Consider the following 63,711-nt stretch of genomic DNA (forward strand, 5'->3'; position numbering starts at 1 on the left):
TCTGTATTTTCATGACTATGAAAATTGTACATTCACACCGAAGGCATCAGAACTATGAATTAATACATGTGGAATTATATACTTAACAAAAAAGTGTGAATCAACTGAAAATATATCTTATATTCTAGGTTCTTCAAAGTAGCCACCTTTTGCTTTGATGACTGCTTTGCACACTCTTGGCATTCTCTTGATGAGCTTCAAGAGGTAGTCACCGGAAATGGTCTTCCAACAATCTTGAAGGAGTTCCCAGAGATGCTTAGCACTTGTTGGCCCTTTTGCCTTCACTCTGCGGTCCAGCTCACCCCAAACCATCTCGATTGGGTTCAGGTCTGGAGACTGTGGAGGCCAGGTCATCTGGCGTAGCACCCCATCACTCTCCCTCATGGTCAAATAGCCCTTACATAGCCTGGAGGTGTGTTTGGGGTCATTGTCCTGTTGAAAAATAAATAATGGTCCAACTAAACGCAAACCGGATGGAATAGCATGCCGCTGCAAGATGCTGTGGCAGCCATGCTGGTTCAGTATGCCTTCAATTTTGAATAAATCCCCAACAGTGTCACCAGCAAAGCACCATCACACCTCCTCCATGCTTCACGGTGGGAAACAGACATGTAGAGTCCACCCGTTCACCTTTTTTGCGTCGCACAAAGACACGGTGGTTGGAACCAAAGATCCCAAATTTGGACTCATCAGACCAAAGCACAGATTTCCACGGCTCTAATGTCCATTCCTTGTGTTCTTTAGCCCAAACAAGTCTCTTCTGCTTGTTGCCTGTCCTTAGCAGTGGTTTCCTAGCAGCTATTTTACCATGAAGGCCTGCTGCACAAAGTCTCCTCTTAACAGTTGTTGAAGAGATGTGTCTGCTGCTAGAACACTGTGTGGCATTGACCTGGTCTCTAATCTGAGCTGCTGTTAACCTGCGATTTCTGAGGCTGGTAACTCGGACAAACTTATTGTTACGGATCCGGTTGGTGGAACCTCTGTGCCGCGGTGCAAGGAGGGACCCAGAGGGGCTTAACTAAGTATCAACTCAGACCGACCCTGGTCGTACGACGGCTAACGACTCCGTGACCAGGGATGGACCGAGCAGAGGGACCAGGTGCTACTCTGGGGACGACCTTGTAAGAGAGCAGGTGGCTCCCACGGGTCAGCAGACTGGGACTGACCAGTATAGCGGATGGACACAACAGGCAGGCAGAAGTATCTGGATAGTAGACAGGTGGTCACGGCCCGTGACCGCAGAGCAGGTTGAAGTCTCTAGGTAACAGACAGGTGGTCACGGCAAGTGACAGCAGGAGCCTCCAGGTAGGCTACGGCAAGTGACGGCCAAGCAGATTGAAGTCTCAAGGTTAGCGGGTGGGTGGTCACGGCAAGTGACAGCAGGAGCCTCCAGGTAGGCTATCAGGTAACAGGCAGGTAACAGGCGAGTGCTCCCAGGTGAGCGGGCTAGCAGGCACGGCAGGTAGCAGGCAGGTGCTTCCTGGTAAGCAGGCGGACTTGCCCATAGACAGACTGGCGGGTAGAATGGAAGGCAGACTGTCGGGCTGGAGAGAAGTCAGACTGGCGGACTGGAACAGTAGTCAGGCTGGCAACTGGACCTGAGGGCTGAAGCAGAGGTAAGTATGCTGTGCATCAACTTTTGCTCGGGCACCTCCATTTTGGAGGAGGTGCCTTATATATGGGAGGACCCTCGGCTATTGGCCGGGGACTCCTTAGGACGGCGCGCGCGGCCCCTTTAAGAGAGATGGAGCGCGCGCGCTTCCTAACCACAGTGCCCGGGAAGCTGCGTGCGCCGGCAGCAGCAGGAAGAGGAGCACAGGAGGATGCCGCGCGGGGAGCGGGGAAGTGAGAGGGACGGCGTCTCTGCCTGCCAGGGGGCAGAGACGCCGATGCTACAGTAGCCCCCCCCCCCCCCTTTACGCCCCCTCTTTTTTAGGTCAGAAAGAAATTTTTCAAGGAGAAGCGGGGCATGGATGTTCTCCCTGGGTTCCCAAGTTCTCTCCTCTGGGCCAAACCCCTTCCAATCCACCAGAAAAAAGGTCTTTCCTCTTACCCTTTTGGTAGCCAGAATATTCTCTACCTCAAAAACGTCCTCAGCAGAAACCGGAGCAGGGGAAGAACCTGGATTGTCGGAAAAAGAATTAAAGACAACTGGTTTGAGGAGAGATACATGGAAGGAGTTGGGAATCCGTAAGGTGGCTGGGAGTTTTAACTTGTAGGCCACTGGATTGATTTGTTTAAGGACTTCAAATGGACCGATGAACCGAGGGCCCAACTTGTAGGAGGGTATTTTGAGCCGAACATGTTTGGAGGAGAGCCAAACCTTGTCTCCGGGACGGAATTGAGGCGGATCCAGACGTCTCTTGTCAGCATGTCTCTTCATCCGCTCGGAGAACTGAAGAAATGCGGACCTAGTATTCTCCCAAATGGTGGAAAATTCGCTGACCAGAGACTCCGCGGCAGGGTTGTCCACAGAAATGGAGACGGGAAACAGAATCCGGGGATGTTGACCATAGACTACAAAGAACGGAGACTTGGAAGATGATTCGCTCTCATGGTTGTTGTAGGAGAATTCGGCCCATGGCAGGAGATCCACCCAATCAGTATGGTGAGCGTTAACAAAGTGCCGGAGGTAGCTGGTAAGGATCTGGTTGATCCGCTCCACTTGACCATTGGACTGTGGATGATAAGCGGAGGAGAAATCCAGGGTGACATCCAGCAGCTTACACGTAGCTCGCCTGAAACGTGAGGTGAACTGAACCCCACGATCCGACACGATGTGGAGGGTAGGCCATGGAGACGGAAGATGTGGAGGAAGAAGTCATTAGCTAGCACTGATGCAGACGGGAGACCAGGCAGGGGGATGAAGTGAGCCATTTTAGAAAAGCGGTAAGCGACCACCCAAATGACTGTACAACCGGCAGAGACAGGGAGATCTGTAATAAAGTCCATAGCAATATTTTGCCACGGAGCATCAGGTACGGGAAGAGGCAGGAGATGACTGGCTGGTAGATGTCTGGGAACTTTGTTGCGGGCACAGGACGAACAGGCTGAGACGAAGTCTACCACATCCTTGCGCAGGGTAGGCCACCCGTAATTCCGGGCGATGAACAGGAAGGTCTTCTTTTGGCCAGCATGGCCGGCTAGTTTAGATGAATGACCCCAGCGAAGAACCTTCTCACGATCCGGTACTGCTACAAACGTCTTACCGGGTGGAAGATGAGTCAGATCCAAGGGGGCCACATTCATCACTTTGGAGGGGTCGATGATGTGCATAGGCTCCTCCTTTTGATCGGAGAACAAGAAGGATCGGGAAAAGGCGTCGGCTTTGACATTCTTGTCCGCCGGGCGGAAGTGTAGGACGAAGTCGAAGCGGGCGAAGAACAAAGACCACCGGGCCTGGCGCGGGTTGAGTCTTTGGGCATTCTAGAGATATGCCAGGTTTTTGTGATCCGTATAGATGATCACCGGGTATAGAGCCCCTTTAAACAGGTAACGCCACTCCTCCAGCGCCAATTTAACGGCTAACAGTTCTCGGTCTCCCATAGAGTAGCTGCGCTCAGAGGAGGAGAAGAGTTTGGAGAAGAAGCCGCAGGTTACCATTCTCCCGGAAGAAGACTTTTGGGTGAGCACCGCTCCGGCTCCGGAGGAGGAAGCATCAACCTCCAGGTAGAACTGTTTGTTGCTATCCGGACGGTGCAGCACTGGGCCAGAGGAGAAGGCTTGCTTTAAGGAAAGGAAGGCCTCCTCAGCTTCGGGCGACCATTCCTTGTCATTTGCTCCCTTACGGGTGAGCGCAGATATGGGAGCAGTCCGAGAAGAGAAGTGCGGGATGAATAGACGATAGTAGTTGGCGAAGCCCAGGAATCGCTGAATTGCCTTCAACCCCTCCGGACGGGGCCACTTTAGGACAGCAGAGAGCTTCTCAGGATCCATTCGTAGGCCTGTCTGGGAGATAACATAGCCAAGGAATGGCAGAGAGGTCTGCTCGAAGAGGCACTTCTCGTATTTTGCATAGAGGTGGTTCTGCCTGAGCCTAAGCAGGACCTGACGAACATCCCTCCGGTGTGTGGGAAGATCCGGAGAGAAGACCAAGATATCGTCCAGGTATACCACCACGCAGGAGTAAAGAAGATCACGGAAGATGTCGTTGACCAATTCTTGGAAGACAGCGGGAGCATTGCAGAGACCGAAGGGCATCACACGGTACTCATAGTGACCGTCCCGGGTATTGAATGCCTTCTTCCACTCATCTCCTTGACAGATTCGGACCAGGTTATACGCTCCACGAAGATCCAGCTTGGAAAAGATCCTGGCGCCCTTAAGGCGATCAAACAACTCGGAGATGAGCGGCAGGGGATATTTGTTTTTTACCGTGATCTGATTGAGCCCTCTATAATCAATACAGGGGTGTAGCGAACCATCCTTCATCTTGACAAAGAAGAATCCGTCTCTAGCCTGGGAGGTAAATTTCCGGATGAATCCCCTAGCCAGATTCTCCTCAATGTACTCAGACGTGGCTCGGGTTTCGGCCTCCGACTACGGGTAAATACGCCCACGGGGTGGAGTGGCGCCAGGTACCTGGTCGATCGGGCAATCATATGGCCTATGAGGTGGCAGTGTCTCTGCTTCCTTTTTACCAAAGACATCCGCGTAGGACCAGTTAGGAGCCGGTAGACCGGGTAAATTAGCTGGGGTAGGTGGTGGACGAGGTCGGCGAACCGGAATCAGGCAGGTCCTATGGCAGACCTGCCCCCACCGGAGTACTTCACCGGATTGCCAGTTCAGCACGGGTTCATGTGTCTGGAGCCAGGGTAGACCTAGCAATAGGGAGTGAGAGAGTCCGGACAGCACATGGAAGGAGATTTTCTCCGAGTGCAGCATTCCCACCTGCAGGGTTAGGGGCTCAGTGACGAGCAGGATGGTCACCGGAAGGAGTCTTCCATCCACGGAGGCGACGGACAATGGTTCAGCCAGAGGTTTGGTGGGAATACGATATCTCTCTACCAGGGACTGGGAAATGAGGTTTCCAGCAGATCCAGAATCCAAATGAGCAATTTCAAGGAGACGGTTCTCTCCCCAGGAGATAGAGACAGACAAAGTTAGGGATGGAGAGGGCTTACTTTTGCCTAGGACGACCTCTCCGTGCGGTCCTAGACACTGAAGTTTCCCGGCCTCTCCGGGCAGGAACGGATCAGGTGCTCTTTACTGCCACAATAGAAACAGCTCCCCTCGGCTCGACGTGACTCTTGGCGAGATTTGACCATCTTGGTCTGGTCGATCTGCATGGGTTCGGGCGAGTGCGCCCGGGGAGTGACTAGTAGAGAGGCAGGTCTCTGGAAAGTAGGAGCGAGGCGGGGGAACTTTCTCTCCCGAGTGGTCTCTTTGGTGCGTTCTTGGAACCGGATGTCAATCCGGGTAGCGAGTGACACCAGGTCATCCAGGGTGGTAGGAATGTCCCGACCGGCTAGCTCATCCTTAATCCGACCGGAAAGACCCTCCCAGAAGACGGACACCAGAGCCTCGTTATCCCAGGCAAGCTCAAAAGCGAGGGTACGGAACCGTATGGCATATTGGCCCACGGTGAGACTCCCTTGGCGGAGACGTAGCAGAGAGGAGGCTGAAGAGGATTTTTGTCCTGGCTCATCGAAGACTTTCTGGAAAGCCGTGAGGAAAGACGATAGGTCGGACACCAGGGGATGCCCTCTCTCCCCCAGGGGATTTAGCCATTCCAGTGCTTCCCCAGTGAGATGGGACATGATGAATGCCACTTTGGCCCGGTTGGAGATGAACTGATGTGCCAAGAGTTCAAAGTGCAGGGTGCACTGGTTTATGAAACCCCGAGCTAGAGCGGGGTCGCCTCCAAAACGAGGAGGTGCAGAAAGCCGGGGGCCTGGGTTGGATGCCGTGGTATTGGTGGGCAGCGCCGCTGCCGGAGCGGGTGTTGCTCGACTAGGGGCGGACACAGGTGGTACGGACAGCGTGTCCAGGCGAGTGTTGACAGACCGCAGGTAGGTCAGGATGGTTTCCTGTTGGGATCTCTGACGAGAAACCTCCTGGTACAGGTTAGCAAGCGAAGGAGCCTGGGGGCCACCGGGTTCCATGGCCCGAGCAAACTGTTACGGATCCGGGTGGTGGAACCTCTGTGCCGCGGTGCAAGGAGGCACCCAGATGGGCGTAACTAAGTATCAACTCAGACCGACTCTGGTCGTACGGCGGCTAACGACTCCGTGACCAGGGAGGGACCAGGTGCTACTCTGGGGACGACCTTGTAAGAGAGCAGGTGGCTCCCACGGGTCAGCAGACTGGGACTGACCGGTATAGCGGATGGACACAACAGGCAGGCAGAAGTATCTGGATAGTAGACAGGTGGTCACGGCCCATGACGGCAGAGCAGGTTGAAGTCTCTAGGTAACAGACAGGTGGTCACGGCAAGTGACAGCAGGAGCCTCCAGGTAGGCTACGGCAAGTGACGGCCAAGCAGGCTGAAGTCTCAAGGTTAGCAGGCGGGTGGTCACGGCAAGTGACAGCAGGAGCCTCCAGGTAGGCTATCAGGTAACAGGCAGGTAACAGGCGAGTGCTCCCAGGTGAGCGGGCTAGCAGGCACGGCAGGTAGCAGGCAGGTAACAGGCAGGTGCTTCCTGGTAAGCAGGCGGACTTGCCCATAGACAGACTGGGGGGTAGAATGGAAGGCAGACTGTCGGGCTGGAGAGAAGTCAGACTGGCGGACTGGAACAGTAGTCAGGCTGGCAACTGGACCTGAGGGTTGAAGCAGAGGTAAGTATGCTGTGCATCAACTTTTGCTCGGTCGCCTCCATTTTGGAGGAGGTGCCTTATATATGGGAGGACCCTCGGCTATTGGCCGGGGACTCCTTAGGACGGCCAATAGCGCGTGCGCCCTAAGCACAGTGCCCGGGAAGCTGCGCGCGCCGGCAGCAGCAGGAAGAGGAGCGCAGGAGGACGCCGCGCGGGGAGCGGGGAAGTGAGAGGGACGGCGTCTGTGCCTGGCAGGGGGCAGAGACGCCGATGCTACACTTATCCTCAGAAGCAGAGGTGACTCTTGGTCTTCCTTTCCTGGGGCGGTCCTCATGTGAGCCAGTTTCTTTGTAGCGCTTGATGGTTTTTGCAACTGCACTTGGGGACACTTTCAAAGTTTTCCCAATTTTTCGGACTGACTGACCTTCATTTCTTAAAGTAATGATGGCCACTCGTTTTTCTTTACATAGCTGCTTTTTTCTTGCCATAATACAAATTCTAACCGTCTATTCAGTAGGACTATCAGCTAAGTATCCACCAGAATTCTGCACAACACAACTGATGGTCCCAACCCCATTTATAAGGCATGAAATCCCACTTATTAAACCTGACAGGGCACACCTGTGAAGTGAAAACCATTTCCGGTGACTACCTCTTGAAGCTCATCAAGAGAATGCCAAGAGTGTGCAAAGCAGTCATCAAAGCAAAAGGTGGCTACTTTGAAGAACCTAGAATATAAGACATATTTTCAGTTGTTTCACACTTTTTTTGCTAAGTATATAATTCCACATGTGTTAATTCATAGTTTTCATGCCTTAAGTGTGAATGTACAATTTTCATAATTATGAAAATGCAGAAAAATCTTTAAATGAGAAGTTGTGTCCAAACTTTTGGTCTGTACTGTATAAATATATATTTTTAATATATATATATATATATATATATATATATATATATATATATATTAAAAAGGGGATGCCATGCATACAGGATTGGGGGTGAGGGGTGCCATGCATACCAGGTTTGGGGATGAGGAGTGCCATGCATACCAGGATTGGGGATGAGGGTTGCCATTCATGCCATGATTGGGGATGAGGGGTGCCATGCATACAAGGATTGGGGATGAGGGGTGCCATGCATACCTAGATTGTGGATGAGGGGTGCCATGCATACCAGGATTGGGGATGAGGGGTGCTATGCATACCAGGAATGGGATGAGGTGTGCCATACATACCAGGATAGGGATGAGGGCAGCACATATTTTCAGTTGTATCACACTTTTTTTGTTAAATATACAGTGGTGGCCAAAAGTATTGGCACCCCTGCAATTCTGTCAGATAATACTCAGTTTCTTCCTGAAAATGTTTGCAATCACAAATTCTTTGGTATTATTATCTTCATTTAATTTGTCTTCAATGAAAAAACACAAAAAGAATTGTCCTAAAGCCAAATTGGATACAATTCCACACCAAACCTAAAAAAGGGGGTGGACAAAAGTATTGGCACTGTTTGAAAAATCATGTGATGCTTCTCTAATTCGTGTAATTAACAGCACCTGTAACTTACCTGTGGCACCTAACGGATGTTGGCAATAAATAAATCACACTTGCAGCCAGTTAACATGGATTAAAGTTGACTCAACCTCTGTCCTGTGTCCTTGTGTGTACCACATTGAGCATGGAGAAAAGAAAGAAGACCAAAGAACTGTCTGAGGACTTGAGAAACCAAATTGTGAGGAAGCATGAGCAATCTCAAGGCTACAAGTCCATCTCCAAAGACCTGAATGTTCCTGTGTCTTCCGTGCGCAGTGTCATCAAGAAGTTTAAAGCTCATGGCACTGTGGCTAACCTCCCTAGATGTGGACGGAAAAGAAAAATTGACGAGAGATTTCAACGCAAGATTGTGCGGATGGTGGATAAAGAACCTCGACTAACATCCAAACAAGTTCAAGCTGCCCTGCAGTCCGAGGGTACAACAGTGTCAACCCGTACTCTCCGTCGGCGTCTGAATGAAAAGGGACTGTATGGTAGGATACCCAGGAAGACCCCACTTCTTACCCCGAGACATAAAAAAGCCAGGCTGGAGTTTGCCAAAACTTACCTGAGGAAGCCTAAAACGTTTTGGAAGAATGTGACAAATGAGACAAAAGTAGAGCTTTTTGGGAAAAAGCATCAACATAGAGTGTACAGGAAATAAAAAGAGGCTTCAAAGAAAAGAACACGGGCCCTACAGTCAAACATGGTGGAGGTTCCCTGATGTTTTGGGGTTGCTTTGCTGCCTCTGGCACTGGACTGCTTGACTGTGTGCATGGCATTATGAAGTCTGAAGACTACCAACAAATTTTGCAGCATAATGTAGGGCCCAGTGTGAGAAAGCTGGGTCTCCCTCAGAGGTCATGGGTCTTCCAGCAGGACAATGACCCAAAACACACTTCCAAAAGCACTATAAAATGGTTTGAGAGAAAGCACTGGAGACTTCTAAGGTGGCCAGCAATGAGTCCAGACCTGAATCCCATAGAACACCTGTGGAGAGATCTCAAAATGGCAGTTTGGAGAAGGCACCCTTCAAATATCAGGGACCTGGAGCAGTGTGCCAAAGAAGAATGGTCTACAATTCCAGCAGAGCATTGTAAGAAACTCATTGATGATTACCGGAAGTGGTTGTTCGCAGTTATTTTGGCTAAAGGTTATGCAACCAAGTATTAGGCTGAGGGTGTCAATACTTTTGTCTGGCCCATTTTTGGAGTTTTGTGTGAAATGATCAATGATTTGATTTTTGCTTCATTCTCTTTTGTGCTTTTTCCTTGCAAGCAAATTAAATGAAGATAATAATACCAAAGAATTTGTGATTGCAATCATTTTCAGGAAGAAACTCAGTATTATTTGACAGAATTGCAGGGGTGCCAATACTTTTGGCCACCACTGTATAATTCCACATGTGTTAATTCATAGTTTTGATGCCTTCAGAGTGAATGTACAATTTTCAAAGTCATGAAAATACAGAAAAATCTTTAAATGAGAAGGTGTGTCCAAACTTTTGGTCTGTATTATATATATATATATATATATATATATATATATATATATACAGTACAGACCAAAAGTTTGGACACACCTTCTCATTTAAAGATTTTTCTGTATTTTCATGACTATGAAAATTGTACATTCACACTGAGGCATCAAAACTATGACTTAACACATATGGCATTATATACTTAACAAAAAAGAGTGAAACAACTAAAAATATGTCTTATATTCTAGGTTCTTCAAAGTAGCCACCTTTTGCTTTGATGACTGCTTTGCACACCCTTGAAATTTTCTTGATGAGCTTCAAGAGGTAGTCACCGGAAATGGTCTTCCAACAATCTTGAAAGAGTTCCCAGAGATGCTTAGCATTTGTTAGCCCTTTTGCCTTCACTCTGCGGTTCAGGTCAGGTGACTGTGGAAGCCAGGTCATCTGGTGCAGCACCCCATCACTCTCCTTTTTGGTCAAATAGCCCTTACACAGCATGGAGGTGTGTTTGGGGTCATTGTCCTGTTGAAAAATAAATGATGGTCCAACTAAACGCAAATCGAATGGAATAGCATGCCGCTGCAAGATGCTGCGGTAGCCATGCTGGTTCAGTATGCCTTCAATTTTGAATAAATCCCCAACACTGTCACCAGCAAAGCACCCCCACACCATCACACCTCCTCCTCCATGCTTCACGGTGGGAACCAGGCATGTAGAGTCCATCCGTTCACCTTTTCTGCGTCACACAAAGACACGGTGGTTGGAACCAAAGATCTCAAATTTGGACTCATCAGACCAAAGCACAGATTTCCACGGCTCTAATGTCCATTCCTTGTTTTCTTTAGCCCAAAGAAGTCTCTTCTGCTTGTTGCCTGTCCTTAGCAGTGGTTTCCTAGCAGCTATTTTACCATGAAGGCCTGCTGCACAAAGTCTCCTTTTAACAGTTGTTGTAGAGATGTGTCTGCTGCTAGAACTCCGTGTGGCATTGACCTTGTCTCTAATCTGAGCTGCTGTTAACCTGCGATTTCTGAGGCTGGTGACTCAGATAAACTTATCCTCAGAAGGTCTTCCTTTCCTGGGGCGGTCCTCATGTCAGCCAGTTTCTTTGTAGCACTTGATGGTTTTTGCAACTGCACTTGGGGACACTTTCAAAGTTTTCCCAATTTTTCGGACTGACTGACCTTCAGTCCTTAAAGTAATGATGGCCACTCGTTTTTCTTTACTTAGCTGCTTTTTTCTTGCCATAATACAAATTCTTACAGTCTATTCAGTAGGACTATCAGCTGTGTATCCACCTGACTTCTGTACAACACAACTGATGGTCCCAACCCCATTTATAAGGTAAGAAATCTCACTTATTAAACCTGACAGGGCACACCTGTGAAGTGAAAACCATTTCCGGTGACTACCTCTTGAAGCTCATCAAGAGAATGCCAAGGGTGTGCAAAGCAGTCATCAAAGCAAAAGGTGGCTACTTTGAAGAACCTAGAATATAAGACATATTTTCAGTTGTTTCACACTTTTTTGCTAAGTATATAATTCCACATGTGTTAATTCATAGTTTTGATGCCTTCAGTGTGAATGTACAATTTTCATAGTAATGAAAATGCAGAAAAATCTTTAAATGAGAAGGTGTGTCCAACTTTTGGTCTGTACTGTAGCTAGCATATAGTTTTGAGTATAGAAAAGAAGATGACATGTAGGTTTAGCATGCATTTAACCATTTAAGGGCTTCTCGCTTTAATAATAGAAAAGATCCCATTTTGGAAGGAAGGAGTAGGGCAGTTTTTATTTTTTTTACATGTGGTTTTTCTTGTTTCATTATCTTACTCAGTTTCATCCAAAGCTTCCGTCACGATTCTGCAGACCACTGACTTGGGATTTCAGGTGAGGTTTCATAGGTCTACGAGACCTGAACGAAGCTTACAAGTTTAGCTTGTGTTTGTGTTTTAAAGGCTTGTCCGGGAATAATAATATAAAGCAGGATCCCACAACTAAGTCAGTGCTACCACATCATTTACTAAGCAGTTAGCAAGTGGTTAATGATTAGTAGAGGATGTGGGTCGCTGGTTTAGTTGAAAGCGTGAGATCTACCGCTTTCGAAGCAGATGGTTGTCGGATCCCGCTCTGCATGCTAGAAGAACATGGAAGTTCCGATACTGATTTTGCTAAAAAGTTGGGTCATTTAGCTTGGTATTACCAAGAATTGTCAACATTTTTGCTAATAAGTGTTATTTAGTTAAATCACTAGTGGTTGCAACTGTTCCCTTAAAGGGATTCTCTTGGAATTTTTTTTATTTTCCATAAGGTGCTATGCACTTATTGGCAACAATATCTCCTAGCTCATAGCGGTCACGGACTTCACCTGCCGCCGATTTTCATGCATTCTGTGATGTCCTTCTCTTCTGCTCTGTCGATGGGGTATCACTGCTGATGTCATGTTGATTGACAGCCGGCTCCACGCTGTGCTGGGCCAAGCCAGCTGTCAATCAGCATGTGACTCGCCCCTGGGCCGTGGGGCACCCGAAACCGGGCTTCAGTGCGATGCTGGGAGTAGTAGTGGCAACCCGATCCCATGGCTCAGGGTGTTCAGACCAAATGCTGTGGCAGTCTATTTGTAGGGTTTTCAATGTCCGACTACGCCACCCGTGGATTGCGGTCAGGGATGACCGCCGCTGCAAGGCAGACCGCTGAGGCTGATGTTGGTATGCAGCACAGGGATAGGATAACTCCCCACGGGAAGAGTGTAGCCTCAGGGCAGTGTAATAGGATGCAGGGGGTGATGGTGCAGGCCGCAATAATAAGGGTTCAGAGTCTGCTTCAAACAGTCCAGGGTCTTTATTTTAGGTAGTAATTATGACCCAACAGGAGTACAGGGTAGGAATGGGCCTGGGTGTCTGAGAGCATTCGGGCGAGCCCCACTAGTCAGGGTGAGTGGGTAGGCCTACCGTTCTCTCTCTGCCCTTGCTTACTATCCCCCTTTTTGTGGTGTGATAGCCCACGTCCCTGAGCTGGCCGTGTACTACGCCTGTATGGCTTGCGACTCGGGCCTTAGGTACCTGTTGCTTTTCCATGCTGTACCGGTCCCTCTGTGTGGCGGAGCCTCCAGGCTTCTCAGGCCAAGGGACCTGAAATCCCTCCCGGGTTGGTTATCTGCTGCCGGGCTTGCAACCCTGACAGCCTCAGACCCAGTGTCCGGTTGTGTAGTTCTCTCTCAGCCAGGACCGGCTCCCGTCGCCTCTGTCCCTGGCTTGCTGTTCCTCCTCTGCCTCCCGGACTCCTCAGCTGCTGCTGACCTGTCCCTCTCCTCTGGGAACCCTTCTGGATGCTTCAGAAGTGGGTCCTGGTCTCTCTAACCCTGCCCTCAGTTCCAGCGTTTATAGGGACAGCCTGCTCCCCCTACTGGCCTGGGACAGGAGGTGCTGCATGCTAATGGTCCCTGACCAGGGAACCTCCTTCCTGCTCTCAGACACAGCCTTTAATATTTGTGGCATCCAGGCCTGGGGTGACACATTCCCCCCTAGTAAAGTTTAGTACTCCGGGACTAAACAAGAAACACAAATACAGGGTATAAATGCATGACCATAAACACAACAGGGAAGGAAATAACTAACTACACCACATATTGAATTCTTTAGGTCACAGTGTGGTCTGTGACCGGGTGTCAATATCACCAACAAAAGGAGAGGGTCACTGTATGATCCGTGACCGGGTGTCCATATCACCCAACAAGGTGCAGTTTTGAACGGTGTGGGGACCTGTCTCCATAAACCCCAAGTTCCTGGCCTTGGGCGTGGCGACAAGGCTGAGCTACCTACTTTGGGCCACAAAGGGGGCCACGCCAGACAGGTTTTTCTTCTGTGGCCAACTTCACAAGAGGGCACCAGGTGCAACTATCTACATGGCAGTTCCGGTTATTCACTGTCCATAACCTGTCAGTCCATTGCATCTAGGAAAACTGGAGAAACATTATTAATAACCAGGGTACAAACATAACACATTAAATATATACATTATACATTTAGATCTTCCAGCGAGCTGGTATTTGACCCCTAGTGCTCCGGGTTGACCTCCGTAACCCACTGTCTGGTGGTGGTCTAACCTGGCTTTCCCCACTATCATTAAGGGTACAGCTACTAGCTGGGTTCACAGGCAGGGCAGGCAGCTGTCTGCGGGTCCTTTGGCTTACCGCAGGCATGGCAGGCTCACTGTCAGCAGAGGGTTGACTCTCTTGGGCTGCTGGCGTGGATTCTTCTGCCTCTGGGGCTGCTTGTTCTTCTTGTTCCTCCTGCTCTCCTGTAGGCTCCTGCTGGGTAGGTTGAAGGAAGTGTAGGACGAGTACCACTATCGCGTCATTTATCCGAGTCCAGGTCCGGGGGAACTCTCCGAGAACGGTGCTGACCATTTCTTCCTTGTCCACTGTGGGCTCAAGGTCATCTTGATCGTCACTTGGACTCTGTAGTTGCTCGGGGCACCGTTTTAAGTGGTCTCTGGAGACGGTGCTAGTGGTTTCTCCTCCATCCTTGGTAATCACACATACCTTCGGGTTGTTGTGGTCGGACAGCAGTACTGTGTACGGGTCTCTCTCCCACTGGTCGTCCAGCTTGTGAAGTCTTCTCTTCCTCTTCAGGACCTGCTCACCAGGTTCCAGGTGACCAGCAGGGGCGTGTTGGTTGAAGAGCCTCTCTTGCTCTTCTCTCGCTTGAGCCAGACTCCTCTCCACACTCTCCTGTACCTTCTTGTACTGTAGCCGCCGTTCCGTATCCCAGTCCGCGTCTGGGGAGGTGTCCTCGGGTGTCAGGACTCCCATCTCCAGGTCTATCGGCAGCTTACCTGGTCTTGCTCGCATCAGGTAAGCCGGGGTGCAATTTGTAGCATTCATCGGGATATGGTTGTACAAGTCGATTAGGTGTGGCAGCTTCTCCGGCCACAGGCTACGTTCTTCCAGGGGCAACGTCTTGAGGAGATGAATGACGATATTGTTCATTTTCTCACACAGCCCGTTGGTTTGCGGGTGGTAAGGCGTTGTCCGAATCTTCCTACAGCCGTAGAGGTTGCAGAACTCCTGGAACACTTCAGCCTCAAACGCTGGACCTTGATCTGTCAAGACCTGTTCCGGATACCCGTGTGGACGGCAGAAGTGTTGCTGGAAGGCTCTGGCCGCTGTTTGGGCTGTCAGGTCCTAACAGGAACCACTACCAGGAACCGGGAGTAATGGTCCACAATTGTCAGGGCATAGACGTAGCCCGACCGGCTTGGAGCCAATTTCACATGGTCCAGAGCTACCAGCTCAAGAGGCTGCCTGGTGACGATGGGCCTCAAGGGTGTCTGCTGGCTGGTACGGTCCTTCCTTCAGAGGTGACATGGGCCACAGTCCCTGCTCCACTTCTCTATGGCCCTTCTCATGCTGACCCAGTAGAACCGCTCTCTCAGTAGGAACTCCAGTTTCTTCCACCCGAAGTGTCCCGCTCTGTCATGGTAGGCCTCCAGGACCATTGCTGCATCTCGCCTTGGGACCACTACCTGCCAGGTCAGCTCGTGCGTCTGGTGGTTGACAAGCCTTCTGCACAGCTTACCCTCGTAGAGGAATAGCCTGCTTTTCTCCTTCCATATCTGCTTGGCTTCCTCTGGAGCGTCCGGGCCAGGGCTAGCATCTGCCTGGGTTAGCATGTCTTTCACCAGGCGTATTGCAGGGTCACTATCTTGCATTTCAGCCCAGCCGTGGTGGGGTAAGGGGTTGAACATGACGTTGGTTAGGTCTTTGTCTCTTACCCGGTGAGAATACTGAGTGGCCCCATACCGGTGGAACGCAGGGAGCTCTACTTCCTCCAGCTCTTCCGAGTCTTCTTCTCCTTCAGGTAGGTGGGGCATCCTTGATAGGGCATCTGCGTTGGCCTTGGTCCTGCCTGCCCGGTATTTGATTGTGAAGTCATAATTTGATAGCCGGGCCATCCACCGCTGTTCTACGGCACCTAGTCTTGCATTGTCCAGGTGTGTCAGCGGGTTGTTGTCCATGTACACAGTGAACTTTGCGGAGGCCAGGTAATGCTTAAACCGTTCTGTGACGGCCCACACCACTGCCAAGAATTCTAGCTTGAAGGAGCTGTAATTCTCCAGGTTTCTTTCAGTGGGCCTCAGCTTCCGGCTGGCGTACACGATCACCCTTTCTCTGCCCTGTTGGTTCTGTGACAGTACAGCTCCCAGCCCCACATTACTGGCGTCTGTGTGGAGGATAAAAGGCTGGCCATAATCGGGGTAGGCCAGGATCTCATCCCCCGTGAGGGCCATCTTCAACTGGCGGAAGGACTCCTCTTCGGCTTGTCCCACTTGAAGGGTGGCTTGTGACTTCTGGATTTGGACTGGCCTATCAGGAGGTCCTGCATTGAAGCTGCCATCTTTGTGAACCCGGGGATGAACCTTCGGTAGTAGCCTACCAACCCGAGGAACTGCCTCACTTCCTTAATGTTAGAGGGGCTTGGCCAGCTCTTGATGGCTGTCACTTTGTCGGGGTCGGGGGCTACTCCCTCAGCACTCACCACGTGCCCTAGGTACTGTACCTTCGGTTTTAACAGGTGACACTTTGAGGGTTTCACCTTCAGGCCATAGCCTGCCAGGGCTTCGAACACCTCGGCCAGGTGCTTTAGATGGTCCTCGTAAGTCTTCGAATAGACAATCACGTCGTCCAGGTAAAGTAGGACCGTCTTGAAGTTTTGGTGCCCTAGACAGCATTCCATCAGCCTCTGGAAGGTCCCTGGTGCATTGCAGAGCCCGAATGGCATACAGTTGAATTCGCTCAATCCCATCGGGGTGGTGAAGGCGGTCTTCTCCTTGTCAGCCTCTGCCACAGGAACCTGCCAGTACCCGCTAGTAAGGACCAAAGTAGAGAAGAAGTTAGCTGATTTTAGTGCGGCTAAAGACTCCTCTATTCTAGGTAACGGGTATGCGTCTTTATGGGTGATACGATTGACCTTTCTATAGTCCACGCACATTCTCATGGTACCGTCTTTCTTTTTTACCAAAACTAAGGTGCATTGCAGAGCCCGAATGGCATACAGTTGAATTCGCTCAATCCCATCGGGGTGGTGAAGGCGGTCTTCTCCTTGTCAGCCTCTGCCACAGGAACCTGCCAGTACCCGCTAGTAAGGACCAAAGTAGAGAAGAAGTTAGCTGATTTTAGTGCGGCTAAAGACTCCTCTATTCTAGGTAACGGGTATGCGTCTTTATGGGTGATACGATTGACCTTTCTATAGTCCACGCACATTCTCATGGTACCGTCTTTCTTTTTTACCAAAACTAAGGGAGCTGCCCAGGGGCTACAGCTATCTCTAATGACCCCAGCTTCTTTCATTTCACTCAGCATGCCCTTTGCGTTCTGATAATGTGCAGGGGGTACAGGTCTGTGTCTCCCTTTTATTGGTGGGTGGCTCCCCATGGGGATGTGGTGTTCCACTCCCTTTACTCTGCCGAAGTCTAGCGGGTGCTTACTAAAGATTCTCTCGTACTCCTGAACCACCCGGTAGACTCCTTGTTTTTGGTGCAGGGGAGTAGAGTCAGCACCCACATGAAGTTTCTGGCACCAGTCCTCCTTGTGTTTCTGGGAGCCATTACCCTCCACTGGGGGAGATGGAGGCAAGGGTTCCACGACCCCGATAGCATTGTGTTCGACTGCAATCAATTTGGCTAGCGTAGCATACCGGGTCAAGTGTACTTCCCTTTTCCCAATGTTTAAGATCCGGACGGGCACCCTTCCATGGCGGACATCAACCACCCCCCGAGCTGTCAAAATGGTGGGCCTGCTGTCTGAGTACACGGGATCTAGCATGCCTTGGTAGTCTCTCCCTCTTAACCCGATTGCAGTCTGACACCAGATCATCATTTCATTTTTGGGAGGCATGGCAATGGGGAACGGGACGCTCATCCTCACGCTACCGATCTCACCACCAGACAGTTCTACCTGTTGCCGTCTCATCAGGGCTCTTATCTCTTTCTGGAGGACCCTCTGTTGGCTGGAGCTGGCATTCATCGCCACCTGCTGCAAAATTACAATCACTTCTGAAAGACAGTTTTCAATCACATTAGTACCCAATGTTATTTTAGGGTGACTTTCACGACGGTCAATGTCCACAATGATCACTCCCTGTGCCGGCAGTTCAACCTTACCAATCTTGATGGTCATCTCTCTGAACCCCACCTGCGGCACGGGTTGGCCATTGCTGGCGATGATGCTTAAGTCATCGTTTGGATAACGGGTTATATCCGCGTCACTCCAGTACCGCTTGAAAAGTACGTAGGGGATGGTAGTCACTTGAGAACCGGTGTCCAGCAGTGCACTCATGGGGATACCGTCCAGCACTACGGGTAAGACCGGGCGTCCTCCCACTTACTTATCGCGCCAGTTAGACGGGCCTGATGACCTTATGCCTGGGGGTTGGCCCTCTGCCCCAGGTCGGACCCATTTTATGTACAGTACCTTGCTATGTGTTCTGGCTGGCTGCAACGGCGGCAAATCGGCTGTCCATCCTCAGTGTAACAGTCGGCGGGCCTCCCTCTGAACGACGGGATCCTCCTCTGTCGACGCCACGGGACATCTTCCGGACAGGAAGCCAACTTGATTGGTCTTGACGGTTCCAACTGCAACGACTGTACAGTCCTGGTCAATGCAGCCACACTCTTTGTTAGTTCCTGGACCTGATGGTGCAGGTTTGCAGGTTGGGATGGATTTAGGGCCTGTGCATCAGCCCCCACAAGGTCTGCGGGGTAGGGCGCTGCCCCCTGGTGGTAGGTGATGGCAGGGCGTCGGGAAGCTACAGCGCCACCTGGTGCGGGTTCTCGGAGCACCCGGATGGCCCTATCCTTGAACTGCGCAAAAGTCAAATCGGGGTTCTGTAGGGCCATGAGGCGCAGCTGGGTTCTGTGGGCTCTGGACAGCAGACCTGATATGAACTGGTCAGTCAACAGTTTATCAGTGTCCTGCACGCTGCCAGGGTCAGCTTGCTTGATTGCTCCCAGAGCTTCTTGCAGGTTCAAGGCATAGTCTCTGATACTATCTTGGGCTCGCTGCTTACAGCCATAGAACCGCATTTTGATTTCTGCTGAGGTACGGGTATCAAAGGTACTCCGCAGCCGGGTCCGAATGTCCTTTACAGTCCTTTTCTCCTCATCTGACCATGATTTCACTTCCCGCTGGGCTGCACCGGTTAGCTGCCCCGTCAGAATGCTCACTTTCTGTTCTTCTGTCAGGGGATAAACTTTAAATAAACTGTGCAGTCTTTCCTTAAAGTCAGTTAACGTATGGGATTCCCCTGAGTATTGGAGCAGCCAGGCTGCTCCGGGGATGTAGGGCATGGAGAACGGCATCACCGCTGCTGCAGCCACGCTGGTGGTAGAAGGTCCCTCCGTGTCCGTCATTTTCCTTCCCCCTAGTTAACCGTGGCCTACCTTCCGTTGATCCTCTTCCGTAAGCCGCGGCTCCGCTGGTGCTGCTCCGGGCGAGGACCTTGCGTAGCGTCCTGGTGACGTCAGCGTCGCTCTTTCTCCTTCCAGGACCTTGCGCAGCGTCGGTGCGTAGGGCGGGGCTTTAGGTCTCGCGCGGTTTGGACGTCCACGCCCCTCTTCTTCCCGCGCGGCGTCCCGAAGATGGCGTCCGATGGCGGGAAAACGGCTGAAGACGGCGGGAAACGACTGAAGATGGCGGGAAACGACTGAAGATGGCGGGAAACGGCTCCGGATGGCGGGAAACTTCCTTTTAAGGTACGCACACAGTCTTTTCAGGTGCGCAATGCCCGTTTGTGGCGGGTTGGTCACAATCCTGCCGACTACGCCAAAGCTGACTCGCCCCCTAGGCCGTGGGGCACCCAAAACCGGGCTTCAGTGCGATGCTGGGAGTAGTAGTGGCAACCCGATCTCGTGGCTCAGGGTGGTCAGACCAAATGCTGTGGCAGTCTATTTGTAGGGTTTTGAATGTCCGACTACGCCACCCGTGGATTGCGGTCAGGGATGACCGCCGCTGCAAAGCAGACCGCTGAGGCTGATGTTGGTATGCAGCACAGGGATAGGATAACTCCCCACAGGAAGAGTGTAGCCTCAGGGCAGTGTAATAGGATGCTGGGGGTGATGGTGCAGGCCGCAATAATAAGGTTTCAGAGTCTGCTTCAAACAGTCCAGGGTCTTTATTGTAGGTAGTACTTATGACCCAACAGGAGTACAGGGTAGGAATGGGCGTGGGTGTCTGAGAGCATTCGGGCGAGCCCCACAGGTCAGGGTGAGTGGGTAGGCCTACCGTTCTCTCTCTGCCCTTGCGGACTATCCCCTTTTTCGTGGTGTGATAGCCCACGTCCCTGAGCTGGCCGTGTACTACGCCTGTATGGCTTGCGACTCGAGCCTTAGGTACCTGTTGCTTTTCCGTGCTGTACCGGTCCCTCTGTGTGGCGGAGCCTCCAGGCTTCTCAGGCCAAGGGACCTGAAATCCCTCCCGGGTTGGTTATCTGCTGCCGGGCTTGCAACCCTGACAGCCTCAGACCCAGTGTCCGGTTGTGTAGTTCTCTCTCAGCCAGGACCGGCTCTCGTCGCCTCTGTCCCTGGCTTGCTGTTCCTCCTCTGCCTCCCGGACTCCTCAGCTGCTGCTGACCTGTCCCTCTCCTCTGGGAACCCTTCTGGATGCTTCAGAAGTGGGTACTGGTCTCTCTAACCCTGCCCCCAGTTCCAGCTTTTATAGGGGCAGACTGCTCCCCCTACTGGCCTGGGACAGGAGGTGCTGCGTGCTAAGGGTCCCTGTACACTGTATAGTGTCAGGTGCTGGACCTCTGTTGATCTAATATTGATGACCTATCCTAAAGACAGGAGATTAATATCATAGTAATGGACAACCCCTTTAACGATGTACTTTTTTGATGTTTTACATAAATATGGGTCAATAATGGTTGAGAGGTTTTACAGAAAGAGGTATGGAAATTAGAAATCTAAGAGGTAAGTGGGCAGAGTATTTTATTTTTATTGTTTTACAGAACATCAACTTTGCAGGTGCATTTTGCTTTAAAATGGGAATAAAAACGAACAGAAGACTCTTTTTTAACTATTTTATTTAGCTTCTAGGGTTACGTTACTTTTTGTTGCACAAAGTATGTTGTATTTTGGTTTTCATAGGCAAAAATTAAAAATAAGGAGAAGCAGGAGACCAACCCACACATCCTGCTCCATATCAATGGCAGAGTTGTGGAATCGAAGTCTGGAGGACACTTATTTCTTGCTTGAAGAAGAAGGTCCAAAGCCGAGTGAAAACGTTCTTTTTGTGGTCAGATTGTTTATCGGTGTGACCCTTGTATGTGTCATACTAATCTGTGGGGGAGGAAACCTATTTTTCATTTTGAATTTAGTCATGTACAAGAACATGCAAAATGTGACTAATATTCTGATTGCCAATTTAGCAGTATCCGACTTTCTTGTGGCTGTAATCTGCTGTCCTTTCGAGATTGACTATTATGTTGTGCGTGAACAGTCATGGGCCTTTGGTCATATAATCTGCTCGTCAGTGATCTACTTGCGGATGCTTTCTCTGTACGTCTCAACTAATGCACTCCTCGCCATTGTCATAGACAGGTGAGCCAGACGGTTACAAAATATATATTAACGTTTTTGACAAAGGAGTATATAGTACTAAAATACAGTTGCAATCAAAATTATTCACCAGCTTTCTTGGCAAATTAAATTTATTAGCAAACTGTAAAACCGTAATAAACTAATCAAAGATCAGTGCAAATGGCTGAGCACAACTCATAGAACAAGTGGTTTCTCCAAGTTCAGCACACATTGCCACTTTACTGACTAGTGCAGTATCAGAATTATTAATTGCCTTCATGACAGGCGTCTTTAGTACTTAGTTGAGCCCCTATGGCTATTACAACCTACTACAAATGTGTTTCATAATCAGACACCAGTGTCTGGTAGTGTTATTGAGGCAGTATAGGCAGTTCACTAATATTCTTGAGTGTTCGTGCTGCAACCTCCTTAAGCAAATCCCACTAAAGATTTTATTTGGGGTTCCAATCCTTGTTGGACGTTGTGGTATGCTTGTTATCACTGTCCTGTTGAAAAGGCCAATGATGTTCAAGCTTTAGCGTTCTCACGGAAGACAAGACATTTTCTCTTAGGATTTCCTGATACTTGATTGAATCCATCTTGCCCTTCACATGGTGCAGGTTTCCAGTTGCTGAAAAAGCAATGCAGTCCCAAAGCATCACTGAGCTCCTACCATGCTTCACTGTAAGCATCACCGAGCCCCCACTATGCTCTACTAAAAGCATCACCAAAACCCCATCATGCTTCAATATAGGCATCACCAAACCCCCACCATGCTTCACTGTAGGCATCAGCAAGCTACCACCAGGCTTCAGTGTAGCAATCACCAAGCTACCACCATACTTTACTGTAGGCATTACTAAGCGATCACCATGCTTCACTGTAGGTATCACCAGGCCACTTCCTTGCTTTATTGTAGGCATCACTAAACCACGACCATGCTTTTACTGTAGGCATTACCGAGCCCCCACCATGCTTCACTGTATTCATCACCAAGCCACTACTCTGCTTTACTGTAGGTATCACCGGGCCACTGCCAAGCTTCACTGTAGGCATCACTGAGCCACTGCCATGCTTTACTGTAGGTATCACTGGGCCACTGCCATGCTTCACTGTAGGCATCACTGAGTCACCGCCATGCTTCACTGTAGGTGTTCTTTTCAGTGTATATTTAATTCTTCCTCCTCCTGACATTCCGCAGATCCACAGGCCAAAAAAGCTCCAGTTTTGTTACATTCCTCCACAGAACAGAATCCCAATTTTTTGCGGCTTATTTATATGGTTTTGAGCATATTGAAGCCGTGCATAGAGACCTTAAGTGTTTATTATACACCTTACTGTGAAAATTGAAACCTTACTGCCTGATGGCTCAAAATCTTGCTGCAGGTCTTTTGCAGTCGTGGTTTTTGATCACCTACCTCCTCAGTAGTCTGATGGCAGCTGATAACGTCATATTTCTGCAATATCCAGGTAGTGAATCCAGTACTCCTCTAACATTGAACTTGTGAACTTTGCTTCTAGCTGTATCTCTAGGAACATTTAGTGGTTTTGCCATCTTTTTCTTTTATTCTTTTGCTTATTTGCGAAAGGCAATGATGTCTTCTCTTAAAGGGAGTGTCAGCCCCCAAACTCAAGGGCACTACTTATACAATCCTATAAGGATACTTAGCCTCTATAAAACTCATACCTGTAGTATAAATTTCTCTCTCAAAGGGTACGTGCTCACTGTCCGGAGCCGGCTGCGGCCCCGACGCTGCGGAATAGCGACGCGGCTTTCGCTCATTATGCAAATGAGCGAAAGCCATTTTTTTTTCACCTGCAGACTTTCCTTATAGAGGTTAGGTCTATGGAGAAATTCCACTAGCAGACCTGCAAGAGAAATTGATATGCTGCGGTCTGAAAAGATGTGCCGCATGTCAGTTTCTGCAGGTGATCCGCAGGTACCCAGATACGCATAGTGGACATGGGATTTCTAGAAATCCCATCCACTAAGCTGTAACATCTGGCCGCTGCGGGTTTGACGTTGCATAAACACGCAGTTTCAAACACCCAGCGGCTCCGGATCGTGTGCACATATCCTAAATGTACAGAAAACAGTTTTTTGTTGCATGAGTAAATGAGGATTCCTCAATGCACACTTGGTGTGGCCAAGGGCTCACTGCATCATTGCGCACCTTCAATCAACTTGTCGCACACCTTCCCTTAGCTTTATTGACAGTGCTTGTTTTCCCAGAGCACATCTGCACTAACCCTTTCTCACTCATAGCCAGGCAAGTGCTGTTAATCAAGCTAAAGGGAGGTGCGCAGCTTCCTGATTAAAGGGGCACAATGGTGCACTGAGCCATTTGTCAGACTACGGGCGTACTGAAAAGTCTAAATTTGCATATGCAATCAAAACATTTTCTGCACTATTAGAGAAGATAAATCTATACTGCAGGTTATGAATTTTATAGGGGCAAAGTCTCCTGTTAAACTGTATAAAATTTAATTAAGTTTGGGGGGGGTGACTGACTCCTTTTAAATTTTTAGACCACTCTAGACATATATTTCAATTTCACTAACATGCAATCAAACGTCATAGTCATCAAGCCCCTAGCCAGTCCAGGTGTTTGATGTGTTTTTCTTAAGCACACCTCATGAAACAAATGAATTCTTTAATCAGTATACTTAAAGTGAACATTTTGCCAGTTTTTATTGTATATGAACAAATACCACCACCTTCATAAATTTGTATATTATCCGTGTCCCCCTGTATATCTCCCCAAAAAACTTTTGAATTGTTCCTGCGCAGGGACATCGTCGACAGAGTATAAAACATAGCTGCGCATGCGGACCGTGGTGGCCCACATGCAGTTATGTTTTATACTCTGTCTGCAGTAGGGCAGAGCAAAGTGCGCTTGTGCGAGCCAGCGTTGTCTCTTCGCAGCTGTGAGATTTTGTTCGGCTATGTGGAAGACGTAGGATGCGTCATTCACATCAATTAAAGCCAGAGGATGGTGATTACCAGCAGAACGGAGGGACAGATGTCGCAGCAATGACGACCATCGGACCAGACCGTCCAGATTTACATACAGCGCAGGAGAAATTCAAAATTTTTTTTTGTAGGATATACAGGCTGGTGGAAAGTCAGGCAATTAATAAACAAGTTTGTAGCACAGGCACTGATGGAGGTGGTGGTATTTGTTCATGCACGAAAAAACTGGTGACAGGTTCTCTTTAAGACAGCAAACCACCTGTTGCTAAAATGTGTGTGCTAATGGTGGATTCTATTCAGGGGCTTGAATAATTCTGATACCGCAGTATTTATTAATAAAGAGGTATTTTGTGCAATTTTGAAAACATAATACATTATATTAGTTGTGCTGAGCTATTCAAATTGTTCTTATTTGATGAGTTCACAGCAAGCAGAAAAGTTTGTAAATGTAGCTAATAAACCCTAATTTGCAATGGCAGTGGTGGGGGTTTGATTAATTTTTTCTTATTTTAAATAGGATGTAGCGATGTGTAATTGCTTTCTGCGAATTATTAAAACCAGCCTGACGAGACAAAAAAAAGTTCCTCTTTTCTAGATACCTTCTGATTGTGCATCCACTGAAGCCACGTATGAAGTTGCAGACGGCCTGTGGAGTTTTATTTCTTATTTGGTCATCGGCTACCGTTATCACAGCTCCCACCGCTTATTTTGCCACGGAAACTGTGTTTGACGCTTCACACGAGTCCGGAGGGAAGGTTTTCTGTGGCCAAATTTGGACTGCCGATAGAGCCGTGTACTACTGACGCGCCCCTGGGCCTGTGTCGCGCTGCGTTGCGCATGCGGGAGCTTACCCGGAGCCGGATCTCTTGAGGGTTGTAGTCTCGTGGCGGTGATCCGGTCCGTGCCCAGGGAGTCAGACTAAGTGGCGCTGTATCAGCGGTAGATGTTGGACGACTACGCCACCCGTTGAATGCAGCTATGGAGCTGCCGCTGCAGGACAGTCCGCTGAGGCCGGTGGATGGATGGTGCAGCGTAGATGGTATAACCCCCAACGGGAGGGGTATGGCCTCAGGGCAGCAGATGTGGATGATGGGGGTAGCAGGAATCACTCAGAGACGATGCGGTGTGATTCAGGGTCTTTACTGGTGACAAAGATAGACCCTCCCGGAGTACTGGCTAGCGATTGGGGCCTGGTCAGTCCTTGAGCAGATGGGATCTCCCCTGGCCAGGCGGAGTTGTAGGCCTCCCAAACTAACTGTACTCTTCTGGCTACCTTGCTAGAGGCGGGTATAAGTAGCCCACGTCCCTGAGTGTACCGTGTGGTGCTCACCCGTATGGCCGGTGACTCGGGGCCTTCTAGTAGCTTCCGCTCCACGACGGCGGTGCTGGTCCCATGCGTGTGACCGTGCCTTCGGGTTTCTTGGCCAGAGGACCTGGAATCCCCTGCCTGACGGATTCTGCTGCTGGGTAGGAGTTAGTCCCCACAGCCTCGGACTCCGGGTCCGGTAAGAAATCTTCTCAGTCAGGGCGAGCTCTGCAGCTGCCAGCCCCTGACTCCTTGTAACACTGCTCCCACAGAGCTCCTGTTGTTTCTTCCTATGCTGCTTCTCTTCTCTACTTCTGGCATGGCCCAGGAGCTGGGCCCAGCCGGAGCCACAGCTCCCTGTCAGCCCTCCTGGCTGAACTCTCCCTCTGAACTCTCTAACCCTGCCTCAGCCCCAGGTTTATATAGGGGAAGTCCTTCCCCTCCCAGGACTGGGCAGGAGGTGTGGCATGCACAGGATCCCTGACCAAGAGACCTCCCACCTGCTCTCAGACATAACATTGCATTACTGTGGAAACCAGACCCCTGGGGTGCCACACTACAAATCGTACTCTTTATTTCTGTTGGCTGTAGAATTCGTAATTCCTGTGTTTATTATGAGCATGTGCTATGTTCGCATTTGTCATGAGCTTTGGTTTAAGAGTTTACCAGGAGAACAGACGCAACAGCTACAAAGCCGACTACAAGCTAGGAGAAAGAGCGTCCTGGTGCTGGTTGCTGTGCTTTCGGCCTATGTTCTGTGCTGGTCACCCTTTTATAGTTATGCAATTGTAAGAGATTTCTTTCCTGGTCTGCTGTTACGAGAGAGGTACGCGATCGCGCTTTACTACATCGTAGAGTGCATAGCTATTAGTAATAGCATCATCAACACGCTGTGTTTCGTGACTGGGAAAAATCAAGCAAAGTGTTGCTTTAAAATACTGATTAACCCATGGGAAAAAAGAACCTTATCAACAGAGAGACATACAGTGCTCCAAGAGTGTAAATCTACAGTGCCCCCATGTGCCTTGTAGTGAGCATTCAGTAACGTGCACTTTAGACTTGTACCTAACCTGCAAAGCAAAGGTGCATTTCTTACATTAGTTTATATCGGCTATCATGTCACTTTGAATAATGGGAGTTGTGTATAAGTAAACTTTAAGGCTATGTTCACATGCAGTGTTTTTTTTTTCTTCTGCAGAAAAAAAGCTTTACAATAGCAGCAAAAGCTATGAGATTTCAGAAATCATTTGAACACGCTTTTTTTTTTTTTCTGACTGAATTTGAGCTCTACAACATTTTATAAATCTGCAGCTTGTTAATTACTTCAAGCACCGGTGAAGCGTTTTTGTTTTATTGTTTTTTTTTTTAGTTCAGCACTGGAGTGGTGCTTCTAATCTAAGGTCCCTGACCCTACTCTTAGGTTGGGTGCCCACGTAGCGTTTTACAAGCGTTTATGTTGTGGAATCTCTGCAGCACAAACGCTTGTGAAACGCTTGGTAATCCGTCCCCCATGGTCCCCAATGACAAGCCACACTTTCAATGCCCATGTTGCGGATTTTTCCGCAGCGTTTATGCTGCGCTCAAAAATACGCAGCATGTCCATTAATTTTGCGGATACGCAGCGTAATCGCCGCCATTGACTTGCATTGGACCGCGTGACATCCGCATCACTGCATTTGCACATGCGGATATCACACGGTTCAATGTGCGGATGGTACCCAAGTCTGGAGGAGAGAAGACTGACCTGGGTACCATAGAAACTGTAAAAAAAAGAATTTAAAATAAAAAATAAAGTTTATACTCACCTTCCGATGTCTTGCCGGTGTTTTGTCTGCTCCGTCCGGTGTCTTGCAATGTTCGCGTTGATGTGAAGGACCTGCCATGACGTCACTGAGTCATGTGACCCATTACATGGCTCAATGACGTCACTGCAGGTCCTTCACACCCCCGCAAGCAGTGCAAGAGACTCGACGGAGCAGACAAAACACCGGGAAGACATCGGTAGGTGAGTATAAACTTTATTTTTTGTATTTTTCACCATTCTTATTCTTTTTTTTAACTAACTTGGTCACACTACTATAAACCCATGCCGGTTGCATGGATTTATATAGTGTGAACAAGTTGTCAAGCACTTTTCCAAGTGATGCTAAAATCGCTTGGAAAAGTGCTTGATAACCCGCATGCAGAAATGCATGTGAAGAACGCTTTACAAACGCTTCTACCTGGCGGGAAAACCGCATTTAAAATCCGCATGCGTTTTTCCTGCCAGGGAGAAGCATAGAAAATATGCAGCATTTCTGCATCGTGGGCACTTAGCCTTATACTCACTTGCTAGCATCTTCACTTTTTATCACCACAGCTCTCATCAGTGTCTGGCAGTTTGTGACCTGCTTGATTACGCCAGTGTCCGTGTGGCAACCGTGTGCTGCATCAAGATCACACGTACCGGCGCCTGGGAATCAGCGATAGTTCGTGCTGTTCCCAAGCGCTGGGTGCTGAAGGTATCTCTCATCATTGTCCCCAGGGGACAATGTTCAGAGTAGTATTCTACTGCCGCTGTCTCTAAAACCTGTAAAAATAATAAAATCATTATTGACTTGAGGTGACCGCACACACTGAGGAACATGACGCGCTGCATTGAGCGGGCCTATGAACTGCGCTGAGCTCACTGAGTGACAGGACACCGCTCACTGAGCTCAGTGCAGGTCAGGGGCCCGCTTGCTGCAGCGCGTCATTCTCCTCTGCTCCTCAGTGTGTGCGGTCACCTCAAGCCTGGTGAGTATAATGATTTTTTTTTAAATTTTATTCTTATTTTTACAGGTTTTGGAGACGACGGCAGCAGAATAATACTCTCAACAGTGTCCCCTGCTGGTGCTGATTGCAGTGCACTCACAGGACAATGATGAGAGATGCCTCCAGCACCCAGGGCTTGGAACAGCGCTAACTCTAACGCTGATTCCCAGGCATCGGTACGTGTCACACAAATGTTATCCATGTGTACGTGTGTTGGACGTTTTGCAGCCCGTGCTGCAGGCAAAAAAAACAGACATGTCAGCGTGTTTTCTCACAAAACACTGTCCCAAGTTGATTAACCCAGGCTTTATCGTGTTTCTTATAATCCATGTAACCTGTAGGCGAGTCTATGAACACAAGTATGGTCACAGTATATAAACCTATAAAAGTATCACTACAGAGTGACAACGGGTCCTTAGTAAAACCTGCTTGATATTACACTATGACTCAAGGTAATTCCTATGCTCTATACTTTGTTCTAGTCTTTTACTGACACATTTAAAACACAGAACTAGGCTGCATATTACTTTTCTGATCGACTGCCGTGTATAAATTATTGCTTTGCAACTTGTCAGAGCAGCCCCTATTAGGAAGGCTTATGCAGCTTGAATAGGATCCCATGTGTCTCTAATTTCTACTGTGATGCATATTTCATCAAATTTTCTATAGTGCCACTGCAGTTATTTTTGTCATCCCAAACCATTTTTAGCTGATTTTTTCTATGTTGTATATTTATTATATCAAATAAAATTTATTACCTTCTTATAAACTGATCCCACAGTTTATTTTATTCCCGCCAATCTCCAACAAAATACTATATGTTATATCATTAGGTTAGTGATATAGATCTGGGAATGTTTTGTTTTTTGGTTTTTCATTCTGTTTGGGACTGTTGTCACTCTGTAGTGATACTTTTATAGGTTTATATATGTCAGCGTGTTTTGCCCATGGACACATGGTTTGTGGAAACACTGCCATTTGCGCAGACCTATTTATTTGAATGGGTCTATGTGTGTAAGTGTCTCCAGTATGTGTGAAAACTGTCACCACATGTATGGGAGACATTGACATGTGAAAGAGGCCTAAGGCTATGTGCCCACGATGCAGAAATGCTCAGGATTTTTTCCTGAGCGTTTCTGCATCTCCCTGGAAGAAAAAGACGCATGCGGATTGTACATGCGTTTTCCTGCCAGGGACATGTGGAAATGAAGCGTTTTTCACTTGCATTTCCGCATGCGGGTTGACAAGCGCTTTCCAAGCAATTTTAGCATCACTTGGAAAGTGCTTGACAACTCGGTCACACTATATAAATCCATGCAAACAGCATGGATTTATATAGTGTGACCCGAGAGAATGTAAAAAAATAAATGTATATGACGCGCCCCCTGGGCCAGTGCTGTTTGGGGATTACCCGGAGCCGGATCTGATGGGGGTTGTAGTCTCCGAGTGGCGGCGACCCGGTCCGTGCCCAGGGTGTCAAACTCAGTGTGTGGCAGTCTTTACAGATGTTATTAGTTGTTCTTAGTGTCGACTACGCCACCCGTTGATTTGCGGTCAAAAGGCCGCCGCTGCAGCAGGGTCCGCTGAGGCTGGTGGTATATGTGCAGCTGTGGTAGTATAACCCCCAACGGGAGGGGTATAGCCTCAGGGGGTCAGGTGTAGAGGATGGTGGTAGTGGTGGTGCAGTGTGGATGGTAAGAAGACTCAGAGTCGGGCTGTGCAGTTCAGGGTTTTTACTTACTGCTGTTCTGTTGGTCACTCTGGCCTTGAGTGACCGCCCGAGCCGTGCTGCGTCCACCAGGTCCTGGACTCGGCCAACCCCCAAGCAATTCTGGAGCGTGGTCCTGAGCTCCCTTTCTGACTGTCCTCTCTACTGGCCGTTCCCACCAGGGGTCCACTTATGTCCGGCTCCCTCGGGTCTCCTGTTGGGTGAACCTTCTTTGGCTTCCCTGACCCTATGCTCGGTGTGCCTTCTTAGTGGACTTGGTGAGGGGCTGCTCCACATGTAATGTCGCAGCCTCCGGTTCTTAGTTGAGGGTAGTTTCTCTCCTCCACTAATTTGGGATCCGGTTCCCTTGCGTGCCAACCCTTCACCCTTCTGGTTGTATACTGGGTTCTTGGGGCTCCTTCTTCTCCCCCTCTGGGTCCTTCTCTTCTCCTCTCTCTCTTCTCTCTGCAGGCGCTCCTGGACCTCTCTCAGGACTGACTGACCCTCTACAGAAGACTGACCCTGATCTAAGATGGTGCCCACCTTATATACTCCCTCTATGTGTGAGCTCAGGTGACCAGCACCCAATGAGCTCCTAGCCTTACCCAGACTGCTCCCCCTATCTGCCCCTACACTACTGGGATGTTCCACCCCCCTCCCACTCCAGCCAGGGACAGACACTGTTGTACCTGCACATATACTGGTGGGAGTACCGTCGGTCTGTCCCCCGGAAATGGGATGTATGTAGTGTATGCAGCTATCTGAGCTCAGTCCCACACTCCATCCTTACCCGGGAGTGGAATACCACACCTCTGGCTTGAGGTGTAATACCCCTGTAGCAGCCGAGTCCTCAGGGTGCTACATATACTTACTCTCCGATGGCCCCCGAGACTTGCTGCGCTCCTGTGCTGGCTGCCGGCAGATCGCGGTACGCTGTACTGAAGGACCTGCCGTCACATGACTGTGACGTCAGCGCAGGTCCTACAGATCTGCCCGCGATCTATCGGCAAGCACAGGGAAGGAGTCCGGGGGCCGTCGGAAGGTGAATATAATCTTTATTTTTTATTTTATTATTTTTTGACAGCTTTTAATGGTATCTGGGTCCGGAGGAGACTCTCCTCTCCTCTCCACCTAGGTACCATCCGCACATTAGAACGCGGCAATTACACAAGTACAGACGCAGTCTTGCGGAATTGGCGCGTTCTAATGCAAGTCAATGGCGGCGAAAATGCAGCGCTTCCGCAAAATAATTGGTAGTGCTGCGTTTTTTTCCGCAATGATAATCCGCAGCGGAAATTTACGCAGCATGTGCACAGCACATGCGGATTATCATTGGGGGACATGGCAGGTCTTCTACCATGCGTTTTTTAAGCGTTTCTGCAGCGTTTTTGCCGCTGCAGAAACGCTTACAAAAACGCATCGTGGGCACACAGCCTTATTGTGTAATAGCACATATTACTGATCCACAAACAAACTATTTTTAAAAACAAGCAGAAAATATGTTTATAACAGCTCAGTTTTTTGACTGTTGGGCACGACACACAGAAAATCAATGGACAACACCTAATACCAATATGATAAGATATTGGCAGTCAGCTCCTTATAATCTGTTAATCCTTGATGTTCTACATGTTCTTTGCACTATAAAACCCTGTGATGTTTAAAGGGTTAGTCCTCTTTCTGCCTTTCACGGTCAAAATGTATATAACAGCTTCTCGATTCTGGCCACCAGAGGTGGAGATGGAATATTAAAAAAAAAAAAAAAAGATGGGGACAGCTGTTAGGGTTCACTCACATCTGCGTATATAAAATCAATCAGAGTCACAGCCAAAAAAGTTGGCAAGTGTGCGATTTTTTTTCTCGCCTAGCATCTGTATGACATGTGTTATCATCTTTTACATGCTGTAATACTCTATGTAACTTAAAGCTAGTTTACAAGCCTAATAAAGCAATCTTAAAGATATAGATGATAGAAAGATATTAGATATACAGTTGAAACCAGAAGTTTACATACACTATATAAAAAGACACATATGCATGTTTTTCTCAATATCTGACATGAAATCAGAATAAACCTTTCCCATTTTAGGTCAATTAGGATTAACATAATTGTTAATATTTGCCAAACGCCAGAATAATGAGAGAGAGAGAATGTTTTAAGACATTTTTATTACTTACTGCAAAGTCAAAAGTTTACATACACTAAGATTACTATGCCTTTAACAATTCTGGACTGCCCATATCATGGAGTCATTTGTTTGGAAGCTTCTATTTTTTGACAACATCTGAGTTAATTAGAGACACACCTGTGGATGTATTTTAATGCACACCTGAAACACACTGCTTCTTTGGTAGCATCATAGGAAAGTCTAAAGAAATCGGCCAAGATAACAGGAAGAGAATTGTGGACTTGCACAAGTCTGGCTCATCCTTGGGTACAATTTCAAGATACCTGAAGGTGCCTCATTCATCTGTACAAAGAATTATACGCAAGTACAACAAGATGGGAATGTCCAGCCATCATACCGATCAGGAAGGTCACCGGTTCTGTATCCTAGAGATGAACGTCCTTTGGTCCGACATGTGCATATCAACCCAAGGACAAAATCAAAACATCTTGTGAAGATGATGGCAGAAGCTGGTAAGATTGTGTCAATAACCACTGTGAAACGAGTACTGTATCAACATGGGCTGAAAGGCCACTCTGCCAGGAAGAAGCCATTACTCCAAAAGAAACATAAAAAAGTCAGAATCATGTTTGCAAATGCACACAGGAACAAAGAACTTAATTTTTTTAAACTAAAATTGAACTTTTTGGGCATAATGACCATTATTACGTTTGGAGGAAAAAGGGAGACGCTTGGAAGCCTAAGAAAACCATCCCAACTGTGAAACATGGGGGTGGCAGCATCATGTTGTGGGGTTGTTTTGCAGCAGGAGGGAGTGGTGTACTTCACAAAATATATGGCATCATGAGAAAAGACGATTATGTGGCAATACTGAAGCAACATCTCAAGACTTCAGCCAGGAAGTTAAAGTTTGTGCGGAAATGGGTCTTCCAAATGGACAATGACCCAAAGCATACTGGCAAAATAATAAAGTGGCTTAAGGATAACAAAGTCAATGTTTTGGTGTGGTCCTCAGAAAGCCCTGATCTCAATCCTATTGAAAATTTATGGGTAAAGCTGCATAGGCAGGAGCGAGCAAGGTGACCTACAAACCTGGATCAGTTACACCAGTTTGGTCAGGAGGAATGGCCCCAAATTCCGACCAACTATTGTGAGAAGCTTGTGGAAGGATATCCCAAACGTTTGACCCAAGTCATTCAGTACCAAATACTAATGAAATGTATGTAAACTTTTGACTTTGCCGTAATAAAAATGCCTTACAACATTCTCTCTCTCTCTCTCTCTCATTATTTTGGCATTTGGCAAAAGACACATATGAATGTTTTTCTCAATATCGGACATGAAATCAGAATAAACCTTTCCCGTTTTAGGTTAATTAGGATTACCATAATTTTTAATATTTGCCAAATACCAGAATAATGAGAAGGAATGTTTTAAGGCATTTTTATTACTTACTGCAAAGTCAAAAGTTTACATACACTAAGATTACTATGTCTTTAAACAATTCTGCACTGCCCATATGATGATATCATGTGTTTGGAAGCTTCTGATAAGTTTTTCGGCAACATCTGAATAAAAATAATGCTGGTCCAGCCTACGGAGCCTCAGAATGATGCTCCATAGGCTTTAGCAGCAGCCACTCCCGGCTGCGTTTCATGAGACTGGGCGGCTCTGATGAGCGTTACCGTCGTATCTCGTGGAATGCAGTGACCTAAAAGTGGCTGCTGCTAAAGTCTACGGAGCCTCAGACCGAGAATGCATAGGCTTTTCATCGATATGAAGAAAAATGAAAAGCAGCACTCACCAGATCTTTCTTGGCTTAAAAGTCCTTTATTCCATCATGTGTGGACAATGTAGGAAAACATACGGCAGGCCGGTAAAACAGGGAGTGGGTGCAAGGGAGGATAGGACGACGGCCGGTTCGCATCAGGTTGACACTTCTACGGGTCCGATACGTGTGTATAGGACCCGTAGAAGGGTCAACAGGAGACGAAACGGCCGTCATCCTCTTCTCCTCCCCTGCACCTACTCCCTGTTTTTACCTGCCTGCCGCATGTTTTCCTACATTGTCCACACATGATGGAATAAAGGACTTTTAAGCCAAGAAAGATCTGGGGAGTCCTGCTTTTGTTATTTCTTCATATCGATGTCTGCTTTGAATTATCTCGTATGCACCACTGTAAAAGATCGCAAGTAACTGCTCACATTAAGAATATCATTTGAGCTTGTGGTATTGGTGCCGGCATATTTCTAAAATATCTCATTCTAACTAAATAGGCTTTTAACGACGGAATCCGGGAACGCCGAGGGAAGTTTTGGACTACGTTGGACCATTTTTTTTCTAATAAATTGGTGAACAAGGGATAGTGTCTTGTTTTTATTTCTCTTATGTTTCCATTTGTGGACTACACCAGACCTGCATGTTTTATTTTTAATAAATTGGTGAACCAGGGAAAGTGTGGGGTAGTGTTTATTCAAATTATAAAACAAAAACACTATTACTGGGTTAGTAATTGGGATGTCTGATAGACAACTCTCCACTACTAGCATCTGGGCTTGATGTTAGCTGTGTTTTGGCAAAATTTACAGCTGACATCAACTCCAATTATCAACATGCTAGAATTGGCACAACTGCAGGCTGGTATTTTCAGGCTGGGAAGGGCTTAATAACCATGGACCTTTCCAGCCTGATAATATCAGGTCACAGCCATCTGCTTTACTTTTACTGGTTATCAAAGATAAGGGGTATCCCACTTTTAAATTATGTTAAGGCAAAAAAAAAAACAAAAAAAAAAATACTGTACAATAAATATCAACAGCACTTAAGGGTGCAAATTTATTATATGTAGGGGGCTTGTGAAATTAGATCTACAGGACATCCATCTATTCTCAGGGTTCTTGCTGTGAACTTCCTGGGCTTGGCTGATGAAATTTCCTTGCTCCTTGGAGATGTGTGCATAAAAATTGGATGGGATACGAATGGTCCATGTGCAGACGGTGTTTATTTTCCTCGCACCCAAGTCTCGTCCAATATACGCAACATGCTGTAATTTTTCCCTCAGCCAGATTACAGCTTAGAGCTCACATATGAGCACTGTATTATTGAACATTAGTGAGAGCACATTGCACTCAGCGTATTTATACGCAGATGTGAGCGAACGCTTATGTTGTTTCCTCAGAAATTAATGGATTATGGTAATAGCATAGCAAGTTATATTGTTGGCATAACTCACCCACTGATGAGCAAGTGTAGCTATACTATTTTTGTAATGGTGCAGTAAGATGGCCGTCTAAACCAGAATGCAGTGCAGACTGGCACTCAAAATATACAGTGGTGGCCAAAAGTATTGACACCCCTGCAATTCTGTCAGATCATACTCAGTTTCTTCCTGAAAATGATTGCAATCACAAATTCTTTGGTATTATTATCTTCATTTAATTTGTCTTCAATGAAAAAACACAAAAAGAATTGTCCTAAAGCCAAATTGGATACAATTCCACACCAAACCTAAAAAAGGGGGAGGACAAAAGTATTGCCACTGTTTGAAAAATCATGTGATGCTTCTCTAATTCGTGTAATTAACAGCACCTGTAACTTACCTGTGGCACCTAACAGGTGTTGGCAATAACTAAATCACACTTGCAGCCAGTTAACATGGATTAAAGTTGACTCAACCTCTGTCCTGTGTCCTTGTGTGTACCACATTGAGCATAGAGACAAGAAAGAAGACCAAAGAACTGTCTGAGGACTTGAGAAACCAAATTGTGAGGAAGCATGAGCAATCTCAAGGCTACAAGTCCATCTCCAAAGACCTGAATGTTCCTGTGTCTTCCGTGCGCAGTGTCATCAAGAAGTTTAAAGCCCATGGCACTGTGGCTAACCTCCCTAGATGTGGACAGAAAAGAAAAATTGACGAGAGATTTCAACGCAAGATTGTGCGGATGGTGGATAAAGAACCTCGACTAACATCCAAACAAGTTCAAGCTGCCCTGCGGTCCAAGGGTACAACAGTGTCAACCCGTACTATCTGTCGGCATCTGAATGAAAAGGGACTGTATGGTAGGATACCCAGGAAGACCCCACTTCTTACCCAGAGACATAAAAAAGCCAGGCTGGAGTTTGCCAAAACTTACCTGAGAAAGCCTAAAACGTTTTGGAAGAATGTTCTCTGGTCAGATGAGACAAAAGTAGAGCTTTTTGGCAAAAAGCATCAACATAGCATGTACAGGGAAAAAAAAAAAAAGGCATTCAAAGAAAAGTACACGGTCCCTACAGTCAAACATGGCGGAGGTTCCCTGATGTTTTGGGGTTGCTTTGCTGCCTCTGGACTGCTTGACCGTGTGCATGGCATTATGAAGTCTGAAGACTACCAACAAATTTTGCAGTATAATGTAGGGCCCAGTGTGAGAAAGCTGGGTCTCCCTCAGAGGTCATGGGTCTTCCAGCAGGACAATAACCCAAAACACACTTCATAAAGCACTATAAAATGGTTTGAGAGAAAGCACTGGAGACTTCTAAGGTGGCCAGCAATGAGTCCAGACCTGAATCCCATAGAACACCTGTGGAGAGATCTCAAAATGTCAGTTTGGAGAAGGCACCCTTCAAATATCAGGGACCTGGAGCAGTTTGCCAAAGAAGAATGGTCTACAATTCCAGCAGAGCATTGTAAGAAACTCATTGATGGTTACCGGAAGCGGTTGTTTGCAGTTATTTTGGCTAAAGGTCGTGCAACCAAGTATTAGGCTGAGGGTGCCAATACTTTTGTCTAGCCCATTTTTGGAGTTGTGTGAAATGATCAATGATTTGATTTTTGCTTCATTCTCTTTTGTGTTTTTTCATTGAAGACAAATTAAATGAAGATAATACCAAAGAATGTGATTGCAATCATTTTCAGGAAGAAACTGAGTATTATCTGACAGAATTGCAGGGGTGCCAATACTTTTGGCCACCACTGTCTGAAGCATTCATGCTCGGGTCAGGAGAGCCACAGACCAACCCACGCACTGTGTTCAGATTTATACAGCTGTCTGACTGTGCCCCAAGTCCCATTAACTCCTATGAGACCCAGAAGCAATTATTCCCATTTCAACCTTGAAAAGCAGTGATAGAAAAGACCTATTAAAATAAATGTTACTTTTTTTAAATTGAGATATATTGAAACATTGTTTAATTTCCAACAGCATTCACCACCCCCCATACATGTTGGGGCAGTCGTTTCCCCGAGTTGCTATTCTGCACTCATCAGCATTTCATAGACACCCTTTATAGCAGGCACATAGAAGCGTAGTTTCACATTACACTCCAGACTACTTTGATACCCATCAGATGTCAAGAAAAACAGGATTTAGACAGCACCCCAGCAGTGAGTATAGCAGAGCAACTTTGGAACTGTTTGACATTTGTTTTGGCTGTGTCCGTCTTGTATACTGTACACAAGATAATAGTCTGGCATAAAACATCTTTGGTGATGCTCACTCATGCAATTTTTCTTACCTAAGTTTGTTAAAATTGTTGCACAAAAAGTTATTTATAGATCTACATATTAGGGCTCTTTGACACATGAGTGTCTCCAGTACATGTGGTGCCAGTTTTCACACGTAATGGAGACACACACAGACCCATTCAAATGAACGGTTCTGCGCACGTCAGTGTTTCCACGGACCGTATGTCTGTGGGCAAGACACGTTGACATGTCTGGTTTTTGCACGCTGCACAACACATCTGCACACTGTGTGACACATACCACTGATTCCTAGGCACCAGGTGCTGAAGGAATCCTTCAATCAGCACGAGCAAGGGACAATGTTGAGAGTAGTATTCTGTCCCCATTGTCTCCAACAAGTGTAAAAATAAAAACATACCCACCTTTTCACCTAATTCCCTAAAGCCATTGTGCCCTGTAAAACAAAAATATAAAATTATCCCTCACCTGTCTGAAGTTTAAAAAATCCGGTATCCCATGCCGTTATCCATCTGACCAACATTTCTTCATCAGCATGTGCAGTGGCTTGAGGCGACCGCACAAACACTAAGGAGCAAAGGAGATGACTTGCGGCAGAGAGCGAGCCCCTGAACCGCGCTGAGCTCACGGAGTGACAGGACACGGTTCAGTGCAGGTCAGAGGCTCGCTCTCTGCATCACATCATTCTTCCCTGCTCCTCAGCGTTTACAGTCACCTCAAGCCACTCCACATGCTGAAGAAGTGTCAGTCAGCTGATTACTGCATGGGACACTGGAACTTGATATTGTTTTTTATTTTTGGTTTGTTTACAGGGGACAATGGCTTCAGGGAATTAAGTGTAAAAGGTGGGTATGTCTTATTTTTTTTATTTTTACAGTTGGAGACAGCAGGGGCAAAATACTACTCTCAACACTGCCCCTTGCTTGTGCTGATCGCAGCGCAAGCAAGGGACAATGATGAGAGATTCCTTCAGCACCCGGCGCTTGGGAACAGTGCTAACTGCACTGCTGATTCTCAGGTGCCGATACGTGCGATTCTGATGCGGCACACGCATGTCACATGGTCATCTCGGGTACTTGTTTTTCCAGTACCAGAAATATCAGGATATGTGAAAAAGCATTGAGATGATTTGAAACCCTGCACCAGTCTGTGTTGTAGGTGTACATAGTAACAAGTGCAGGGGGCAAAGTGAGTCAAAACTGCAAAAATATTTCAGTCACAAGTTTGAGCCACATCAGCTTTCTGTGTGATATGGCAAGACTGGTTTGTCTCTCCTCAAGTCACAAGACTGTTGTGCAGGTGGATGAAAGCAGAGCTGTATCATTACAAACATCTCCTGCAGTTCTCCTCTATAAACACTCACCTTTACTGACAGCTGTGAGAAGAGCCATTTACTGACAGCTGTGAGAAGAGCCAGAGATGTTTGTAGTGGCTCAGCACTGCTCTTGCTGCCAACATCTACTGATGTTCCAAGGAAGGGGAGTAGAGCGGTGCGGTATCACTAAACACTTCCTGCGGCTTTCCTCACAGCAATCAGAGCAAAGCTGGCAGCATTGTGAGAGGAAAGCTGCAAGAGGGGTTTAGAATGACAAATATTCTCTACTCCCCTCTTGTAATCACCATAGGTGCAAGCTGTGATGAGAGCAGAGTTGTGTCATTACATTCATATCAGGGGAGAGAAGTGGGTGCCACATTTTAAAGTTATAAATCCAGTGACAGACATTTTTAAAATTGCACTTCCAGAAAGACATTGCATTGGCCATTATGGAATTGGTACAGAGGCTGCTTTACTCAGTGTGTACCAATTTGAAGTAACCCACTTCAGTTCTGTCATGCCACATAATCCAGAGACTCCCTGAAATATTCCAAAATCGGCAAGCTGTGTCTATCGGAAGTCACTTTCCCTATTCAACCATCATTTTGAGTCTAACCGGGATAAATAGAGAATGGGACTTCACTCCACATATAGGACTGTTTGGGGTCATTCGTTACACCAGAGGGACAAAAAAAAAAAAAAAAAAAATTCATTTTGACCATGCTTGATCCAGATCATAGTTCGGCACAAATTAACACACATGCACTTTCAAAACAGCTCTTTTATTTAGGAAGAAAAACCAAAAACCAATGTTAACATACATTTCATACAAGCAAGATAACATTTTTTAATAGTTATCTTGCTAAAACATCTACTATGGTAGGGGAAAAAAAAAAACTTGAAATATAAATTCCTAAATAGAGCTTACAAAAGCACAATTAGTAAGATGTACTTAAATATACTATGCACACAACACTAAACCAGTTACACAATTTGTATGTGGTGATATTTTACACTAGTATACTGGATTGGGAAATTTTATTTTGGAGGCAAAGCAATCTGTCCAACGGTACAGGCCATAAGCCTTGCAATTCTTTAAAAGTGACCTTCCATCCTGGGATAGAAGGGACTTTTCTCATGTATAGTCACTGTCACTATACTTGGCCTCCGTTCACTTCAACAGTGTTCCTTTCCTTCCAAGATGGATGCACAGTGGCATTGGGAGGGCAGTAATATGGCTGAACCGTGCCTGCACGAAAAGAGGGCTGAGGACACAAAGTAGGGCGACTAAACATGGGAACTGTATAGTCACTTTGCAGTTCTAGTACTAAGTCTTTAAATTAAAAATGATATTCCTTCTCCATGAAGTGCACACTAACGACAAGACGGATGGCATTTACAGAAAATTATGAATTAAGCTGGAAAAGGCTTTTGTAAACTCTAAATTAAAGCAAAAAGTAATGTTATCTGGTTAAAAGCGAAATGTATTAAGGTAATAAATGTCAATTGAAATACGGCATGTAGATATATAGAAATCAGTAATTCAGATGCTTGGAAGCTTTTGCATAATGCTGCGATCCTCCAGAATGAAGGTTGGCAATCCAGTAACATGAAGATCAGATGACCGCTGGGTTATATGGACTATCCCAATGGCACAGGGTTGAGGAATATTGTATTTCAATATGCCCAATCCTTTAGTTATGGGAAATAAGACACTACCAGAGGGTCTGGTGGCATCCTACGCCTCTTGCCACATTGAAAGCACATGCACGCTTTGAGGAATTCAGGGTAGTCAGAAGAAATAGCTGTCAGCCAAATGAACATTTGGCCCACAGCTATCTACAGTGTATTGTTTAAAGAGATGAAGCTACATCTATATTATTTACCCCTACGGATAATTCATTAGAATAATTGTTGAAAAAAAAAATTATGTATGTAGCAATGTTGTTACACAATTTTGAAGTTCGGCCGAAAACTTATTGCAAACGCGACTGAAGACCACGACGGAGCCGAAAATATCTTACCTAAAATACAAAAACAAAAAAAGGGTAGAAAATTGCAATTTCAAAACATAACTGAAATATGTATTTCTACTTTAGTTAAAGTGGCATCAGCAGACTAACACCCATACCAAATAAAAAAAATAAAATTGCAGCTAACAAGGCAAAAATATCTCGGTCTGTTCCATGGTTTGTGCAATTTCATTCTTCTTTTCCTCCCCGTGCCTTAAGCCTCTGCTCTACACAATCAGGTAATTAGTGAACACCTGCGATTCTTTCTATGTGCAGTTTACTTTCTTTAAATGACAATTGCGTTGGCTGTAAGACGTGACATTCAAGCAAGTGCCACCCGTTGAGGTTGGCCAGCCAATCAATTGTATGGGTAGAATATATATAACAAAAAAAATAAAAACCGACTACCGCTGATAACCCCTTACTTTAGTCATTACTTTCGGGTCCCTGTTGACATCAGGAAATGCCACACATTATCATTGCAACCAGTAATTCACTGGGCAGGAGTTCGTGTGCAGTGAGACCAGGAAGCAAAACTGGAAGCAATATGACATCAGCAGAGGCATTACTACTTTTCAGCCCATTTGGAGCTTTAAAAAAATTAAAAATTGATTGGCTGGACAATTTTTATCTGTCATTTATAGAGTTAAAAATAGAAAAACGTATGAAAAACGAACTGTTAAAATAGTAGCACTAAGCAGCTAGGTGAAGTTATTCATAATCTCAGCTAGGTGCATTTAATTAGACGATGGTACGCCACAGCAACGCAAAATCTACTACTTTTCTTAAAAAACACCTTCTTAACCTTGCATAATGACACGAGTTGATAATTTTAGATGCCCTATATTTGCAGGTAAGTTAACATTTGCAAAACCTAAGGCATGCACTGATCAAATGCAAATGATGGCTGACAGACACAGGCAAAAAATGTGACTACTCTAAAAAGGACAAAGGGGAAGCAAAACAGCTTCTGTTTAATGCGTTGTCTTAACTGAACCTTTTGTGAAAAGGAAGAATACAGAAATTAAAAAACACTATCCGGAAAAAGGCAGCAGACAGAAAGGAAAAGGATTAATTACCAAATTATAAAATCACGAGGGGAAGTTAAATAAAAAACCCTCACCTCCTGAGCTTAGTAATACCGCGTGCGATCAGCGTAGTTATTCCGCATGTATCGTGGGGTTTCATAGAGAGTGTTACGCATTGTAGGGGCTAACCTGCGATCAGCGACATATTCATCCACAGCGGCGGTCGCAGGAGGAGGAGGAGGCCGACGAATTGGGCTTCGCTCTCGTGCGTAATAGCTGGGAATTGGAGGAGGAGGTGGTAACGCATGCCTCTCGTATGGAGAGGTCTCCAGACGTTTTCTGTGTGATAGACCGGACATTGTTGGAGGGGGGATAGGAGGCATACGACGATCCATATAGGCATCATACAATGAGGGGCGTATGCGATAACGCTGGTAATAGTCAATGAGGTTGCGGTGTTCCCGTTCATAGTACATACGCTCGTAGGCAGCAGCCGCCGCATTGCGCATAGGGACATAAGGATCTGCGAAAGGGTCATGACCGTAGGGCGACGCCAGATCCACCTCCTGAGCCATTTGGTCTAATGGACACACTCCGGACCAGTGGCCATCCTTCCCGCAACGATAACACTGACTTCGTTCTCCCATCCCCGGGGTGACTCGCAGACGACTCGTAGAGAGCTGAACGTGCATCCGTTTGCCTTCAAGAGAGCAACAACAACCAACAATGGTCAGGACAGCTCCCTTACTCAAGCACTAATATGACCAACTACAAATGTTACAGCAGTTCTGAATTAGTATACAAAGACCAAAAAAAGTCACAGCTATGGCTATGAAAAGCTATTAATAAAATAAAAAATTGGGTTTCTGTAACTTGAATAACGTGGAAAGAGGGCAGCTACCTGGCACCACTGACTTGTCCAGTACTGAAGTAATGACAGTTACTTACCTTTTATGGTCATGGAATCAGCAATTTGAGAAACTAGATTTGTACCTTCTTTAAAAAAAAAAATACATATAATTCAAGCATGTGAAGTTAAAAACTAACTTTGATAACACTTGCTGTATAGTTAAAGGGTATGTCTGGTCTAGATAGATATATCCCTTTAATGGCAATGTTTTACAGTGACTCACAAAGGCATGTAACCAGTGCGTGAATAGTTGGGATCTTATGTTCTAGTTGATGTGTATTTTAGTCAAACTCGCTGTGCTGCTGGTAATGCATCGCACAGTAAACAAACCATGCTCAAGTTTTTTTTTTGCCAAACCTTCCTGGTTACTGCATGCAAAGAGTTTACTCCTCATTTAATTGTTTTAAGTTTGGATATAAGAACTCATTCTTATTAGGAGCGGCTTCTTCATTTTGGATGCCTACCTGAAGTACACAAGAAAACAAATCAATATACAGGGCTGTGGAGTCGTGGACTGACTAAAATATATATTAAATTGGCTACAGTATTTCAATGCAGTATGTGTTGAATATTTTTTCATAAGAATTAGGGAAAGTTATGAAGTGTCCTATAAGTGTCTGTTCTATTCCTGATCCAAGATCTAAACTTTTATTGGACGAATCTGTTCTCTAGCGTTAAAATAATTAGATTTGAAGTCATCTGTGGAGGTTCTGATGGAGGCGATACTATTTCTCAGAACAAATTCATAGACTGCACAAGTGTTATTCAATATGTTTGTTGAAAACTGCCCCCCCCCTCCCACTGCATAGTTACAATTTATTAAGTTTGTGTTCTAAAGTAGTATTCAAGAAATAGGTTTTAATGTTCTATGATTATTGTATCATAATGGTGATTAAAAGACTGATATTTTACTACAGTAGATTTATCACTGAAACATGAGCCATGTGTGAGGGAGTCCGTCAGGGAAATTGAGTTGGGAGGTTTGGCACACAAGTTTGCCGAACCTAGCAGGAGAGGCCAATGATGTGTACAGTCATGGCCTGACATCAGTGAAGGCGAAAGGGAGGATCAACATGTTGCATTTTATCATGCCAGATCTTTGACTCTTAAAAATAAAATGTGCAGCTACAAGTGTCTGATGGCATCTTAGTCGCTCTTAAAATAAACGTGAACACTAGCTCAATCCCAGAGACCATTGAGGAAGTCAGCAATAAGACATCCTAAGAGTCTGCCCAGTGAAAAACCTCAAATAATTTTTTTTTTTTAAGTGGTAAAAATAAGAAAATATATAGGATGTACACCTCTGTTCCTTGAAGGCACAGCTAAAAATGGCTGTAAAAAAAACAGAAAACAAAATGGACAAGCCTTGATCGCTCCAGTGATGGCTCAAAATCTAAACCTTTGAAACTTTCCTTACACAGTGGCACTGTTTCAGTGATATCAGCCCTACAATCCCTAGCAGTTGTGCAACAACCAGCAAGCTCTGATTAATTGCAGCATGCAACATTTATCAGAGCTGACTCCTGTTTTGATGGACTAAAGGCTGCAGCCAATCAGTTGCCGGGGTCATGTTACTGGCAGAAATTGCAGTTTGGGAACTGTGCCACTCCGCCAGGCAAGTATCAAGGGTTTTTATTTTAGGATGGGCCCTGGAGCAATTAAGGTGTAGTTCAGTAGTGGACATAATTTATAAAAAGAAATGTATGAGAAAGAACTGAACAAACAAGGAAGAGAGAAAGAGGCCTATCCAACTCTGCTACATATTTTCACAAATAATCCTAACTACGTATTTCACCTTTAAAGTCATAGTTGTTTAGATTTCTGATGGCTTCAAGTGCTTCCTCTGCTTTCTCCATGTGAACAAATGCAAAATCCTTTACAATATCACATTCTAAGACAGCACCGTACTCTTCGAACTTTTCTCTCAACTCGTCACTGGTGCAGTCAGGGCTGAGGCTACTGACGTGAAGCTTTGTTGAAGCTTTTGGCTTTCCTCTGCTGTGTTCCACATTAATGCAGACATCATGCAATTTATATTGGTTCAGATTTGCAACAGCTTCGTCGGCTGACTTTTTGTCTTCCATATGGACAAAGCCATAATTTGTTATGATGTCACATTCTGTCACTTTCCCATACTGTTCAAACAGAGTCTTCAGTTCTAAAGGAGTCGCCTCAGGAGGGATGTTACCAATAAATAGTTTCACCATCTTGGCAAGCTTCAAAAGAAAAAAAAAAAGAAAAAAAAGACAGTGAGCTTTAAATGATACTTAAGTGAGTAGAATACAGACATGGCAAATTTAAACTAACTGCATCCCTGGAACTGATTCATGACCCAGTGATGCTGCATTAACATTTTTGAACACCACCCTTAAGTGAAACATGGAAGTCTGGATGAGGCCTGAGGTCTTGTCTTAACAGGGTGAGCTGATGTTTTTATTGGTATCATTTTGGGATAGATATGACTATGGTGTTTACCAATAAGGTCAATTTCATATTCAGATAGCTGACTTGTGGATGCAGTGATACCACGTAATTATTTAAAAAAAATATTTTAATAGGGGAAAAGATGGTGGCTATGCATATTTTCCTTTTTAATGTATTTGTTAAGTCTCCTTTTAAAGGACTTCAATCTGCGCTTGTCTGATTGCAACCATATGCAATGGATATAAAAAGTCTACACACCCTGTTAAAATGCTAAGTTTGTCATGTGAAAAGAGTCATACCAAGAACAATCGGTTCAGAACTTGTTCCACCTTAATGTTACCCATAATCTATAAAACTCAAAACAAACCCCAAAACTTGGGTGTAATTTTTTTTTAAGAGCAGTTGCATAAATATACACACCCTTAAACTAATTTGTGGAAGTATCCTTTTAATTTATGACAGGATTCAGTCTTTTTGGTAAGCGTATCAGAAAGGCACTCTTAGAATTGGCAGTCTTTGCAGTAGCTCTCCAATTTAGTCAGATTGCAAGGGAATCTCGTAGTGTACACTACCCTCTTCAGGTCAACTCACAGATTTTCAATTGGATTCAGGTCAGCCATTTCAAAACCAAAATCTTCTGGAAAAGCCATGCCTTTGTTGATTTGGAGGTAGGCTTATAGTTGATGTAATGCTGAAATTTCTCTTAGCAGATACCTGAAGATTTTAATGCAAAGTTGACCGATACATGAAGATTTAATACTCTTCACCTTGACTAAAGCCTCACTTTCAGCTGCCAAAAGAAGCTCCTCGGTATAATGCTACATCCACCATACTTCATGGTGGGTATGGTGCTCTTTTGGTGATGTGCAGCTTTGGCTTTGCACCAAACATACATTTTGAAATTATGAACAAAAAAGTTCAACCTTGGTCTTGGTGGTCTCATCAGATGACATGTTTCTTTCTACATGCCTTTGGCAAGCTTGATGTAGATTTCGGGAAGACATTAGGAAGACCACCGACGTTAGAGGTCGCTTGACCTGTCACATGACGTCCTGGAAAGTCCTTTTAGACCCTCGCGAGCTGCCGGGGGGGGGGGGGGGGACGACGTATTATTACGCGCGCTGCGATCGCGCCCGCACACAAGCGGTGCGATCGCCGCCGGGCTGACACCTGGTGCTATGTGCTGGGAGTGGTATACTCACCTCTCCTGCCAGCATCCAGCGATGTCTGCGGCGGCTTCCGGATGTTTCCATGACGACCCGATGTCGTCATGACAACATCTGGGTCACCAGGAAGTTACCTTGGTCATGCGCAGTGCGCAACCAAAGTAATGTCTCCCCTGTGTGCAGCACTGATTGTCATGCAGCCTAAGGGAGCTGCTGCTCTCTATGCCATGCAGCCGATCAGGCTGCAAAAAGTGAAAGTCCCATAGTAGGACAATGTGTAAAAGTAAAAAAAAAAAAAAAGTAGAAGTGATAAAAAAAAAGCAGAAAACAATGCTTTATTATCATACCGCCAAAGAAAAAATGTTATAACACGCGATCAAAAAGACGAATGTAAATAATAATGGCACCACTAAAAACGTCATCTTGTCCCGCAAAAAACAAGCCACCACACAGCTCCATTGTCCGAAAAAAAAAAAAAAGTTATAGCTCTCAGATTAAAGCGATACAAATAAATTATTTTTTCTAGAAAATAGTTTGTGTAAAAGCGACAAAACAATAATAAAAAAAAACTATATAAATGCGGTACCGCTGTAAATGCACTGACCCAAAGAACGCTGCATTATCAATTTTACCACACGCGGAATGGCATAAAAAAACACAATCCCTGAATTATTGTTTTTTGTTTATTCTGCCTCCCAAAAATCTGAATAGAAAGCGATCAAAAAATGTCACGTGCCCGAAAATGGTACCAATAAAAAGGTCAACTTGTCCCGCAAGAAAACAAGCAGTCACATGACTGTCGGCCAAAATCTGGAAAAATTATAGCTCTCAAAATATGGTGATGCAAACACTAGTCTTTGCAAAAAAAAAGCATCTTTTAGTGTGTGCAAACTGTCATTCATAAAAACCCGATATAAATTTGGTATTGCTGTAATCACACCGACCCGAAGAATAAAGTAGTCTAATCACTTATACCACACGAGGAATGGTGTAAAAAAATATAAACTCTAGGGTTACGGCTGTGCTAGGGTTGTTTTTTTTTTTTTCAAAAGTAATGAGAAAAAAAACAAAAAAAACACAATATGGCGACCAGTGCTGAGCGCAAGTGCTCGCTACTAGAGTTTGCATCGGGTACTCAGGTATGCACTGAGTATCACGGGTGCTCGAGTGACATACTGGAGTCTCTGCCCCATATGCTTTGCAGCCAAAAAAAAACGCTGCTGGGATCTCCTGCCATGCACAAGCGATCCCCGCATGTTTTTTTTTGGGTGTCTAACAACCGTGAAAGATGCGGGGCGGGGACTCGAGCATGTCATTCGAGCACCCGCGATACTTGGTGCATACCCGAGTACCCTATGCAAACTCAAGTAGCAAGCACTTGCGCTTAAGACTAATGACAACTTATTCAATATGATGACCTAATGTTATCAAATTCTGTCGTACCTTTGGGTTCAAAATGTACACTATACCCCTTGATAAAGTTCTTGAGGGGTCTAGTTTCCAAAATGGGGTCACTTGTGGGGGGTTTCCACTATTTCGGCACATCAGGGGCTCCCGAAATGCGACATGGCGTCCGCTCTTGATTCCAGGCAATTTTGCGTTCAAAAAGTCGCTCCTTCCCTTCGGAACCCTGACGTGTGCCCAAACAGTGTATTTTCCCCACATATGGGGTATTGGCATACTCAGGAGAAATTGCACAACTGTTTTTAGGTTCCATTTTCTCCTAACCCTTGTGAAACTAAAAAAATTGGGGAAAAAAGATCATTTTTGTGGAAAAAGTTTGATTTTTTTATTTTCACGGCTTCATGTTCTAAACTTCTGTGAAGCACCTGGGGGATAAGGGTGCTCACCACACATATAGATAAGTTCCCAAAATGGTGTCACTTGTGGGGGTTTTCCACTGTTTAGGCACATCCACTAATTATTCAAGCAAATTTTACATTCAAAAAGTCAAATGGCGCTCCTTCCCTTCCGAACCCTGCCGTGCACCCAAACAGTGGTTTTCCCCCACATATGGGGTATCTGCTTACTAAGGAGAGATTGCACAACAAGTTGCATGGTGCAATTTCTCCTGTTACCCTCATGAAAACGCAAAACTGGGGGCTGAAAAACATTTTTGTGGGAAAAATGTGAAAATGTTATTTTCACGGCTCCATGTTATAAACTTCTGTGAAGCACCTGGGGGTCCAAGATGCTCACCACACATCTACATAAGTTCCCTGAGGGGTCTAGTTTCCAAAATGGTGTCACTTGTGGGGGGTTTCCACTGTTTAGGCACATCGGGGGCTCTCCAAATGCAACATGGCGTCCGCTAATTATTCAAGCAAATTTTACATTCAAAAAGTCAAATGGCGCTCCTTCCCTTCTGAGCCCTGCTGTGCACCCAAACTTTTTTTTCCCCACGTTTGGGTTATCTGCGTACTCATGGGAACTTGCACCACAAATTTTGGGTTCTATTTTTTCCTGTTACCCCAGCAAAAATAAAAAAATTGCGGTCTAAAGTTACATTTTTGTGAAAAAAGTTAAGTTCATTTTTTTCTTCCCCATTCCAAAAATTAATGTGAAGCACGTGAAGGGTTAATAAATTTCATGAATGTGGGTTTGAGCACCTTGAGGGGTGCAGTTTACAGAATGGTGTCACTTTTGGGTATTTTCTGCCATAAAGGCCCCTCAAAGTCACTTCAAATGTGATGTTGTCCCTAAAAAATGGTTTTGTAAATTTTGGTGGAAAAAATGAGAAGTCGCTGATTAACTTTTAACCCTTACAGCGCACTAAAAAAAAAAATGTTTTGGTTCCAAAATTGTGCTGATGTAAAGTAGACATGTGGGAAATGTTATTTATTAACTATTTTATCTAACATCTCTCATTTAACGGAATAAAAATTCAAATTTTGAAAATTGTGAAACTTGCCAAGTTTTCAATTTTTTCACAAATAAACGCAAGTGATATCAAAGAAATTTTACCACTATCATGAAGTACAATATGTCACGAAAAAACAATCTCAGAATCAGCGGGATCCGTTTAAGCGTTTCAGAGTAACTACCTCAAAGTGACAGTGGTCAGAATTTTAAAAATTGGCCTGGTCATTAACGTGCAAACCACCCTCGGGTTAATTTTTTTTTTTTTTTTCCACAGGTACTATGGTACCCAGATTTGGAGTCTCCTCTACTCCAGACTCTGGTACCACCCGCACATTGAATCGCTTAACCCTGCTGTTCTGTTTGCATTTGCTATACACTTGTACTGTTCCCGGGTCAATATGACCCGACCTATTAATTCTTGATTTTTAGCTACTCTAAGTGTTTTATTTGAATACTTTTTTCATTATTATACTGTATGTGAACATGGTTGATCATAAACAAATTAAAAATTTAAATTCAAACTTAATTTATTTTTTTTCATAAAAAGGTTACACAGGCTTTTTACAATTATCTTTGATTGTTGGCATTCTGCACACAAACAAAGAAGCTTTACATTACTATTACATGAAATTTAACTTTTTGAAAACAATATTTATAAATCAGCAAATGAAAAATCATAAAAACTTCAACCTTTTTAGAAAGAAAAAACTGAACATGTTCATGCGTTTTTACACTGAACACAATAATAAGACACATGTCCTTTACACAGATATTTTGAACATCCAGCACATGTCAGATTAGTCTTATTGTGACAGGAAGATGGACAGAAGCTACATCTCTTCCTTTTTTTGCTGGTAGCTGTGCTGGTGGAGGCCATGGATGTGGAGTCTCTTTCTTGAGCATGCTGGACACTTTTTACAATGGCTGTTGCTCCTTCACTTCTGGGGGTCACTTTTCTGCTCTCAATATATGGCCTAACCAGGGATTTTCCCAATTCCTCAAGAAATAATCTTTTATGCAGCTTATTCCGGTTCCAATCGGGGTCGATTTCTCTCCATAAGACAAATGCATTGTATGCAGAAACGTCCAGTATGTTATAAAATAAAATCATTGGCCACCGATTGGTTTTGCGTTTGCATGTATATGTTGATATTGCTTGGTCTAAAGTTTCAACTGCTCCCTTTGTGGCATTCTAATCCAAAATAATGTCAGGCTTTCTGTCTTCTCTATCACTTACGGCATTGTCATGGTGCATTGTGCTCATTAGAATTACCTGTTTGGTTTTTTTTGGAACATAAGAAGCAACAGTTGTATTTCCAGAAAAATAAAAAGTTGAACTGAACACCTCTCTCTTGCTAAGGATACCTTGCGGTAGTTCAGGTTTGTTTTTTCTTATAGTACCCAGCATGGTAAGTTGTTTTTTCTTCAACATCTGGCCTAGTTGATAGGATGTAAAAAAGTTGTCACATGTGACATTTTGTACTTTTAAGCCATGAGTCAAATCGAGAACAACACGCATACCCTGATATTTTTCAGGTCTTACCAGGGGTTTTTCCTGTATACACGAACATTTAGAGCATATGAACTTTTGCTGTCGCAAAGTGTCCAGATCTTGATGCCGTATTTTGCTGGCTTACTTGGTATATATTGTCTGAATGGGCACCTACCTCGGAATGCCACCAGTTGCTCATCAACAGTTACATTTTCACCACTATTATACAATTTTGGTAGAATCTCTACCCATTGATTCCAAACATTTCTAATAGGTGCTAGTTTATCTTTAGCTCTTCTTTCCATTCTATCCGTTTTAGAATCAAACCGCAGTACTCTAGAAATTTCATGAAACCTTTCACGACACATTGTAGCTCTAAATATGTCGCGACCGGTTTCGCAATTCCACAAACTTTTAGTTGATTCACCATAAGATTTGTATACTCCCGCTAAAAGAAGTAAACCAATATAAGCATTTAGAGCTGTCACATCTAATTTTTTCCATTTATCACCATAAACTACTTGTCCCTCAATGTTTGTCATTTGTATTATAATATTTTGGATAGTCATATTTAGGAACAATGCGAATGCTGATCCTATATCAGATATTCTTGATGTAGCGTACCTTGTAGGACCAGGAGTAGCTTTTATGATATTTTCAGAGGACAATCTACCAGCCTGTCTAGGCTGCAAGTTCCAAATTACACACTTGTTTTTAGAAGGGATTTCTTGCATCCGGCTAGTTGTCTGGGTATCATGTTCCTCTTCATACTCCACTTCAGAATCCGAATTTTCAACATTGCTTTCCATCTCACTTATGTGGTCCTCCTCTTCGGACATTATTTCCTGTGGGACATCATCTTCTGAATCAGAGGCGTTGACAAGCTCTTCCAATTCAGCGTCAGTCAATATACTTTTTCGAAACATTTTTATCTAAGTTTGGAAAAGAAAAGAATAGTTGTAAAGATATGTATTCACAGCGTCAGTCAATAGACATTTTAGAAACATTTTTATCCAAGTTTTGAAGAAAAAAAAAATAATACCTGTAAAGATGTGTATTCACAGCTCAGTGCTCTCGCTCACAAATTCCAGTGTCTCTTTCACAGGACTTAGCTTCAGGGTGTAAGTCAAATGACTGGTGTCCAATTTATAAGACAACAGTGTCTTCTCTCACAAACTGAAAATGCATTTGACTAAATAAGTACTTGATTACTGATAACAGTGTAACCCCCAGCCTTTGAATGATAGACAACCAGTCTCATCTCTCACAAACAGAAAATGGATAATACTAGATAATTACTTGCTTACTGATAAGAACAGTGAAACCACCACCATTTTGAGATGAAGTACACATAAAAAACACAACTTTTGCAGTCAGAAATAATCAGAGACCTGTAGAACAGTATAAAATGCTATCGGGTCAAATTGACCCGAACAGTACAAGTGTAACAATCAGCATGTAGCAAAAAGTAAACAAAAAAAATATATAGAGCTCCACAAATGAGGAGAAGTCAAGATACCACTAGTTTCAAATCCTCATATAAAAAAATCTACAGGGTCTCAAAAATCATTTTGGGTCATATTGACCCGAACAGTACAGCAGGGTCCACATGTAGTCATACGGATATTAAGCGATTCAATGCAAGTCAATGGCAGTAAAAACGCAGTGCTTACGCAAAATAATTGGTAGTGCTGCGGATTATTCCGCAATGATAATCCGCAGCGGAAATTTCCACAGCATGTGCACAGCACATGCGGATTATCATTGGGGAACATTGCAGACCTTCTACCAAGCGTTTAAGCGTTTCTGCGGCGGAATTGCTTTAAAAAAAAAAAACGAATAGTGGGCACACAGCCTAAGGGTAAAGTGCCCCCTTCCTCCTCTCACCCTCAGCAGCTCTTACCTTTTATACTTTCTTTTAGGTGGTGTACAATTATCTGGATTTTTGTGGCTCACAAGCTCTACCCTTTACAAGCTTCTTATAGAAACAAAGACTGAAAATGAGTCCGGCTTCCTCCCATCATATCACCACAGGTCTTTCAGCAATTATCTGACAGTGTACATTGTCCTCAGTATGCTACACAGCTCATTACTGTGTTCAGAAGGACCTGCAATGATGTCATGGCCTTATCACTCCCTCCCAAAACGACATGACATCCTCAAGCTGCGTTCACACATTGCGTATTTCCCTGCGTTTTTTTACGAGCGCTTATTTCCTGCTTTTTTTACCAGCGTTTTTTAACGCAGGTAAAAAAAAGCACCTCCATTCACACACTGCGTTTTTTCCTGCGTTTTTTTACGGAGGTGCAGGAGAAAATTGAAGTGTGAGGAGAATTGACACCTGTATGTAATGTAATGTATGTGTATGTATGTAATGTAATGTATGTGTCTGTGTGTCGTGTGTGTACTGTCTGTGTCTATATGTCGTGCGTGTGAGTGTCCCCCTAGCAGTGTATGTACAGACAGCTTCTGGCTGCAGTACATACACTGCTTTAAAAGAAAAAAAACTATGGATACTCACCTATCCGATGGATGGGAGAGGTGTCCGGTCCGGTCCCGCGGCTTCCAGCATTTGCAGTGAAGCGATCAGCTGACCGGAAGCCGGTAAGCTACAGTCAGCTGAACGGTTCTCCGGCAGATGCTGGAAGCGGTGGGACCGGAGCGGACGCCTCTCCCATCCATCGGATAGGAGAGTATCCATAGTTTCTCCTGTGCCTCCATAGAAAAGTGCTGGAATTACGCAGTGTGTGAACACTGCTGCGTAATTCCATCGCTTATAATGGGCACAATAGGAGAAAGCGCAGGACGCAGCTGCGTAAAGAATTGACATGTCAATTCTTTACGCAGCTGCGCTTTCACGCTGCGTAAAATCACACTGTCTGAACGGCAAAGTGAATTTCCCATTCACTTTGCTGGCAGACACAAGGCACATTGCGAATTTTGAAAAAGTGCGCGCAAAAAAAACGTAATGTGTGAACGCAGCCTCACATGGCATGATCCACCCCCTGGCCCCTCCACCAGCAACCCTGACTACAAAAAAGTAACAAACACTGGTGAGTACATGATAAAAATAGCAGGGGCCTGAAAGGCCCCCGTTCCGTACAGATGTGGTTTTCCCCAAAAAAGCATTGTTACACCAAAATGCCTATCAAAAAAATTTATATGAACAACGGTATATTACCAACAACATACTTGAGGAATACCTAGAGTTTCAAAATTCAAAAGTAATTTTGCAGATAATAGCAAAAAAGTAAGCACCAGGGTCTAAAAGGCCCCCGATACGCATTGTAGGGTTAACATGATACCTTGGTTGATGAAGTCAGTTCTGTGGTTCTTGTGTAATCTTTACTTTCAGTTTGGAGATGATATGCTCTGCTTCGGGGCAGCATCTGGTGCTCTGCTTACATTTTCAGCTGTATGCTCTTATGGCAGGTCACGGTGCCTTCACTGACCTGCCTCCTATTTTACCTAGCCCTGCACTACTAGATGCATTATGTAAAATAGGAGGCAGGTCAGTGAAGGCACCGTGAGCTGTCATAAGAGCAGATGAATATGCAAGCACAGCACCAGATAGAGCGCCCCCACAGGCCATCCTGAAGCACAAGCATATCATTATCTATAAACAGAAAGTAAAGCTTACACAAGAACCACGGGACGGATTTCATCAACCAAGGTATCATGTTAATCAGTGTAATGTTGCCCACCTGACAGTATGTAGTTTACTGAGCACAATCCTGCTGACAGGTATGCTTTAAATTAAAGGCGTTGGTCGCCTTTTGTCAAGCACAAAATCACTGATTTCCCGGTGCAGTTATCTTCTCATTGGCTGATCGGTCATTTCCCATCTCAAAAGAAAGGAAAGCACTTTTTTTTTAACCCACCATTGTAAGTGCATTAAAAAAAAAAAAAAAGTCTTTGTAACATGGAATGTACCATTTATGCTTTGTTAGGTGCAGGCATATTGAGCACAAACTGTATTATATAGCCAGCAACCAAAGGTAGCACTGATCGCCATTGTATAACCCCTTACATGGAATCCGTCAGCAGTTTTTTTGCTATGTAATCCGAGCACAGCATAACGTAGGGGCCGAGACTACGATTCTAGGATATCCCATGCCATCATGTGACCGCAACTTCTGACTAAGCAAGTCACAAGCTCTCAACCCAAGTCTATGAAAGCCAGAAAGAGGGTCTCAGCCTTGTATTGAGTTGTGACCTCCGGCAAACTCTGGAGCAATACAGCAGATAAACTGCTAGAGAACAACGGGAGCAGTGGTGATGGGAGAAGATGGCACAGATGAGAGTACAGACAGAAGCACCATTCCAGCGCAAGATAAAAACCAAGATCCCGCTGGAGTTCTGCTTTAAAGAGGTGGTGCACGACATTGTATAACGTCCCCCATCGATTTAAACCTTGCAAGTCTTTGTAAATAGCTACTGCTGCCATACATGGCTGTTAGCAGCGCCACCGCTGACCGCTTGATCCGCATCACGTGAACCTGACTACAGCCGCCGGCACCTTGCGGAATTCCCCAGATGTGACCCAGTTGCATGCACTCACCCTGATTGACCTGGGCTATGTTACACCGAGCGCCACAGTCCAGTATCCAGCATGCGCTTGCGGCAATGAAAGCAGAGAGGGAAAGCGTGTGCTGGATATTGGGCTGTGACTTGGGGTGAAATGCCACCCACAGCCCAGTCAACTGGGAGGGGAGGAGAGCGCATGCGACTGGGTCACACATGGGGAAATCAGGAAGTTGACGTGACATCAGAAGAGGCTGCAACCGGGAAGGGAGGGAGTGGTCACATGATTCAGACCGAGCTAACAGCGATAGCGCCGCTCACAGGCACATGGCAACAAGAGGTATTTACAAAATTTTAATTGATGGAGGCATTACACAGTGTAGTTGACCATCCCTTTAGGCTATGTGTCCACGATGCAGAAATGCTGCATATTTTTTCCGCTTCTCCCTGGCAGGAAAAACGCATGCGGATTTTGCATGCGTTTTTCTCGCCAGGTAGAAGCGTTTGTCAAGCGTTTTTGCATGCATTTCTGCATGTGGGTTATCAAGTGCTTTTCCAAGCGGATTTTAGCATCACTTAAAAAAGTGCTTGACAACTTGTTCACACTATATAAATCCATGCAACCGGCACAGATTTATAGTAGTGTGACCAAGTTAGTTAAAAAAAAAGAAAAAAAAAAAAAAAAAAAAAAAGAATAAGAATGGTAAAAAATAAAGATTATACTTACCTTCCGATGTCCTCCCGGTGTTTTCTCTGCTGCGTCCGGTCTCTTGCACTGCTCGCGGTGGTGTGAAGGACCTGCGGTGACATCATTGAGTCATGTCACATGACTCAATGACATCACCGCAGGTCCTTCACACCACCGCGAGCAGTGCAAGAGACCGGACGCAGCAGAGAGAACACCGGGAGGACATTGGAAGGTAAGTATAATCTTTATTTTTTACCATTCTTATTCTTTTTTTTTTTTTACAGTTTCTATGGTACCCAGGTCTGGATGAGAGTCTCCTCTCTTCCAGACCTGGGTACCATCCGCACATTGAACCGTGTGATATCCGCTTGTGCACATGTAGTCATGCGGTCCAATGCAAGTCAATGGCGGCGATTATGCTGCGTGTCCGCAAAATTAATGGGGGACGGATTACCAAGCGTTTCAGCTGAGAAAATTCCACAGCATAAACATTGGAAAATGCTTAGTGGGCACACAGTCTTAAATTTCAAATCAACGTAAACCGTACTGACCTGCAGAATTGAACTGCCAGGTCATCTTACAAAACCGTAAAAACAATGGCGGCATAGTGTGTCCCCCTCCTATTTTCTAGTACATGATATAGTATAAAATGAAATGGTGTTAAGCTTTGCCTAAAAACAAAACAAACAAAAAACCCCACTTGGTTACATAATCAGAATAAATCAAACTTTGGGCTTTAACAAAAAAATATATATATTAATTTTAATTTTTTTAATAAAAAATAAAAAGGGACAAAAAAAAAGTGTAAAACAAACAAAAAAGGGGCAAATAAAGGATTATCTTCTTCCCCCAAGATCAGCTCCTACAGAATATATAAGGAAAGTTCTGGAAAACCGAGTAGGTCTGCAGTGAGCTCTAGTGTAGCCCTCAGGAAAGCTCATTCACCAGGGACACAACACCCAACATCAACCCTACGCCAGCTCCTACACACATACCGGACGCTAACGGACCGATTTCACTTGCGCCTATGCCGCCGTTATTCAGCGGTAAAAATCGATATAACACCCGGATAACACTCACCGTACAACCACACGAGCGAACGACACAAAATGGCAACTGCCGAAGCTGCGCTGTAAGAGCTGTGAAAGAGATGGGCGGGGCTCACACATAAACGCCGTTGATTGGTCAGCTCAGGCTGCGTTTTACATGATGATTGGCTAGTTTAGTTTCAGCCTTGGTGGACAGGAAGTGGTTCGTTACTCGGCGGCAAGCGCTGGCTCGCTTCTTCCTGAAGGCGGCGGCCATTTTGTCGCTCAGTGATTCCTATTCACGCTTGTTCTCGGTGGCGCCGTGTAAAATGGTGAGCAGGAAACTGCTCAGAACAGAAACGTATAGAATGAGTTAGCGCATACGCGATACTGAAGTGATACAGCGCATGCTGTTAATGTTTTACCTCATAAGGCATGCAGCCATTTTATGCTGAGGTAACTTCCCATTCTGTCACGTTTCCACAAAGTTTTTCCTCACGTGTGAGCAGGAATTTGCACCAATGGCCTCAATGCAAAATCTCAGACTTCCACAGCCTATTTTCCATTTTTGCTTCTTCCAAAGGCCATAACTTTTTATTTTCCATCGACATGGCCGTACAAAGGCTTTTTTTTTTTTTTAAGAACAAGACGTATTTTCCAATGAAGCCATTCATTTTACAAAACAATATACTGGAAAATGTGAAAAAAAAATTGAAATGGCGGAAAAAATGCAGTTTCGCCATTGATATTTTTGGAGGTGGAGGTTAAAACATTCATTGTATGGGGAAAAAAAAATTACCTGGAAATATGATTCCCCAGGTGTGTACGCTCATAAACATACCAAACTTGATTAGATTTATTTTTTTTTGCATTTAAAGGGGTTGTCCACTACTTTATATTACCCCCCAAATATGTCCCCCCAGGGCCCCTAAGACTTTTTGCAAATACGTTATGTTGCAGATAATGCCTGTGAGTGGCGATATCACTGGCCGCTCACAGGTGACCCCCGGCTGCAGGTGGCTCTGACATCCGCTGATGTCATGACAAGTGCTGGCAGCAGCCGGGGATCTTTTTCTTACTGGTTCCATGGTGGATGCCAGGCTGTGGGCGGGGTTACCCCCCGCGTCACACCCGTGCGCGGTGGATGCTAGTTGTGATGCGGGGAGGGTATCCCCGCCCACAACCCAGCAGACACCGCGGGGTCCCCAGCGCTGAGTCACGCCTCACTTGTCGTGACGTCAGCGTGGGGTCACGTGATGCCTGTGAGCGGCCACCGATACACGAAACAGGAGTGAAGGCGTCGGGGTCGGCGCATGCGCATAGTGCTATCCGACGCCATGTGCAGTGTGTCTTCAGCAAAATGGCGCTGGACAGCGCGGTATGGGCACGCGCCTACTCCGGCGCCACACTCTTCCCTCGGCCTCCGTCAGAACAGGACACCGCAGCGCTGGAGCACAGGGAAGAAAGGTGAGTATAAGTGTTGTTCTTATTTTGTATGTGTGCAGTGTGAAAGGGATGAGGGGGTCACACATACCAGGATTCGGGGATGTGGGGGCCACGCATACCAGGATTGGGGGATGAGGGGGCCACGCATACCAGGATTGGGGGATGAGGGGGCCACGCATACCAGGATTGGGGGATGAGGGGGCCACGCATACCAGGATTGGGGGATGAGGGGGCCACGCATACCAGGATTGGGGGATGAGGGGGCCACGCATACCAGGATTGGGGGATGAGGGGTGCCATGCATACCAGCATTGGGGATGAGGAGTACCATGCATACCAGGATAGCATTGTGGGGTACCATGCATACCAGGATGAGGGGTACCATGCATACCAGAATAGGGATGAGGGGTACCATGCATACCAGGATTGGGGGATGAGGGGTACCATGCATACCAGGATTGGGGGATGAGGGGGACCATAAATACCAGGATTGGGGGATGAGGGGGGCCATGCATACCAGCATTAGGGATGAGGAGTACCATGCATACCAGGATAGGAATGCGGGGTACCATGCATACCAGGATGATGGATGGGGTGCCATGCATACCAGGATGAGGGGTACCATGCATACCAGAATAGGGATGAGGGGTACCATGCATAACAGAATAGGAATATGTGGTGCCATGCATACCAGGATTGGGGGTGAGGGGTACCATGCATACCAGAATAGGGATCAGGGGGCCATACATACCAGGATTGGGGATGAGGGAGCCATGCACACCAGGATGAGGGGTTGGGTGCCATGCATATCAGGATTAGGGGAGGAGGAGGCCATACATACCAGGATTGGAGGATGAGGAGTGCCATGTATACCAGGATGAGGGGTACCATACATACCAGAATAGGGATGTGGGGTACCATGCATAGCAGGATGAGTGATGGGGTGCCATGCATACCAGGATGAGGGATGGGGTGCCATGCATACCAGGATGAGGGGTACCATGCATACCAGAATAGGGATGAGGGGTACCATGCATACCAGGATAGGAATGCGGGGTACCATGCATACCTGGATTGAGGGATGAGGAGGCCATACATACCAGAACTGGGATGAGGGGTGCCATGTATACCAGGATGAGGGGTACCATACATACCAGAGTAGGGATGCGTGGTACCATGCCTACCAGGATAAAGGATGGAGTGCCATGCATACCAGGATGAGGGGTACCATACATACCAGGATGAGGGATGAGGTGCCATGCATACCAGGATGAGGGGTACTATACATACCAAGATAGGGATGAGGAGTGCCATGCATAGCAGGATTGGGGATGAGGAAGCCATGCATACCAGGATGAGGTATTGGGTGCCATGCATACCAGGATGAGGAGTACCATACATACCAGGATAGGGATGAGGAGTGCCATGCATACCAGGATTGGGGATGAGGGGTACCATGCATACCAGGATTGGGGATGAGGGGTGCCATGCATACCAGGTTTGGGATGAGGGGTGCCATGCATACTGGGATAGGGATGAGGGGTAACATGCATACCAGGATAGGGATGAGGGGTAACATGCATACCAGGATAGGGATGAGGGGTACCATGTATATCAGGATGAGGGATGGGGGGCCATGCATACCAGGATTCGGATGAGGTGCCATGTATACAAGGATAGGGATGAGGGGTACCATGTATATCAGGATGAGGGATGGGGTGCCATGCATACCAGGATGAGGGGTACCATACATACCAGGATAGGGATGGGGAACCATGCATACCAGGATTGGGTATGAGGGAGCCATGCATACCAGGATGAGGGGCGCCATGCATGCCAGAATTGGGGATGAGGGGTGCCATGCATACCAGGATTGGGGATGAGGGGTGCCATGCATTCCAGGATTGGGGGGTGAGGGGTGCTATGCATACATAATTGGGGGTGAGGGGTACCATACATACAAGGATTGGGGATGAGGGGTGCCATGCATACCAGGATTGGGGGTGAGGGGTGCCATGCATACCAGGATTGGGGGTGAGGGGTGCCATGCATACCAGGATTAGTGGTGAGGGGTGCCATGCATACCAGGATAGGGATGAGGCGTGCCATGCATACCAGGATAGGGATGAGGGCAGCACATAACAGGATGGAGGAACAGGATTGGGGGCAGCACAAATACCAGGATGGTGGCAGCACATACCAGCATGGGAGACCATATACCAATAAAAATGCTCGCCACCCGGGCGTAGAACGGGCTAAATAACTAGTATATATATATATATATATATATATATATATATATATATATATATATATATATATATATACACACACACAATACAGACCAAAAGTTTGGACACACCTTCTCATTTAAAGATTTTTCTGTATTTTCATGACTATGAAAATTGTACATTCACACTGAGGCATCAAAACTATGAATTAACACATGTGGAATTATATACTTAACAAAAAAGTGTGAAACAACTGAAAATATGTCTTATATTCTAGGTTCTTCAAAGTAGCCACCTTTTGCTTTGATGACTGCTTTGCACACTCTTGGCATTCTCTTGATGACCATCAAGAAGTAGTCACCGGATATGGTCTTCCAACAATCTTGAAGGAGTTCCCAGAGATGCTTAGCACTTGTTGGCCCTTTTGCCTTCACTCTGCGGTCCAGCTCACCCCAAACCATCTCGATTGGGTTCAGGTCTGGTGACTGTGGAGGCCAGATCATCTGGCGTAACACCCCATCACTCTCCTTTTTGATCAAATAGCCCTTACACAGCCTGGAGGTTTGTTTGAGGTCATTGTCCTGTTGAAAAATAAATGATGGTCCAACTAAATGCAAACCGGATGGAATAGCATGCCGCTGCAAGATGCTGTGGTAGCCATGCTGGTTCAGTATGCCTTCAATTTTGAATATATCCCCAACAGTGTCACCAGCAAAGCACCCCTACACCATCACATCTCCTCCATGCTTCACGGTGGGAACCAGGCATTTAGAGTCCATCCGTTCACCTTTTCTGCATCGCACAAAGACACGGTGGTTGGAACCAAAGATCTCAAATTTGGACTCATCAGACCAAAGCACAGATTTCCACTGGTCTAATGTCCATTCCTTGTGTTCTGTAGCCCAAACAAGTCTCTTCTGCTTGTTGCCTGTCCTTAGCAGTGGTTTCCTAGCAGCTATTTTACCATGAAGGCCTGCTGCACAAAGTCTCCTCTTAACAGTTGTTGTAGAGATGTGTCTGCTGCTAGAACTCTGTGTGGCATTGACCTGGTCTCTAATCTGAGCTGCTGTTAACCTGCGATTTCTGAGGCTGGTGACTTGGATAAACTTATCCTCAGAAGCAGAGGTGACTCTTGGTCTTCCTTTCCTGGGGCGGTCCTCATGTGAGCCAGTTTCTTTGGAGCGCTTGATGGTTTTTGCAACTGCACTTGGGGACACTTTTAAAGTTTTCCCAATTTTTCGGACTGACTGACCTTCATTTCTTAAAGTAATGATGGCCACTTGTTTTTCTTTACTTAGAATTAATATTATGGCAAGAAAAAAGCAGCTAACAGTCTATCCAGGAGGACTATCAGCTGTGTAGCCACCAGACTTCTGCACAACACAACTGATGGTCCCAACCCCATGTATAAGGCAAGAAGTCCCACTTATTAAACCTGACAGGGCACACCTGTGAAGTGAAGACCATTACCGGTGACTACCTCTTGAAGCTCATCAAGAAAATGCCAAGAGTGTGCAAAGCAGTCATCAAAGCAAAAGGTGGCTACTTTGAAGAACCTAGAATATAAGACATATTTTCAGTTGTTTCACACTTTTTTGTTAAGTATATAATTCCACATGTGTTAATTCATAGTTTTGATGCCTTCAGTGTGAATGTACAATTTTCCTAGTCATGAAAATACAGAAATATCTTTAAATGAGAAGGTGTGTCCAAACTTTTGGTCTGTACTGTATATATCTCTACACTGCTCCAAAAAATAAAGGGAACACTTAAATAACACATCCTAGATCTTAATGAATGAAATATTCTCATTGAATACTTTGTTCTGTACGAAGTAGAATGTGCTGACAACAAAATCACACAAAAATTATCGAGGGAAATCAAATTTATTAACCAATGGAGGCCTGGATTTGGAGTCACCCCCAAATTAAAGTGGAAAAACACACTACAGGCTGATCCAACTTTGATGTAATGTCCTTAAAACAAGTCAAAATGAGGCTCAGTATTGTGTGCCCTCCATGTGCCTGTATGACCTCCCTACAACGCCTGGGCATGCTCCTGATGAGGTTGCAGATGGTCTCCTGTGGGATCTCCTTCCAGACCTGGACTAAAGCATCCGCCAACTCCTGGACAGTCTATGGTGCAACGTGACTTTGGTCGATGGAGCGAGACATGATGTCCCAGATGGAGGGGGCCGTAGGAGGGCAACAACCCAGCAGCAGGACCGCTACCTCCGCCTTTATGCAAGGAGGAACAGGAGGAGCACTGCCAGAGCCCTGCAAAATGACCTCCAGCAGGCCACAAATGTGCATGTGTCTGCACAAATGGTTAGAAACCGACTCCATGAGGGTGGTATGAGGGCCCGACGTCCACAGATGGGTGTTGTGCTCACAATCCAACACCGTGCAGGACGCTTGGCATTTGCCACAGAACACCAGGATTGGCAAAGTCGCCACTGGTGCCCTGTGCTCTTCACAGATGAAAGCAGGTTCACACTGAGCACATGTGACAGACGTGAGAGTCTAGAGACGCCGTGGAGAGCGATCTGCTGCCTGCAACATCCTTCAGCATGACCGGTTGGCAGTGGGTCAGTAATGGTGTGGTTTGGCATTTCTTTGGAGGGCCGCACAGCCCTCCATGTGCTCGCCAGAGGTAGCCTGACTGCCATTAGGTACCGAGATGAGATCCTCAGACCCCTTGTGAGACCATATGCTGGTGCGGTTGGCCCTGGGTTCCTCCTAATGCAGGACAATGCCAGACCTCATGTGGCTGGAGTGTGTCAGCAGTTCCTGCAAGATGAAGGCTTTGAAGCTATGGACTGGCCTGCCCGTTCCCCAGACCTGAATCCGATTGAGCACATCTGGGACATCA

The 63,711-nt window shown here is 45.8% G+C and overlaps 2 protein-coding genes across 3 annotated transcripts; one reads left to right on the top strand and one right to left on the bottom strand.

The window, feature by feature from the left end:
* The first annotated feature begins 20,968 nt into the window (after positions 1-20,968).
* LOC141215228 (prokineticin receptor 1-like) lies at positions 20,969-26,653 on the top strand. The gene is made up of 3 exons (XM_073665552.1): positions 20,969-21,363; positions 24,912-25,111; positions 26,178-26,653. Exons 1-3 carry the CDS (start codon positions 20,969-20,971, stop codon positions 26,651-26,653), a joined length of 1,071 nt encoding a protein of 356 aa, XP_073521653.1.
* A 14,087-nt stretch (positions 26,654-40,740) lies between these two features.
* LOC141215218 (RNA-binding protein 4-like) lies at positions 40,741-57,343 on the bottom strand. 2 transcript variants are annotated; one of them, XM_073665537.1, is made up of 4 exons: positions 57,216-57,343; positions 44,775-45,195; positions 42,165-42,769; positions 40,741-41,053 (listed from the first exon to the last, which is right to left on the bottom strand). In XM_073665537.1, the coding sequence occupies exons 2-3, from the start codon at positions 45,184-45,186 to the stop codon at positions 42,174-42,176; spliced, it is 1,008 nt and encodes a 335-aa protein (XP_073521638.1). In that variant the 5' UTR covers positions 45,187-45,195; positions 57,216-57,343; the 3' UTR covers positions 40,741-41,053; positions 42,165-42,173. The 2 variants fall into 2 exon arrangements, with proteins under 2 accessions (XP_073521638.1, XP_073521639.1); XM_073665538.1 differs by having other exon boundaries at positions 41,035-41,053; positions 42,259-42,769.
* Between the last annotated feature and the right edge of the window lie 6,368 nt (positions 57,344-63,711).

This window comes from Phyllobates terribilis, unplaced genomic scaffold (genome assembly GCF_046119375.1).
Source record: "Phyllobates terribilis strain yellow unplaced genomic scaffold, ASM4611937v1 Scaffold_231__1_contigs__length_3143052, whole genome shotgun sequence".
In the NCBI taxonomy this organism is placed as follows: Eukaryota; Metazoa; Chordata; class Amphibia; order Anura; family Dendrobatidae; genus Phyllobates; species Phyllobates terribilis.

What these genes read in the sequence shown, in the direction of transcription:
- LOC141215228 (XM_073665552.1), top strand. Translation starts at nt 20,969, where the DNA reads ATGGCAGAGTTGTGGAATCGAAGTCTGGAGGACACTTATTTCTTGCTT. An exon ending in CTCGCCATTGTCATAGACAG is followed by an intron (nt 21,364 to 24,911) that starts GTGAGCCAGACG and finishes CCTCTTTTCTAG; the next exon opens with ATACCTTCTGATTGTGCATC. An exon ending in GACTGCCGATAGAGCCGTGT is followed by an intron (nt 25,112 to 26,177) that starts ACTACTGACGCG and finishes CTGGGGTGCCAC; the next exon opens with ACTACAAATCGTACTCTTTA.
- LOC141215218 (XM_073665537.1), bottom strand. Translation starts at nt 45,186, where the DNA reads ATGGTGAAACTATTTATTGGTAACATCCCTCCTGAGGCGACTCCTTTA. An exon ending in AAACAACTATGACTTTAAAG is followed by an intron (nt 42,770 to 44,774) that starts GTGAAATACGTA and finishes GCTCTCTTGAAG; the next exon opens with GCAAACGGATGCACGTTCAG.